Genomic DNA, 72,089 nt, shown 5'->3' with positions numbered 1-72,089 from the left:
CCTTGGCTCTGGAGACAGGCAATGAGAGTGGCTAAGATTTAGAACAGGTGTTTCTAATTTGACTCCTTCTCAACCCAAACCTGAGCGTTTAGATACATTTGTATCATGTGTCCTCGAGGTGTATCCTGATGCCCATGAGCGAGTGCCAAGTAGTGCAGTCACAGCTGTTACCCCTCCTCCATTTTGCCTTCTCTGTCATTTTTCCAATCCATGTGTCCCGCTCAGTTTCCCTACTGGGTGTCTCTCCTCTTGAAGTCAAAGCCCACATCCTCTCAGGGAGAAACAAAGGATATGTTGCGAGTTGCTTTCAAAATCTCTAGTCTGGGAAGGCAAGGAACAAAATAACCCCAGTCTGATAGAAGCTGAGTTCTTGGGGCCTCCTGTCCAGAAGAAAGAGTCAGAAGTAGGCAGGCAAGAAGGAAGCTCATTTGTCTCCTGGGGGCTTCAGGAGACACTGCTTCCCATGCACAGTCGCTGTGTGGTGGCAGAGGAAGAGGAGCAAGGTGCCTAAGACAGACACAGCATGCCACATAGACAAGGTACATTTGTGCCTCCCCAGGCAGATTTTAGTAAGGGTTCTGTTACAAAAAGTCTGTCTTTTCAGAGATATGTCAATTATAGTCAAAATGTAGAAAAAGGATGCAATTTGACCACACATAGAAGTGTAAGTACCCTATGATTAAATAAGGTTTCTTCAACAGTATAGAGAAATACATTAATAAAACCTCACATCAATTTCAATATTCATTGCATGGTGAAGTTTCTAACTGAAATATCTCACAAAGGTTCATGGGTTAAGGCTTGTTCCCCAGTGGATAGCACTATTAAGACGTGGTAGGGAATTTAGGGGAGGGAGCCTATTTGGAGAAATTAAATCATATGGGGCTTGTGTTCAAAGGGTAAATGGGTACTAACCATTTGGTTCCTGCAACATGAGGCAACCAGCTTTCTTTAGCTATGTGTTCCCCCATGGTGCCATGCTTCATAAGCCTAAAAGCAATGAGATCATGAGACTTTGGTCTGCAGCTTCCAAAACCATGAGCCAAAACAACCTTTTTTCCTTAGAAGTGGGTAAACTCTCACGTTTTGCCTCTGGGACAGAGGCTGACAACACATGCATCTTTATTTTTGTCTTGGTTGTTGCTAATTCTTCTGTTTCCAGCCCAGGGATGTGTATTCTATCAGTTTGTCCATCTAAGAAAGACTGATCTGCCACAGACCTACTGGTCTAGGACTTCTGTATTCCTTGTGTCAGAGCTCCAGGGAGCAGGTCTTTGAACTGCTTCCGCACTAGAACCTAGTCTAGATCTTGACGAAGTGAGACAGTAATATTTTTTCTATTCAAATTTAAGTAACTTCTTCTCCACCTCCTCTACCTCCTATTCCTTTGTCTTTTAGACAGGGTCTCACTGTGTGGCCCTGGCCTAACCTTCAACTTCTTAATAAGTCTTTCCTTCTCTCCCTTCGCAGCACCCTCCCTCCTCAAACTTTTTTTAAATTAAAAACCTCAAAGACAGGGCCTTGCAAGATTTTATCATGAATTCAAAAGAACAAAGGCCTTGAAACACAATAGAGTTCTCTATGATTCAAAGTATGGAACCATAAATCCATTTTTAACCTTAAGATCAAAATTTTTTGTTTATTTGTTTTTGTTTTTATTTCTTGAGACAGTGTTTACTCTGTGTAGCCCTGACAGTCCTGGAACTTAAATGAACTATTGGGGGAGATAGTTATCACTCACACCATAGAAAAGGAGTTAACCTCTTTCATATATAAATATCTTTCAAAAATTGGGAAGAAAAAGATGAACAAATCAAGAGAAAAGAAGGCAGCGACCGATAAAACATTCTGCAGGAACAGAAAAAGGAATGACCCAAGTGACCCAGAGATATACTCATGATGAAAAATGCAAATGAAACCACATTGAGAAAACATTTTTCTGACAGGTTGGCAAGTATCTCAGCAGCTGTCAACATGGTCTGCAGGTGACACGTGTGAAAATAAAAACACCGGTGTCTCTGCTAAAACTTCATTGTCCTGCAGATGCAACGGACCTGCAAACAAGCTCAGAAACAGACATTCAAGGTGTTCATTGCCCAATTGTTCATAGCAGCAAAACTGGAGACACCCCAGTATCCCTCACTGGCGGACAGGATAACTGGAACATCCGTACCATGTTATATATGCAGATGTTAAAAAGAACGTCGAAAAGATGCTATATGACTTGCAAGACTGTGGGATAAGAGATTAAGAAGGAGGGAGGAAAAAGAACACAGAGTTTTATTTGCACATACCCACTGATGTAGCTGGGTAGAATAGATGGATGGGTAAGGTAAGTGGAATGGCTGTTCCACAAGAGTCCTAGTCAATAGAATGGGGACTTTTGTTTGTTTGTTTTAGGGCCTGGGAATTGACTTAGGACTTAGAGCATGGACCATGTGCTCGTCCGCTGAGCTATCTCCCGGCCTCAGCACAATTTTGTATGAGTGGAGTAGATCCTCAGAAATATTTTCAGAGGTCTCGTATGAGCACCACAGTTTTAGCTGAAATGGGACTTAGGGAATCTAAGCTACCTGATCCCCTAACCTGGTCCAGCTACTCACCGGCGCCAATGAGAGGAGAGGGGAGAGAGCTGCCAGCTGTCACTGATATGACACCCCACCTCCACGTCAGCACCACTTAGACACTACCCAGCTCAGGTCACAGACATCTCATCATTCCAGGGGGTTCCCAGAACCTTGTCTCATTGATGACAACGCTCTCAAAATCCACTCTGTGCCGTCGGAGACGGGACTCGAGGGGGTCCAAATATTCCAGTTTTGGGTGTAATTGTACCCTTGCAGATACACTGTGTGCAGGGAGAAAACAGCACAAGGCCAAATAGACAACATATATTCATATACGTGTACATGCACAAAGTAGAATTCAATCTGGACTTTTTTAGAGAAATATTAAAATATGTCTGTACTGAAGTTATTATCTGACTTCTGGAGAAGATGCAAGTTATTTCAACACAATACTCCATTTACCTCAAAATATAATCTGGTCACAGTGGTCATGTGATTGTATACAAGAAAGTTTTGCTGAACCCAAGAAGTCTAATTCTATGATCATTCTTAGACTTTTTTTTGAAGAAAGAAAATATTTATTTACTTTTGTTTTGCGTGTTTGCCCTCATGTATGTATATGCACTACATGCAAACCTGGTGCCAACAGAGATCACAAAGAGGCATCAGAGCCCTTGGAACTAGAGTCATAGACAGCTGTGAGCTGCCATGTGGGTGCTGGGAACTGAACCTGAGTCCTCTGTAAACCCAGAAAGTGCTCTTAACCACTGAGTCATCTCTCCCACCCCTGCTCTAGTCCCTTCAGACCTAACACATGTACATGGTTAGCTAACAAAATCGATACAAAGATTTACAGAGAGCAAGAATGTAGCTTACATGCGGTAAAGAAAAGCGTTTTGTGCAAGACCAGAAGTCCTCCCTTCTCCCCAACTCTGGAGAGCTGAGACCAGGAGAGCAGGAGAGATGGAGGGGCCAACCACGGGGAAGGGGATACAGTGAGTGTTTGAAGAGGTCTGAGCTGGCCTACTTGCCATTATGGAGCAGGAAGGCAAGATGAGGCAGAACAGATCTGTTGGCAGGGACTGGACCAAAAGACCAGCAAACCACCTCTGGCTGGAGCCCAACAGTTGCACACTGTGAGCCACCTGTGGTACCAAAGGCATCGCATTCAGTGCAGCTGTCTGATTTCAGAGGTTTATTGGTGTTAACCCTGGTCTGGTGCTTCTGGAGCAGGAAGCTTCCTCTTCCTAGGGACTTTGGTGCTTATTTATCTAACAGTATGTCTGACCCGGATGTAAATAAAACAGTGTGATGTCACCCTGGCTTTATGGGATGCAGTTCTTCTTTGTAGAAACAGCCCAGAGTAGCATTCTGATGCAGCAGTGTGACCCCACAGTTATATTTTCTTAGATATCTTGTGAAATGGCAACAATAATATTGATATAATATGCACATGTCTTTAGGGCTGGGGATGTGGGTCAGTGGTAGAGTGCTTGACAGACATGTCCAAGGACCCAGGTTTGCTCCCAGGACCACAAAAGACCTGCATATAATTAATAGACTACAATTAATGCTGTATTAGAAAATATAATATTATTATGAAAATTAGGTAAGTCGATATACTAGAAGTTCTTGGACTCGGTGTTTGGCAGATAGTGAAAACTTTGTCAGGCTTATTCTTAATATTATACTCACATGCTCCTTACATATAATGCTAAAATATTCATCTCTATAAGTCTTTGAAAAAGACTTTGTATTCCAGAGACAAGGTCTCATTATACAGATTGTGAATTCTGGAATTGAAGAAATCTTTTGTCTTACCTGTGGCCTAGCTAGCTCTACCGGGGTGTCACTACACTAAGTCCGTGGACATACTTCTTTGACCAGAATTCTGATTATGTCTTTCCATAGTTCTTTTTATGATTACTTAGAACAAAGAATGGGGTTGCGGCCACTCTAATCCATATTTGCGAAATTCCTCTAATGATGATCGTGAACAGTGGCCTTCGCTAGTCTACCAAGAAAATTTCTCGAGTGGACATTTTTAAATTCCTGTAATAAATGTTACTCGGTAAATTATGAACCTCACTGAAGCTCATGCATAAATCTGGTGTCTTTAAAACTTCTTGGTGATAATCTATTAGAGAAGAAGAGAAAAGAAAATGAAGCCACGCACGTTTGTCTGTTTCCAGTCAGCTGCAAGTGGAGCACAAGACACTGGGTTGGAGAGACCTTGCCACCCCTGGCCTCTGGAGCTCCTGGAGGACCTTCTAGCCTTCCTGCTCCTTTCCGAACACCTGCTGCAAATCCCTCACTTTGCATTGCTATTGGACTTTCAGATCCCTCCAGATCATTGGCCTTTCCAGCCGAGGATGTGACTTTTGACTAACCTTTGGCCTAGGTCATCAGTTAAGCTGACCATTATCCCTAGCCCTTTTCATCTTTGGCCTTTTTAAGGACAAAGCCAGACATGCATAACTTAATGCTTACGTTGGCCATCGCAAGCCATTCTTAGATGATGAAACTCACAAGGCAGGTGCTGTAAGGGGTGTTCTTGGGTGGTAATTATGGAGAGCTTTAAAGAAAAGCCTTAGACTGAGTGTCTCAGAGAGAAAAGGAAAAAGAAAAACCAGCCTGTGTAACTTTATTTTAATGCCTTCTCTCTCCCACTCCCCGCCCCATATCCGCAGGGGAAGCCAACTGTAATTCTGGGCATGGATAGTCTTAGGATCTTTTTCACATTTTAGAAGTAGGGGCCAGTTATAGGACTTTGGTGAAGATTAAACACCAGAGTCTATCCCTGTACTCAAGTGGATTTTTGTTTTTCAGAAAGAACAGGATATATACAGGTGTCCATAATACACAGCAAAGGAAAAGAGGGTTGTAAGTCAGGTAAGGGAGATAAAATTGTCCTAAAAATAAAAGGACAATTATTTTTTTAAATAATTTATTTGTAATAAGTTAACAGTTAAATAGCAAATTATGATCAATGGTTAAGAAATGACACAACACATCAACAGATAAAATCTTTGGTTGACACAGCTACTCACATTCTATAGGGAGTGGTAATGTCATATCACAAGAGAGGCATATGAAGATGACTAAATGCTTTGAGGAAAGGTTAACATAACAATAAGGCTCTTGCTCATTTTCAGTTCCAAGTACATGGTGACCGATCAGCGCCTTGGATGGGTTAGAGAGAAGGTCAGGAGACAGGCGTCTGTGTCTGTCAACCGTCGAGACAAATCTGTTTTCTTTGCTGTGCAACGGAGTAACATAGTCTATATAAAACAAGGTTCTGCTTAAATGTGGTTTCTAAACATTTCCATTACTGTCCAAAGCAGACCAAATACTCACAGAGAAGTGTAGTTCTGTTCAAATGGCCCATAAACAGATGTAGCATCTGGTAGACAATAATGCATTTGAACTGTGAAGTCTTTTTTAATATTTATTTATTTATTTATTATGTATACAATATTTTGTCTGTGTGTATGCCTCCAGGCCAGAAGAGGGCACCAGACCCCATTACAGATGATTGTGAGCCACCATGTGGTTACTGGGAATTGAACTCAGGACCTTTGGAAGAGCAGGCAATGCTCTTAACCTCTGAGCCATCTCTCCAGCCCTGAACTGTGAAGACTTATTACTAGGTTCATCAAAGAAAACCATAGAGGGAGTTTTGAATTAACTTCCGGTCTCACACATATCATAACTAGGTTTGGGACCACATGTGATTAGAGTTGTTTTTTTTATTTGTTTGTTGTTTGTTTTGGTTTTGTTTTGTTTTGTTTTTTTTTTTTTTTTTTTTTTTTTTGGTTTTTCGAGACAGGGTTTCTCTGCAGCTCTTTTAGAGCCTGTCCTGGACCTAGCTCTTGTAGACCAGGCTAGCCTCGAACTCACAGAGATCCACCTGCCTTTGCCTCCCGAGTGCTGGGATTAAAGGCGTGCGCCACCACCGCCCGGCTTGGTTTTATTTTTTGACAGTTGTCTTAATTTAATTCAACTTGGTACAGAAAATTAAAGCTGAATAAATACATCCATATCATAACATTGTAAAGGTTTATTCGCTTACAAATGGATTTCCTCTAGGGTTTCTTTAAATAAGTGTCCCCCTTGTTTACTGTACTGATGATGCAACCTCCTCACATCATTTTGGGGTCCTTGGAGCATTTCAGTGGGAGGTCCCCTCTGAGCACAGAAAAAAGCTCCAGCAATCAGGAAAGTGAGTGTGGTCTGTGTAGAGCAAAAAAATTGCATCTAGGGACCGAGGGCCTCTGTACTTTCTTCATGTTCAAAGAATCTAAATAAAAACAAAGTCCCTGGGGCTGGAGAGGTGGCTCAGAGATTAAAAGCACTGGCTGCTCTTTTAGAGGTCCTGAGTTCAATTCCCAGCAACCACACAGTGGCTCACAATTATCTGTAATGAGATCTGGTGCCCTCTTCTGGCATGCAGGTAGAGCACTGTATACATAATACATTTTTTTTAAAAATCCTTTAAAAAAATGTCACTGTCAAATGTACTTTATTTAATGCCAGATGAGAGGGCAGTGGAACTTAACTGACAACTACCATTAAAACTTAGAAATGTCCCACTGCCTGATGAACTGGGAACAAGCTTGAACCTCCCACAGCTGGTGCGAATGGTATACACTCTAGGGTGGAAGGAAGGACTCCAGCGTCCTCTGTGGTTCCCTGTCTCTATACTGTTTCTGTGGAGAAATGAACCAAGTGAGGATAAACAAAGGGCTTTGAGGGAAACCCATTGTGCTACAAGTCCATTGGCTAAATCGACCTTAATGATGTGGTTACCTATGAATAAAATACATTCCAGAGGGACATTTAAATTCTACATTGTGTAGACACTGTAAATTCTTAACCACAATCCATAGATGTCCCACCTATGATTGGGCGATCATAAAGCCAAAAGAACTCTGGGGAGATAAAATGTCCCAGAGATAGACATCTGCATTTGACGGCTCAGCTGCTGGATTCATCTTTGAATCCAAGTTCCATGAGGACCAGAATGGTGTGGAGTGAGGACTGGAGCATCCTCACTATTCCACTGGTTTGCTGGATGCTACCCTGCCCCAGCTTAAGATCCAGCCAGTGCTCCCTGGCCTTCAATGCATTAGTTCATTAGCATCTGGTCCCTTATTTCTATTGTCTGCTCACAGCAAAATGCGAAATGCCACTATTTGGGTTTTTCTTAATTATTGACTTGTGCGGGACTTAAGTCAGCAGGAATTTAGGCTGCATTTAAAGTTTTAGTACCCAATGTGTCAAACTAAGGGGTTTGCTTCCTCATTTCAGCTATTTTTTTTTTTTAATAAGAAAACTATGAAGTCTAGCTCCTAAATTACCAGGGTTTTTCCTCGAATGAATGGAATCCACTATTTGGTTTCAGAGGCTCAGCTTCGAAGTCAACATTACAAATCTGTGTTTTGTCCCTCCCCTGACCCCCTCCTCTTTTTTTTTTTTTTTTTTTTTTTGTTGTTGTTGTTTTGAGACAGGGTTTCTCTGCAGCTTTAGAGCCTGTCCTGGAGCTAGCTCTTGTAGACCAGGCTGGTCTCGAACTCACAGAGATCCGCCTGCCTCTGCCTCCTGAGTGCTGGGATTAAAGGCGTGCGCCACCACTGCCCGGCTGACCCCCTCCTCTTTTGAGGCTGGATCTCGTGTATTCCAGGTTGACCTCAAACTTACTATGCAGCCAAGTAGGTTGTGATGACTCTGTAGAGGTCGAAGGACATGGAGCCTTTCCACCCACAGTATCCTCACGGCTCTGCTCCAAAGGGACATCCCTCCAGAGACGACCCATGCCTCCTCTGGTGTTGGTTTTTCACAGTGACTACCTTTTCATTCATCAGTCTTAAGACTTCTTGTCTCTACCCTCAATCAGACACATCTCCTTTTTCAAAGCAAACTTTTAAATATATTCAAAGAGCAACAAGCATCATTCATTCCTCTGAGATCCAGTGTAAGGAAATCCTCATTACTGAAGTCATGAGCGAGGCGGCAGTTTGTTCTGCTGTTTTGCAATCGTCTCGTGCAGACTTACAGATCAAGTCCTTCTGCCTGAAGTCCTGGGGTAAAGAGGCTAGAGCAACATTCCTCAAGTCCCCTTGCGGCTCTCAGCTTCTGTCCCCATCAGTTCCTGCGTCACACCTCTCCACAGCACACATACAACCACAGAACTCTTCAACTAGTACTGCCCCCGGGGGCCTGACAGCCACAGCCACCCTAGGGAGCCTCACAGCTGGGGCCAGGGGAGGAAACTCCATAGTCATTGAGTAGAAGTCTTTCATCCAAGGCTGGCAGGTGGGGCTCTTGGGGAAAGAGCCCCAGAATGTTTCCCTGAGCAGCTAGTCCTGTTTGCTCTAGGCTTTGCTCTCCCAGGACCTTGACCAAGAAGTTGATATACCGCATTGCCAAGCGAAGCGTTTCATTTTTGCTCAGCTTCTTGTCTGGAGGGTGAGTGGGGATGAGTTTCCTCAGCTTGGCGAAGGCGCTGTTGACACTCTGCTGCCTCCACCGCTCCCTGGTGTTTGTGAAGATCTTTCTGGTCATGTCCAGGTTCCTGAGATGAGAGAGAAAAGGGACTTTGGTGGCCAAGACCTACAATCACATGTTCTGCCAAGAGCCTGCAATGCTCGATCTTCTGAAATCTGGCTTTTTTTTTTTTTTTTTTGGTTTTTCGAGACAGGGTTTCCCTGTAGTTTCTAGAGCCTGTCCTGGAACTAGCTCTTGTAGACCAGGCTGGCCTCGAACTCAGAGATCCGCCTGCCTCTGCCTCCCGAGTGCTGGGATTAAAGGCGTGCGCCACCACCGCCCGGCTGAAATCTGGCTTTAAGAAATCCATTTTGAGTGTTTTAGGAATGTTTTGATTAAGAAAAAAAAAAAAAAGATGGCAGAAGAAAGGGCAAAAGAAGAACACCGTAGCCTTTTCTTCCCGACTGTATAGAAGTCACATTACAAAACTGCCTTTAATCCCTCCCCTGCCCCCCTCTTTTGAGGCTGGATCTCATGTATTCCAGGTTGGCTTTAAACTTACTATGCAGCCAATGATGACCTTGAACTTCTGCTCCTCTTACCTTTACCTACTGAATGCTAGGGTTATAGTCATATGTCACCATTGTTTAGTTTCTGCATGCTGGGGATTGAACCCAGGGCCCCATGCTGGCCATGCAGTATTGACTATTGATTATTCACCAACCCCACTACTTCTTTATAACCTATCCCTCCCAGTTGACCCAAATCACCTACAGTATGGAATTGAGCACACACGTGAATAAAGTATATATTTAGCCCGGGAAGTGTAGGGTGTGAATGTGCAGTGTGACAAGAGCTTTTCAGAAGAGAGCAAAGGTGCTGGGCCACAGTGGCGCATGCCTTTAATCCCTGCACTTGGGAGGCAGAGGCAGGTGGATCTCTGTGAGTTCGAGGCCAACCTGGTCTACAGAGTGAGTTCTAGGACAGTCAAGACTACACAGAGAAACCCTGTCTCAAAAAAGCCAAAACAAGAGAGAGAGAGAGAGAGAGAGAGAGAGAGAGAGAGAGAGAGAGAGCCCAGCCTCTTCCGAACCCCGTCTATATGAGTTTCACGTCTATATGAGTAACACTCCCTGCACACCCTGGGATCAGCCGCAGCTGCCTGTCAGCTGCACCATCAGTGGAGTGAGCTGTAGTGTGCAGTACTGTGCTGCTAATGTTTCGTGAACCAAGGTGTTCAATAAATTATATGTGACGTGTCCTACTTTCTTATAAAATCGACTCTGCATTGGTGATTTTGCCCACTGTAGGCTAAGGTGAGTGAGTGTTTTGAGCACTTTTAAGGGATATTCTATAGGTTAGGTGTGTCAAATACATTTTCAATGTGTATTCTCAACCTATGGCAGATGCTTGAGGAGGGCTCAGAACTGCATCATGAGTCAAGGTGTGGCTTTATTGTACTGCTGGACCCTCAGGAGCAAGCTGCTTTTGTTTACCTGAGGGAAGAAAATAGATTCTGTAGAAGCAGAGAAACAGCACACCTACGTGCTAGAGCAGGCTTCCAAGGAGACCACACTTCCCTGTAAATCAGGCATGTGGACTAGGTCTCCTCTGTTTAGAAATGTGCTCTGCCCCATTATCCTGTACCTAGCCTGAGTCATTTCTGAATATTTCGGCCTTTGGTTCTACAATAGAAGCATGTTGCCAGAACGTTACCCCAACTATACCTGAAACAGAAACCCAGATCAAGGGGACTTGAAGACGGAAAGGAAACTCTTAGGTTTTGCTCACACTGGAACTGGCCAGAACTGAGGGACAAAGTTGTCTTATCAAAAGAGGGTTTAGCTCACTGCCAAGTCAACTCTAGTCCCATGGGGAGTGGGGGTCCTTTCCAAACTGAGAGCAAAGAAGATTAGGCAGGGTTAACTGGCTATGGTGTTTTTCCAAGACGGCTGGAGTCTATTGTACTAGACAGACAGAAGGATCAGTTAAAAAAGAAAGAAAGGAAAGAAAAGGAAAGGAAAGGAAAGGAAAGGAAAGGAAAGAAAAAAAGAAACAGGCTCTTCTAAAATGTAGGCTGCCATCAGAGGGATGCTTGGTAATTACTTGTTGATTTAGCCTCAAGTGTTTTACTCTCCTTCTCCATGGGGGAAACAGAAATCAGTAACTTAACAAGCTGGAAAAGCTCAAAATAGAGGCCACTGGAAAATTGCTGCACCATACTTCTTAAATCAAAGGAAACTTGCATTTAGTGTTTCTCCAGTTGCAAGGACTGATTGCCGCTGATCTTGATTTCAGAGCAAACTAAGAGAGGGGAAATTTCACACCAGACGCCATGGGTAGATGGCGAAATAAGAGCAAACTTCAGTGTCACAACAGAGACCTCCCGCTAGGCTGGGGTTCATTAACTTTTTTTTTTTTTTATTTTTACACCATGAATCATTTTGGTGGTCCAGGGAAGCCTGGGTTTGCAGTCCTCTCAGAACAGTGGCTTTAAATATATATTGGTTCCCCTGTCAAAATTTTAAATGTGTAAGTTAAAACACAGCGACACAGAAAATAATGAGTTCTACTTAGTAGTTATTAAAATACTGAAATTAAAAATGCAGTGTGGTAATACATTTGCTTAATTTTTAACACATTAAAAACTACACATACCACCATAATTTCTAAGAAATGACAATTAATTTTTTTTTCAAAAGATCCACAGCATTTGAGATGTGAGATGCAAGTATCTGGGACTTCCACCAGTGACACACGTACCCCTACTTTCTTGTCGTAGAACAAATCTTGTCTTTATTGTATTTGAAATCATAGTATCTGAGCAGCTACTAAATTAAATACATAGATGCAGATCATTCCCTGTGTCTATGTATTTAATGCATTTAAAATCATTATTCTGAGACAGGAATAAAAATGGTTTTATTTATTTAGAACCATTAGAACTTTAGAATATTAATGTCCTTTATCACCTATATTTGTAAATAAAGGAAATACTACATTTAGAATAAATGTTAATCAACAATAAAGATATAATATCTCCCTATTCACGTTCATAGAACTTTCGAATTCTAGCTACATATCCCTGGGTAGGAGGGTTATAGACTCAAGTCACGTATGAGTTATAAGTGCTGGAGGGATGGCTCAGTGGTTACCATCACTGATTGTTCATCTAGAGGACCTGGGTTCAACTCCCACAACACTCATGGCAGTTCATAATTGTTTGTAACTCAAGTTCCAGAGGACCCTACCCCTTCTTCTGTGTACCAGGCACGTGAGTTGTACACACACACACACACACACACACATCCATACAAAAAAATTTAATTAAAAAAAGATTTCAGGGTCTGCCTGAACAAGTTATTTCACTATGGCATGGGTGCTGTAGGAAGCACCTGGATGAGTGTCATGTTAAATACACCATGAAGATAGGATGTACAACCTCTTTCTATTGTCACCAGTGGAGGAAAGACTCACGGAAGAAAACAGCTTTTGCTTCTAGGGAAGGTGTCCACTGTTGCAAATAGACAATGTGCTCTTCTGGGTCCATAGTTCCTGGACACAAACGCCAGACCAACTGGAAGGGCACACAACTCTGCAGCTAGCAACGCTACAGGGTTATCCTCAGGCCTGCAGGCTCACACAGGTCTTTTATTGTCATTATTATTATTCCCCTAAGGTTGTCAGTTTCTCTACTGCAACTCTATCCTGTGTATCTGTCTCTTCCTACAACATTTTCTTGGAAGTGCAGATATGCCATAGGAAGAAAGCTGGACGGCCGTTTGAAGAGCTAGATTGGGAATGGAGCCTAATAGCCAACACTAGGCACAGTTCCTCTCCGTTAAAAGAGAAATATCAAACAAAACTTACACAGGTGGGTGGTTGGAGGCGGTGTAATGAGGGTAGCAGCAGGTGGTAGCAGGGAAGGATATGACTAAAATTACAGGTTATTTGAAAGTGTTACAATGATAGCGAACACCTTTTATGGTAATTTTAAAATTTTTTCTATACCAGCTCAAAAAAAAAAAAAAATTAAAAAGTAACCGTACAAGGAAGATTTCCCATCTATTTAACCCATCCCATTCCCCAGCTTCTGCGAGTCTGAGATGTACACTTCACGCTCATTCACACATAATCATACACTCAGATCTTAGAACTCACTATACAGACTACCGCGTTTGTCTCTCTTAAGCAACCACACGTTATGCTTGGAGTCAGTCGAGCGCACTGGATACCTCTTTGTGGCGAGAGGACTGAGGCGGTCCCCTTCAACAACTTTCTTGAGTCCCGGGGCCATCGCGGCTGAGGCGCAGTAACACCGGTGCCTCGCAGCCTGCTCGCGCTTGACGTCTCTGCTCTTTCTGTCCAATCTGCAGCTTGTCTGTGAACCCTCTATCTATTTCCCAGCTATCCCTTTCCTACTTTGGAAAAAAAAAAAGTTACCTCATCTCACCGTGGCAAACCTGCCCGGGAGTCTGGGAAAGCATCTAGAGGTTGAAATTTCACATCTGCAAAGTATCGGGGGATCGCTAAGAGAGATCTGGCGGCGGTATAAAGACCCCGGAGATGCTCTGGGGTGCAGGGGACTGGCGCTGCGTTCCAGCTAAGCGGCTTGGACAACACACGTGCCTTAGGAGGCTAGACAGGCTCCCTAGTACCGCGCGTCACTGCCTCTGCCCCGCTAAAGTTCCCTGGCCACCTAAAGAGTACCAAGTGGCCACATCTCTCTCTGTTCTCTCTGGTCTGCCCGGTGGGTCCCTTTGCTTCTGCCCACTCCCTCTCTCTTAGGTCCACGCACTTCTTGCCAGGAGCTGGGAGCCCGCGCTGTCACGGTGTCTGTCGCAGCGGATGTCGGCTGTCCGTGTGCGCCCTCGCCTGGACACAGAGCCTCTGCCACAACCTTTATAGGACACCTCCCTTTGTCTGGCGGCAGGAGGGGGCGCTTTTCACCAGTTACTTCCCGTTTTGCCGCATCAATCATTCCTTGCGCAGCGGCCAAGGAGCAATGTTGGAAGAAGGACCCCTCTTTGTCCGAGGCATTAGGGGAGAGAGTACTACTTCGAACCTCCTCTTCCAGCCAAGCACCCGAAAGCTTAGAACTCTTGCTAACTCACCGGGTGCTTCTTCAAATCCCAGCGCAGGCGTAGTCTGATCCCAATGCCCAGCTCCAGACCCGCTAAATGAGTTTGGGGGAGGCGGCCTGTAACCTGCAATTTTACCAAATATAGCCAGGAAACGAAGACACACAACGAAGTTTAAAAGCACCGCACTGGACAGACTGATGGATTTATGGGTCTGGTCTACTTTTTCCTGTTGGCCAACACAGGGCGTGGTTATTTCAGGGGTGGAGGGACTCTGCCTCCTTCCTCTGTCCTGCATCTCCCAGGATGGTCTGAGAAAACACAAGTCAAGACCTCTGTCACTTCTTAGATCTAAATTCTCTTGTGGCTTTCCATTTCATTCAACGTGTGGTAGCAAAATCTGAAACCCCAAGGCAAGAGGATGGGACATTTGAGCCCATCCTGGTCTATGTAGTGAGAGAGACTTTGTCTGAACAACAAAAACAAACCGAAACAAACAAGCAAACAAACCAACCAACCAACCAAACAACAACAACAAACCAACAGAAGGAAAGTGGACTGCGGGCTTTAAATGGTCCCTGAGATCTCTTTATCTCGTTAATCAATCTGTCCCTTCTTTCCCTGGGGTTCATCCTCCTCCAGAGACTCTGGTTTGTCCTTTCAGAAACATGTCAGACTCCTTTCTGCCTCCTAGCCTCTGTACAGTTCCCTCTGCTTCTCACAGGGCTGCCCTTGGGAGTCCTTCCCTCCCCTCCCCTCCCCTTCCCTCCCCTTTCTTTCTCCTCCCCCCCCCTTCTCTCCCCTCCCCTTTCCCTACTTTGCTGTGTGCCAGGTCAGTCCTGGAAACTTAAGCCCTGCTCAGGCTGTGTTCAGGTGTGGAGAGTATAACTCCAAACAAAACCAGACACAAAACCCTGCCCTCAAGGCACTGACATTCTTGAGTCTTTACCTAGATGCCACCTTCCTAGTGACAAGCCTTAAATTGTTAAAAATTGTACTTATGCATGTATTGCCTCCTCGGTGCACCAAGGTGAGTGTGGGGAGGTTAGGGAACAACTCGAGGGGAGCGGTTTTCTCCTTCCACTCTGTGCCTTCCAGGGATCAAATTCAGAGCGTCAGGTTTGGCAGCAAGTGGTTTTCCCCACTGACCCATCTCATCCGTCATCACCTAAGAGCTTGTTAGCTACTAAGATTGTGCCTACACACACACACACACACACACACACACGCACACATCATTGTCATCATCATCATCCTCTGTTGTATTCTCAGTGCTTCATCCCACTTAGTAATATTTACTTCTCTTGTCTTATATCTCTTCTATATCCCTCATTGGATAGATGTCCACCAAATGTTGTTGGTTTAGTGTCTGATTAAAGCATCAGTCTCTAGGTATTTCTCTCTCTGAAGACCCTAGGATTTGAGACAATAAATTCACAAATACATTGCACCTTGGTGAATACGAGCAAGTGACTCTAGGGTTGTAGTCACCCAAGCTGAAATTTCTTGTCTATTCACTTGTACGATGCCAGGCAAATCATTCAGCTTCTCTCTGCTTCAGTTTCCTTATTTGTAAAATGGGTGTGATGCTGGAACCGTGGGAATCAAATAAGAAGAAAAAACTGGCAAGCTGTTTAGGATCACAAGCCGCACATAGTACAGTATCAATAGACTTTTGTTGTAGTTGATTATATTATTGTTACAACTGCACTCTAGTTCCCTTCTCTGTGAGAGGATTATATAAACCCTTCCACTGTCATGTGACCAGCAGCTGTGTACAGGTAAAAAGAACGTACATCTCTGTCTCAGGGCCAGGCTTGGTCATGTGCTTTGCATCAGCCAACGGCATGTGAACAGATTTGACATAGACCATGGAGCAGAAGCTCCAGCAGGATGGCTGCAGGCTGAAGCAGTGAGAAAGTCATGTTTGAGGTTGCTCCTGCAGCCTGGGTACCATGGAGCAAACCCCAAACCCATCATAGCCCTAATGACACAGGAAAGAAGCCAATGCGGTGAGGCCCTGAGGCCTCAGGATGCTCGTCACACCTAGGACTCCTTACCCAACATCTATGGAAACTCCTCATTTTATTACATTTTATTACAGATCAAAAAGATAAAGCTCGGGTATGTGGGTAGAGCCAGGAAAGTGAAAAAGACAGGACAAGCCGACTAAATACTAAACACTGAAAGCGGGCTCCGGGCCTATTGTAAAGCAATTCAGAGTTCCCAAATGCCCAGATTGTTGTGCAGAAGTTGGAGCATGGGTACAGGGTAGGCGACAAAGAAGGCCAGGAGCAGGGTCCGAATGTATGAAAGGCAGGACAGGGCCCTGGGTGCCTGGACTCTTGGTAGCGAGAGTAGAGGACAGGAAGAGAAGAGTGTGCTGCAAAGATGCGAACAGTAACTACAGCTGGGGGCTCCAAGACTCCTTCTGTTGTAACTTGAGGATGTAGTGGAGCAAGGAATAAGAAGAGCTGGCTAATTTGTGCACAGGGACACAACCTAATATTTGCAGAAAACACCCTTGGCTTGCTCCTGTTTCTGGCCCCTGCTCTTTCGGTGCGCTGTGGGAGAGAAGTTGTTCCTATGGTGTCCGTGTTTTTCCCACGCTGTCTGATTATATTCCAGTTCTGACGGGCCACACAGAAGTTTGCTATCCTTCACCTTAGCCCAAAACCGTGAGGTGATATAGTTTCTCCGTGGTCCGTTTTCCATTTGTGAAAAGGAATCGTGGCAATTGGATGGCAAGATCCAACGGAGGATGCTCAGTGTAACAAGCTACCAAATAAAACCTGCCAAAGTGGATAGGAACTCAGAAAGGCTCAGGGAAAGGGACGTAAGTATGTTAGTTAGTACACTGGAAGACGGCTGGCTTTTGTTCCTGAAGCTTCTTAAATGTTAGAAGCCGTTTGGGTACACCGGTTCCCTAGCAGTGACTCTTGAGAGTGGTGGGTCTGCTCCGGTCCCATTCTCCCAGTGTAGAGCATTTAGAGGTCCTGCCTTGGAAGAGGTTGGAGTAGGAATTTACATAATCCGATTATGGGGGGATTAAATTTAGGCAGCTAAACGCCTCTATGTGCTTGAGCTAAAATACTTACTATTCATGGCTCTCACTGCCCCCTGGAGAGACTGCACCTGCGGAGCTGCAGGAGAGGGTCCGGGGGATGGGCAGGTCCCTAGGAGAGCATGGTGCGGCCGGTCTCCCGGGTCCTGCTCCTTTAATTGATCTGTCTGGATAAGCCAGTGTATGCTGGCCTTCCAGTCCCCTATGCAGGGCTGTAAGTTTCAGGAAATAGGAGGGGTCTTTGGAGGTTCTGCCAGACCAGGTGGGTATGGGTATGGCTAAAGTCATTTTAACTAGAGGTTAAGTATCTGCCTTAACCAGTCTTAATCTTTCCTACCCACTCCCCATGCTAAACCCCTCTCTCTATCCTCAGTTCTTGGTTTCTGGGCACCAGTGTGTCACACTTCTCTGCATCCAGTTATTCATCCCTGTTCCCAACCACACGTTGCGCCTGTATCTCCAATTTATTCGTCATATGAACTAGCTGGTTCTTCATACAGAAGAGTTTACAAGCATATCCTGCTAGGCATATATTTTTCTTTTAAGTATTCTACCCCTTAAATAAGTTTTGGCAGCTTGCCATATAAATTTTGACCTAAGACTCATCAATAGGGTTAAGTTTTCATTTAGTATTTAGTATTATTAAGTATTTTATTTTATTTCAGTTTCTGAGACAGGGTCTTGCTATGATGCCCAGGCTGGCCTGGAACGGGTGGTCATCTTGTCTCTGTCATGGATGTGTGCAATGACATCTGGACCTTATTCGCTTCTAAAGTCTGTTGTTTTATTCTCTTTTAGAAAGTATGGCTTTTTTTTTTTAATAAAAGCATCATTGTATTATAATTGATGTTATTGACAATGGCTTGCTATTAGTTTCTAATGTTACCGTAATGTACTCAAAGGTGTGCATGGTATTTTTTTTAATTTTTCATAGTCACTATAAGAAGAGACACGCTCCTTGTTCGAAAGTTAACACATTTTTCTATACATCATCAGGTTAGTACTCCATATTCTTGGAGGTGTAGCTTAGGAGAGCTGTGAAAACTTCGCTGTCTTGTATTTGTTCTCTGTCTTGCATTTGTGGGAGTGTTGCTTTTGTTTTTCCAGAAGAGTCTCAGTAGTTAGCTTTGACTAGGAAGTCGCTATGTAGACCAGGCTGGCCTCTGCTGACTTTTATTCCCAAGTATTGGGATTAAAGGCAAGCAACACCAAGCCCAATTTTTTTTAGGTTTATAAGTCTTTTGATGAACTTCTTTTGGGGTTTAAAGACTCATAGGAGTTTAGAAGATTTAGAGAAATGTACCTGTACTGGTAAAAGATGACCCTCTTTGTCAAGCTTTCTGCCACAAATTCTATTTTGCTTTTTATTAAGGTTATAACTCTTGTTTTTAAGTTTTTATTTCCAAATCAAACCATGAATTTTAATTTAAATTTAAAAATTCATGTGCATGTGTGTGGTGTGTATGTGTGCATACATGTTTGTGCACGTGTGTGGGCGGGTGCTGTTATGCCCTAATCCGCGGGGTCCCCACAAAAGCCAACAAAGGAGACCGAGTCTCATACATAAAAGCAAAGAGCATTTATTTTAATCAAGTTTGCAAACTTGGTCTCTCCGCATGTCCAACGTATTGGGATATTCGGAGAGCCCCAAGCTCAATTAGAATAGGGTTTTATAGTAGTAGAGGTGGGAGTGAGGGGTTTCTAAGGTTCAGGACCCCTGATTGGCTGACATTTGTCCAGGAGTGTCCTGTTGAGGTATGCTGGCAGGTGTATCTATCTATAGCTCTTGGAATGCCAGGCATTTTCTTTGAATGGTCTGCTCTTGGGTGGGGGTCAGGCAATCTCAGCCTATGGTTCCGCTTGCACCCAAGCATTGTCTCAGGGTAAACTATTGAGACTCCAGACTCCTTTTAAATTCATCGATGGCCAGAGTCCCAGGTGATAATGGTTGGAAGTAAAGAGCTTCCTTTGGGTGACCTGCCCAGACTTAGCTGATCATGGCTGGCCCCCACAGGGGCGTGGTACGTGTGTATTTGCCTGTGAAGGTGAGGTTGACATTAGGTGTCGCCCTCAATCACTCACTGCTCTATACAATGAGTCAGGGTTTCTCACAGAGCCCAGAGAATGATCACGTGTCTAGTCTTCTAGCCAGCTTGCTCTGACGACCCATAACTACCCTCAAATTGTTGGGAGTACAGGCAGTCAGGCAGATCTGAAGTCCTGCCCTAACGCTTTACCCACCGAGTCATTTCCCAGGCCCTGTGCTCATTCTTTTACACTTAATTTTTTTTATTTTTATTTTTTATTTATTTATTTTTTGGTCTAGCATGGCTCTTGGCCATGGGAAGCTCTCTTGGTAAGCTTAAATTCCCTGTACTCCTTCTACAGAGGTGCCCGCATGTCCACCCTGAGTTCTTTACAATAAATCTCGTTTTTGGTCACTTGTTACGCAGTGAACTTCAGGAGAGTCCATTACCTAACTCCCCCAATACTTAACCCTAAGCATTAGTGTCACTTCAGGCATTTTGCTCAAGTTCTCTCACTAGTATGCTCTCTCACAAATAAGAAATAAATAAAGAAATATTCATATTAGTGTGTGGTAGGCGCATATATATATATACATACATATATATACATACATATATATATATATATAAACATATGTGTGTGTGTGTGTGTGTGTGTGTGTGTACAAGTTACCAGGCAAGTTATAATTGTAGACAAAACAAAATATTATACCTAACCAAGCTAAAGTCCAAAACATATACTCAAAGAAACAAGCCTTGGGCACAGAGCCAACTCAGTTGAGCTGGCAGCCGCTGCAGGCCCTCATTATATGAAGTGCTCCATTTACGGGGCACGCTGTGCAGTCTGATTGATTAGCTCCCATCTTCGGAGCCTCTTTCTGTTTCCTCACCACAACAGCCCCCTCCCCACCCAAATAAGAAAAGAAGCTAAGGATGCAAACAGGCGAGACAGCAAACCAAGCTGTACAGAAGGGAAAATACATTGATCTGGCCCCCATCTCTGCCTGAGTGTGGGGAGCAGAGGCAGAGAGGTGTCAGGGACCATTTTCCTAAGGATAGATTTGTCAGGGAACATCGTCCTGACAGGGATAGCAGAGGTCATTGTCCTAAGGATGTTTACAGAGAACCCACCCCTCATCCCACTATCTTGAGAGCTATCCGTTAACGGAACCCACCCCTTACTCCAATGCTAATGGATCACATCTGTTAAGGGAACCCACCCCTTACTCCAATGTTAATGAATCACATGCTTAGGCTTACTCCAGGTGCTGGCTGATGACCTTCAGTTACCCCAGCAGAGTTCCTGCCTGCCCCTACCTCCACCCCATTCAAGGGTATATAAGCTGTAACTTTCACCCCAATAAACGGAGACCTTGACAATAGAATCTTGCTTGGTCTCCTTCCTCTTTTACAGCTCATGTCTTGCAGGTTAGCGCCCCTTCAGAGGACCCTGAATAGCTGACCCTGCCAAGCGGGGATTACAGAGAGGGTTGAGAGCTTTGATTTGCTCTCTCAGTGGAAGGGGGTTAGTCGATTGACTGTTACCTTTAGATGTCTCTGAGTTAGAACGGAAAAGATAAGCCAGAATCTTCAAACAATCTCTGACACACAAAGTCTATCCTAAATGGGGCCTGCATAAACACCGGACAGGTAGAAGACCACTCCAAAGATGTCCCCTATAAAATGGGAGCAATAAATAATCATTGCTTTAAGATACCAAGAAATGGCACGCGTGAGGCAACTTCCTGAGGTAGCTAAGGGAAGATTGGAGCACTGGCTTCAGAGGCAGACCAACTGACGCCTGCCTGTACCACGAATGCGCGCACCAACGGGTAGAATGCTCACTCCCCTAGCCCCAGTATTTTTAATTACAAATTATAAATATCAACTCCATGAGCTTTCATGAAGCCTCCGTGAGCTATTATGTGCTAAGCGTGTGAAGTCAATGGTGTGAGGGCTGAGGATTTAGCTCAGCTAGTAGCAGGCTTGCCTAGCCCTGCCTTTCAGCTCCACACTGACAAACTGGATGTGGAGCTAGAGTCCTGTAAGCCCAGTACTAACAGGGTGGAGACAGGAGAATCCAAAGTTCAGAGTTACCCTTGGCTATGCAGGGAGTTTGAAACCATAGGTTAGTTACATAAGACTGTCAAAAAAAAAAAAATCTACACTGAAATACTTGTTCTTTTGGTTTAGGGATAGGGAAATGTAAGTACATGGCCCTAATTTTCTGCAAAGTGCATTCTGAAGGCCCTCCTTTCATCTGTTCAGCCCAGGGTTCTGGCCTGCCCGCCCCTCTGAGTGACCTAGAGCAGTGTTGCTGTGAGGCAGTGTGGACGAACCTGAAGAGGGAGGTGCCCATAATGAAAGCAAAGCTTCTCTCAAGCATTATTTATTCATTGTTTTATAATTCACTAATCATTTTCACTCTCCAGGACCCAGGCTGACGCCTCTTTGGTAAAACCTGCACTACACACACACACACACACACACACACAAAAACACACACACACAAACACACATACACACGACCTCTCTAACACGTCTGATGTGGAAGCCTTCTGGGTAGTTCTGTCTAGAGCAAATGTTGACCACTGAAACACAAAGAGGAGCATGTAACTGCCTCAAGTGAATGGGCATTTCCCCCCATAGTAACCAATTAGAGGAACACACTGCTCTGGGTGTGCCCAGCTGCTTACCAACCTCTCAGGACAATGCTGGCTTGGCCTTAACTCCATAGGCCTGGAGCAATGAATGCTTTTTTTTTTTTTTTTTTTTTTTTTCAATAAACCCAAGAGCAGAGGTGAAAACGGAGGGAGATGAGGTGGGGTGGGCAGGACCAGATTCTAGGGAGAAGAAAGGTGTGGGTGGGATGTTTCCCCCTCGTTATCCATTGGCCTTTGTACAAGACCATGACTCTGTCAACTGTTTCCCTGAGCAGGATTTAGATGCTCTGTGGGCCGCAGATAAGAGTCGGCTTATGTGTAGGAAGTAAATACACTGAATATTCCCCAGAAAGTCAATAGTGCCAGGCTTATCAGCTGTCCTCACTCCCCACTCAGTCCCCAGGAGACCAGACTTGAAATAAAGGCCACAGTTCCAGGGGCAAAGAGTGGAGGTGCAGGGTTGAGCTAAGAGGGGTCTCAGCTCCCTTTGGGCTGTATTTTAGGCAGGTGGGGGAAATCTGCCAGGCTCAAGCTGCTCACAGCCCCCCACCCCAGCTTTCCAGACTGACAAATCCCAAACCAAACACACACACCGGGCCTGACCCCGACAGCAGCACCTCCTTATCCTCCGATCCAGCCAAGGTTTCCAGGAAGCATCTTAAGAAATTCTCTTTAAATCCAATCCGAAGACACCACAAAGAAAACGGATTGACAAAGAAACCCTGATTTCCCACCAGGGTTCTCACCTCTGCCTTTAATAACAGATATTAATGCCTACTTCGGCCCTCTTCAAGACTCTTCTGTCTTTTTAACCACTGAAGATTTGACATCTTTGCAAATGGTCTGAAATAAAGGTTACCAGCTGCTGGTTCAGACCCACTCTGAAGACTCACTCTAACAGAAGTGGTCTGAGCCTGGCTCAGCTTCCACTCACTGTTTCCTTGCTTTTGCAGGGATTCTAGGCTGGCCCAGGGCCATTCGCTTGTAATAAGGTTTTCAGCTCTTTCTGGTGGGCGCAGCAGACTCTCCGGCTGGGATACAGGGTGCGGGATGAGCGTGAATGAAAACGAGATGGACTTATTCCACCTGACTTACTAGGGCCCAATAGAGTAGAAGTGACGTCATGGCCAGTCCCAGCTACTCCCATCCCCAGGACAACTAGAGGAATTTGTTAGCCCTACCAAGTCTGGGTTCCAGGAGCTGAGGATGAGGACTGGGACCCAGAATTTAAAATCTCTACTGACCCAACTATGTATAGTTCATCCCGGCCTGATCTCCAACTGAAAGCAGCAGGTGCAGACGGGCACCTCCTCTTGGCATTGCCTGCACTGTGATGCGCTGTGGTGCGCTGTGATGCTCCGTGATGCGCCGGAGCTGTGATGCGCCGTGATGCGCCGTGGTGCGCTGTGATCCGCCTTGATGTGCCGTGGTGCGCTGTGATGCACAGGTCTACCATGGACTACAGCACTCCCTCATTGCTCTACTATTACGGGTCAAAAAACAGTTCTCCAAACCCAGATTCCTGCTAGCAGCGTTCTCGCCCCAGTTCAACTAACTTTGACAACGATAGTTGTCAAAGGCCTATGCTAATTCCCAGAGAACCTCTGAACAAGACCCCACCTTGTCCTATCATAGTTCCTCTGCGCTTTTCAGCAAGACTACCAGCCAAGCCTCCCTGCTCACTCTAGCCATGAGTAATTTTGACCTTGGACGCTCCCCCCACCCCGGTTTGTGGCTAGGACTGGGGGAATATTTCTAGGAGTGAGTGACTTTTTTATCTGAGTCATCAGCACTCACCTGGTTAGCATTTTTGGGATTCCAGTCTAGGATCCCGGCAACAGATGCTTGTGAGCTGCCCTGTGGATGCTGGGAATTGAACCTGGCTCCTCTGCAAGAGCAAGGAGTGCTCTTCACTGCGGAGCATCTCTCCAGCCCCCTCCCTACAGTTCTCTTTTTCAATGCATACTGTACATGTTGTTTTTCTGAGACACAGTTCACAAACTCATAGTCCGTAACACTCTTCAGGGTAAAATTTAAAGAAACAATCTTGTCTCAGTTTTCAGGTATTTAGGTTATTGTTTTGGTTTCTAGTTGTGTGTGTGCGTGTGTGTGTGCACGCGTGTGTGTGTGTGTGTTGCGGGTGTGTGTGTAACACTTGCTCGAGCAGCATGCACAGAGACCAGAAGCTGACACTGGGCGTCTTCCTCTATTGCTCTCCACCTTAATTTTAAAGGCAAGGTCTCTGCCTGAGCCCAGAGCTGACTGGCTGGCTTGCCTACCGACTTCCTAGGACCTCTCTCTGCTCCCAACTCTCCCCAGTTTGATGCAGGTGCTGATCCAGACTCAAGATATGATAGCCTAAGAGTTGGTCCCAGCAACTAGAAGATACAAAGCAACCAATATGGAAGGTATGGTCTAGGGCTACAAGCCCAGCTCCATCACCAAGCCCAGCTCCATCACCAGCCACATCTCTGCAGTCACTACACAGATCAGAGTGTAGGTGGTGTGTCACCACGGCGCTAATGGAGTCCCCTTTGTGGTGGACACCAACATCCAGACTCACTGTGCTGAGGACTTGGGTTGGAAATCACCCTACAATGCTCTCTGGGTGTGGTGGGCCATAATGCTGGAACCAGGAGGGTAGGGAAGGTGAGAATGATAGCTGTAGATAGTTTTCACATTGGCTGTTACAAGTGTCCAGGATGTAAGCTATTGCTGGCCTCAGAGGGTAAGCATCAAGGCCACTACCCCCTGTGTGGGTACATCTTATGGGACACTTGCAGTGCTTGGTACATCCAAGGCGTCTAAGCCACCAAACTACCAGTTGGTGACTCTACCTACCAGCACCAGCTGGGATCTCAGTCCCCATCCATCACTGTCCTGACATTACCTTTACAATTTGTCACCAAATGCCTCTTGCCTTCTTTATGAAACAACAATCTCTATAGTTTTTTTTTACTTCTTTTTTTCAAGTTGATTCACTTCTTGTTCAAGAAAACATCAAATGGGTGGTGCCCATGCAGCAGTAGGTCCCAGAGGATGAGGAGAGAGGCCCATGATTTGGAGGATTCTGAAGTTTTCATAGAGGCCAAAGTGGTCAAGAATGGGGTCATGTGGGGCTCAGGAGGCAGAGGCAAAGACAAGAAGGCACCAACTTATGTCACCTGGTCAAGGGGACATAAAGACCAAGTCCCTGAAAAGCTACCTGTTCTCTCTGTCCATCCAAGAACATGAGATTATTGATTTTTTCCTTGGAGAGTCCCTTAATGAGGTTTCGAAGATCAGGCCAGGGCTGAAGTGGAGGCGGGAGGACCAGCTTTGTAGCCATTATGGTCTACAATGGTTGTTGGCTTGGGTGTTAAGAGCCCCGAGGAAGTAGCTGCTGGCAGCTATGGGGCCAAGATTCCCATGGTCCTGATGCAGAGATGTTATAGTTACTGGTGGAAAAAGAATGGGAAACTCTACACTGTACCATGTGAGGTGATGGGCTGCTGTGGGTCTGCTGGTGTGCCTCACCCCTGCCCTGAGACGGTCAGGAGCCATGCCCGTTCTTGTGTTCAAGCTGATGCTGCCGGCCAGCACTGAGGGCTGGGGCTGCACTGACACATGGACAACTTCAGTAAGGCCACCCTTGATGCCATCTCTAAGACCCTTGGCTTCTGGAGAGACCGTATTCACCATTTTGTGAAAACCCACAGCAATTTCCTTGCAGAGGACTCAGACACTAGCTACTGCTACCCCACAAAGTTTTTATACCATATTTATATATATATTTGCTTGCTGAAAAAAAGTTGGATTCAAGTTCTAATTTTAAAAATTATTTTTAATTTTTAATTTTCTAGAGCAGTAGTAATAATTGGCAGAAGTTGTAGCCAGTGGATTTCAAATGAGAAGACAGGGTTTAAGATCTGTTATCTCTACAGAGCAATTTCACTGTGAAACTCGGGATCACCATCTCCCTTAGATCACAGACCTATTAAAATGTGAGAAGACTCACATCTTTTTGTCTTATATGATTTTTTTTAAAAAATGTGTGTTTGTTTAGCCTGCACGCATATATGTGCACCATGCGTATGCCTGGTGCCCACAGAAACAGAAAAGGGTGTTAGGTCCCCTGGAGCTCAGTTGTGAGCAGCCATGGGGTGCTGGGATCGGAAGCAGGACCTCTGGAAGGGTACCCAGTATTCTTAACGCTGGAACCATTTCTCCTGCGCTCTCTTTTCTATTCTTTTTGTCAAACCTGTTTTTGTCAAGATGGATTGAGCTCCTCTAGATAAATTCATCATACGAATTTTAGAATAAGACTTAGAAAAACATGACTGAGATCATTGTAGGAGTTGCACACCAAACCAATACATCGATTTTGACAAATTTCACATCTTTTGAGTTTTCTAATGCTCAACACAGTATCTCCATTCACGTAGGTCTTCCTTGGTTTCTTTCTCACCATATATTGTCGCCCCATGCAGGGGCATTTCTTTACAATTTTGACTTTAGCTTGAATACTGTAAGAGAACTTTCTAGAGCTCTTTGAATATGTCATGGTTCTCCACAGTGGGTGTTTACCCTGGCTACCATGAGTGGATAAGCCAAATTCTGCATGATTAGAGATGTCATATAGCAGGCTTTGTCACTGAGAAATTGTGGATCCCAATGTATGTATGTAGACTTCCTAGACTTGAATTTTAGAAATATTGTATTTGTGGCAAGATTATTGTTTTACCAGTTTTGAATGCTAGTGGCTGATGTAGAATTTCCCTCTGTATGCTGTGAATACCATTGTTTAATAAAGAAACTGGCTTGGCCTGATAGGATAGAGTAGAGCTATGTGGGGAAAACTAAACTGAATGCTGGGAGAAAGAGGGCGGGGTCAGGAAAAGCCATGTAGCCCCTCCGGAGACAGACGCCAGAACTCTACCTGGTAAACCACAGCCTCGTGGCAATACAAAGATTAATAGAGATGGGTGAAATTAAGATATAAGAGTTAGCTGGCAATATGCTTAAGCTATTGGCCAAACAGTATTGCAAATAATATGGTTTTTGAGTGCTTATTTCGGGGCTGAGCAGCTGGAAACTAATTAGCAGTCTTCTTACAACAAGTGGCTTTTATTTCTAGCTCAAGTTTCAAAAACACAAAAAAGCACAAGAGATTAAAAAATTTTATTAATCATCCCAAAGTAGATCATATATTACAAATCCTCAGAGTAGTAATATTAAAAGTCTTTTCAGTAGTACCATGAACTATACCTGAAGACAAAAACCAAGTAGGAAACTGGTATGCATACACTGAAATCCCATGTTTAAAACATGAGATGGTCTAGAAAATTCACATACATGTTTCATAGTCATACACATGTTGACAGAGTTACACATGACTTGCATTCAATAAACTCATGAACTAATTTTCATGCTTTGAACAAATTGTCAGAAGGTTGGAAGAGCTTATAGTGTTTAAAGTGCATGGCAGGATACTTTATGTGACAAAGCTTTCTTTGTGAAAGCTCCCTTTTGTGAAAGCCACTCAGAAGAAGTTCAGATAGCTGTGTGGGCCCTCAGAAAAATTCTATCAGGTTGGGTCTAGGAATTATAGGGGTATATTCTAACCTAGGTGTTCTGAGGGGACAGAAACAAAAATTCTCAGAAAATTTATATTTGCTTACTGGTTGTATACAGAAGGATTAAACACTGAATTAGTCTGTTTGCCTACAATTAACTATAATTAGTGTTTTGCTCTAATGTGAAGTGACTTCAAACAGCATGACATACGCTGCTGCTTCTTGCCTAGCTTAGACAAAAAACATAAATCTGTGGGCAGATGATTGACATGAGCATATTCTCATGGCTGGGCTTAGAAGAAAACAGTAGTACATGGATACTATCAGAAGACAGCAGTGTGGTCAGTTCAATGAAAACGCAGCTCTGTTTACAGGTGGAGGTAATACGGCAATGACTCTCAGTTCATAAACGACATCATCTGACCTGCACTGCGCAGACACAATAGGCTGTTTCACTGCATTTACTTGTGTGCTGGAGAAGAGATGCAAGCACACTGGAGCCTACGCGCAGGAGTCATGGGCAACCTGTGGAAATCAGTTCTCTCCTTGCACTGGATGGGTCCTGGGGATCACGCTCAAGTCAGCTTTGGTGACAAGGGCTTTTACCCACTAAGCCATCTCAGTGCCCCACTCCCAATTTTATTTCTAAGCAACTTCTGTCATGCAATCTTCTGAGAAGGCAGTGTATCCTCACCTACAGTCTAAACAATTACCAAGGAAACAGGAAGTAGGAAACGGTACATTTCATGAGTACTTACTTAACCCTAGCCCTGAACCCGAGTACCTTATGTTTCATAACCCTTTAAAACATTTCAAGAGTCAGGAAACACAGGCTGGTGTCTTCAGACATAAACTGATCTATTTTTTGTAGATAAGACTTTTTTTTTTTCCAGATAAAGGTAAGAAGGTAGCTGAAGAATTTTGGACAAGAAAGAAACATCCCTCCTTAGCGTCTTTTGTCACCCGAGGACTTCAGTGGGGACTGGCAGGAGCACCCCAAGGGGCACGTCCCCGAGACACTGGAGTCAGGTGTTGTTGAGGCCGCACTGAGAACTGATCTCAGGTCTGCAGACAGCAGCAGACCAGAAGTCACAGAACGCTTGTTGCATCTTGGCCTCAGCTGTTCTGCTCACTCGCTCCTTCCTGGGATTACTCACTTGCTGAGAAATGAGAGCCAGAAAGAATGTTTCACTAAGTACACAGTGGCCACACTGCAGGCTAGCAAGGGAATCTGAGAAGCCCATTCTCTAACGGCTCAGCTATTCTTAGACGGCCAGCCGTGGTTACTATTATTTTATCTCGGTGGCCAGATGTCAATAAGGCAGCCAAGAGCAGGGCATGTGCTCCATGTTTGGAAAAGTAGCTGGCTGTTGCAAACTGAGAAAGTGTTTGCTTCTCAGGGTCTCTCTGGAGATGTCCTTGGTTACATAACTACCAACAAGGTAACAGAAGAGATATCTTCAAGTAAACCAGGGAATCAGACCAGAAAGTAGTCATATAGAAGGACAGGTGGCATATTCAGGGAGGAATGAGAAGTGACCTGAGGCCGGGTGTTGGTGGCGCACGCCTTTAATCCCAGCACTCGGGAGGCAGAGGCAGGCGGATCTCTGTGAGTTCGAGGCCAGCCTGGTCTACAAGAGCTAGTTCCAGGACGGGCTCTAAAAAAGCTGCAGAGAAACCCTGTCTCGAAAAACCAAAAAGAAAAAAGAAAAAAGAGAAGTGACCTGAGAAGGTACAGGGGGTGAGCACACCTAACCCAAGGTCTCTGGACACTCAGCAGAGTTCAAAGGTTAAGAAGCATGGACTTCAATATGACTGAATCATAGGATCATTTTCCAAAGCAGGCCTCACCTTCAAATTCTGGAAAAGGCTTTCATTTTCTCCAAGATAGAAAGGAACCCCAAGACTAAAGACAATTTGAGGGAAGACATGGTGTTTAGCTGCCCTCTCTGTATAGGAAAGAATATGTGAAACGTCTGACCTTGGCCAAGATAGCTTGTACTCTGGACACTTCCCAACCTTGAACTCCAAAGATGGATACAAACAAAGCAATTTGAACAGGAGGAGGTCGGCTCCCCTGGCAGGAGATGGGGGCTCTCAAGAAACACAATATGATTGCACTTATTTCTGAATACTGAGTACAACCCAGTGGGCCTCTCCAGACAGGGGGTTTCTCAAGAACACTATTATCATATGCTGTATTTCTGGTGTACAAGAAAATGAAATTAGGGTTGGCTACCTAAAGAACTGTTTATGATCTGTAATTTGGGGACATGTTTGCTAAGAATGATAAAGGTCCCTGAAAATCTGATTATGATGGTTATGATGAGACTCAGTTCCCCACATGGAGGATGCATCCTCACAGACTGTTGCTTATTGTCTATCAAAGAGTTTTCACCTTGATTTTGAAATTCGGAAGTGGGTGGCTTCAAGTGACTTCCCAAGGTTTTTTTTTTTTTTTAAATTCTGCCAGCCCATTCCCTTAGACATTCTGGCTCTCATTTTAGTAAATCTGTCAGGCTGCCATGGGACGCATCCCTAAGCAGAGAGTAGAGAACCTCCTCTCCCAGGCAGCATTTACGGCGCCAGACTCCCCCGCATATCTCACTTAGAGCACATGGCTTAAGTACAGGTAAAGAGAAGGGTACAGCTAACCCAGCCTACTCACGAGTGTATTTTGTGAGGAAGAAAGAGGTCAAGGGTCCAGCAGGTGTAGTACTTGGTAGGAAGGAAGTCTGAGCCTTGTACTATTACACTCAGCAGAAGGAAATTCTAGGGATGGACACAGGCTTTAAAAGCAGTGATCTGGAACAAGGAAGAGTTATCAGGTTCATATTAAGCCTCCATTATGGAAACCTGAAGTAGTATTGGAGAGAACAACAGTCGTATCTTTATTTTAAATAAATCAGTGTGTAGGCTATATATTAGAGAAACAGAGCTACTGTTGATAAATAAATAAAGGGTCTATTTAGAAACCTCAGAGGTGTATCTATTAGTATTTAGTGTCAACATTAAAATGAAGGGTAGAAGAGTTCTGAGTTCAGAAAATAAAAAATATCCATGAATTACTCCTATTTTTAAATCTAAGAGTGACTGAGACTGAAATAAGGAAAGTAAGCCTTGGGAAATCACAGCTTTCAGACGGCATGACGGAGAGACGCATCAGCACGTGCTACTGCAGGTCAGAGAAGATGTTCCTGTGATGTCGGAAACATAAGCCTCATGTAGGTATCAACCTCTCACTTCAAACATGAAGCTATGAATCCTGACAAGGCTTGAAATTGGCTCTCATCTCCCTTTATAAATCGCCCTGTTTTAAGCCAACTGTGGTAGAAATGCTTGTTAGACGAGTCTGCCACTATCTTTCTCTATGCAACATAAAGTCTGATCACTCATGAAGTACTAACTCACATTCCACAATCTCAAAAGTGGCATGAACGCAGCAGCTTAAATCCAGAGGACAGGCAGGAATGAACGATTCCTAACTAACGTACTCCTTAGCTTTGAATGATGAGCTCACTTTCCAGCGTAAACATTACTCAACATTTTAAGAATCATTATGGAATACATCGTAACGTACATCAGCTCTTCAGAGGGTGGGGGACATTCCCTTAAAAGAAAACTGGAGTGCTTACCAACATGACAGGAGAGAGGCAGCATTTGCTCGTTCATCTCTGCCTGCCCACCAGAACCTAGTATTTCACCTGGTGTAGAAACTCCTCAGAAATTGCTGAATGGCAGAGCTAATTAGATGGTCCACTTGTCATTTATCTTCTTTGGCTCTCATGTGCAGCAAAAAGACAGGGTGCTTTGAACAGCTGCCCATCTTCTTGTTGGGAAATGTCCCTCCTTAACTTTGTACTCTCAGTACAACTGTATAACCTCGTCCCACTCAGAAATAGGCCAGATCCCATTGGGCTGAACATTTGGGGGTGAGCTCTTCCAGTCCCATGTCTTGACAGGAATCTTCCAGGTCTTACCATAGTTGGCTTCAATGTAGTCAACTGTTTCACAGGGCACATGGACTTTCATGTCTGCAAACTCCGTCCAACACAGTGTGAACTTGGGAAACAGGTACCTGCGGCAAAACAAGGGCAAGCAGGGAGCATTAGGCCAAGTAACCCAACGGCTGTGCATGCCTTCTTGGCAGAGGGACAGCCCTTTCCTATGAAGCAGATTTGGGGAGATAGTTGGCATTTATTTTTTATCTGCTCAACACTCCTTTCTTCTTTCGGGGTTTACACCCTGCTCTTCCTCTTCAGTTCTGCATCCATCTGAAGGGGAGCTAATCCCACCCATAAGCTCCAGAGATGAGAAACAATACAAACCAACCAACCTAAACAGAACCCAGGCCTGGTTAGTAGTTTACGGTGATTGCTTCAGAGATGGGAATGCACCAAAATCAGGCAAATCAAAGTCAGTCCCGGGACTGCTTTAGGAAACCTTGGGAAGGAGGAGTCACAACAACCTTTTCACAAAATGGAGGAAGCGGTCATTTTCTTCTGGTGTTCCAAGGGACAAGGACTGATCAACAGCATCCCCTAGGATTTTCCTCAGCTCTAGACACAATAAAACTATACTTTCTACCTCTCTTTCCTCTTAAATTCTAAAGAACATCTCTAAACCTCTTGGGAGGGGAAGGAACAAAGATCAAGAGTTCAAGTCCAGCTTCAGTCATTTTGTGAGTTCTAGGGCAGCCTGGTCTACATAAGACACTGTCTCAAAAAACAAAACATTTAAATAGATCCTTTGGATTAAGTAAATTATATATGACATATTACAAAGGAAAGTTAAAAGCAGCGGCCTGTTTCCAGTCATAAGGCTCTATATTCTGGGCTGGGTTCTCAATGAGAAACTTTTTTTCTTTATAACTCAGAAAGAACTTTCAGTAATCAAACTTGAAATGGCAATAATGGGGATCAAAAGTTTAATATACCAGAGAATTAAAGAGAGAATCAAGAACTGGAGAAAAGGGATCCGACTGCATTTGGTTATCGTGTTTTACCACCAGGTGAACCCCAAGAATGGACTCTACTTCTGAATACCTTGTTTCACCACGAAGCAAACACAAAGCCATACATGAAAGTGTGTCTGAGTACATTCTAAAGAAAGCAACAAGTCCACTACAAAGGCCAGTAGGTACTGGCAGTTAGCGGGCAGTGCCAGCTGGCATCTATGAAAAGACAGCCATAGAAAATCTCATTGCCGAGAAAGAAATCAGATCCTGCTTAGAGCCACCACCTGCTGGGCCCAGCTTCCCCGTGCACACTCACACCCACGGAATGACTTATTCTGTCAGGAGACGCAGCTATCCATCTTCAGCCTCCACCCCCAACAACCGCTTGCTGGTCAGCAGAATGTCCACCTGCCCCACACTATCAGGTTGACACAATGAACCCGAATTGAGACAGACACGATCTACCTAGTAACAGCCACCCGGAAGCTTTGCCCTTAAATATCAGCCTTTAGTCTCATCTAAGAGCCGAGAGAAAAAAGCAGCAGCTTGAGGACACACGCAGTAGAATGCTACAGGTTACAAAAGCAGAGCTTGGAACAGTGAAGAAGAACCTAGGAGCAAACCCCAAACACTTAAAATACAGAAACAATGTGAAAACCAGCAATTCAACTCTAATGCTAACTTTTGATCCTAACCAAATCCTTAGGCTGTGGTTTTCATTTCTCTACTCATTTCCAATCCATTCAGCAAAAGAGTGCCTTGGCTTCCCAGGAGAATACGAAAGATAAACAAACCATAAAATGTGGTAATTGTAAAGTCAGACCATGGAAGGGGGCAGAAAGTCACACAGAACAGCGCATGTGTGAACTCTGCCTGGGTCACCAAGGTATAGCGACTGACACTAAATCTCTCAGTGTCATCTTAGATTTAAACTATGATGAAATCCGACACAGAGCAGTCTGTACTTCAAAGCCTTAGGGAGAGATTCAAAATTCGAACAGATTTAAATTTAGACTAAGGCACCCTAAATAAGGATACAAATGTAAGAGTTCTTACTATTACAAAAACTTCTCCCATCTGTCTCCTAACTTGAACCACTTCACTTCATTCCACTGTTGCTGAAAACAGCAGTTAGAACAGTTGCTAGATTGAAGAGGGAGCTAGAGTAGGATACTTTTATTTTCTTCCAAAAATTTTAAAACAAATAGAGCCACTTTAGGGTCGTTAGAACAATTTTATCAGTGCAATTACCCAATCTTTGAACATAATTGAAGGGAGGGTCCCGGCACTCTAGAGCAGCGTGTTTCCTGGTGCTAATTAAAGAGGTTGAAGGACACAGAAGCCATCTGCAGCTGACCTGCACTACACTGCAGTCGCAAGAGCACAGCCGAACTCCCTAGCCCCACCCCCAAATTTCTCTCAAAACACAGTTTATAGCATTAGCATCTTATATTGGCTTAAACAATTTATCTGTTATTCCAGGGCCAAAACGCTAACATACTGTTTAATAGAACAGCCAACACACGCTGCTTTTCTGATTGCAGTGGGAAAGCTGCTCAGTCTCACCACTGAACGTGATGCTCGCTCTGGGTTTCCATTATCCCTTCATCAAATTAAGGCAATCCCGTATCCCCCTTAATTCAAATTTCCTTAAAAGATCTTTGGCTAACTATGAGAATTTGCGTCATCAATTCAGCCGACACTTTCCCTCCCCTCCCCCTTGTGGCAGTGCTAGAGATAGAATGTGAGGCCTTGCGCCCTGGGAGGTGTTCGCTTCAATCCCTTAAGGTAAAGGATCACAATAATGCTAATTAGGTACAAATTCTGCAAGAACATTAAACAGATTAGTCCCTTCATCCCACTACCCCTCAAAAAAAAAAAAAAAACCCAAAAAACCAAAAAACCCAAAAAAAACAAAAAACAACCTCTTATATTGTCATCACCTTTTATTACCGGTGATCTGGACTCTAGAGATGAAAAGCAAATATGAAAAACACAGACAACGTTTTGAAAATGAAACAGATGCAGAACATCTATCTTTCAAGGGTGTAATAGCAGAAAACAATGAAAGACTAATGGGAACCAAAGAAGTAAAAGACTGACTGACACTCGGGAAGAGCATGCTCACCCAGAGGGTGATCAGTCAAATCAGCACGCGCTCAAGGTGCTGTGCTCTGTGCCAGCCCAGCCCCTTATGAGTGACAGTAGCAGCAGTGACAACCTCGAAATGGTGACGGAAGCTATTCAACGCTGACGCGTACTTACAGGGTGTCAGGTCCTGCTATAATTCATTTACGCCATTAACTCAAGCATTTAGGCCAGAGTCAAGCAAGCCTGAGGTTAAAGCATGGGCCTGTTATTAACCATCCATGGCCTGAGACAAAGTTACTTCACATCACTGTGCCTTGGCTTCCTGAAGCCTGAGCTCGTAGGAGAACACAGAATCCAAAGTGTAACAGAGGATTATCTAAGACTACATTCAGTGGAATGTACCTAGCAGATACACTGGTCATTACATCTTTGCAGTTGCTGCTAATAGTAAAATTATTATTAAAACTTAGAATCCAAGGTATCAGTCAGGAGGGATCAGTGGGAAAAGAAGCTTTCCATGGAGTTCCCCTCCTCAAAAACAAAACAAAACAAACAACAACAACAAAAAAACTTAAGTATTAGTTTTAGGGGTTTTTCAGCATGGGTTTTAAAAAAACAAAACAAAAAAACCAGTATTATAAAATTTGAAAACTCTCACACTAGTTTTCAGTTTCAGGTCCTCCCCTTTAGAAGTGGCAGTGTGGTAAAGCCTGTGTTTCCTGAAAGTAAATAGTGCTGACAATGACATATGGCTGGGGAGTCTTCCAAAGAAATGGCTCCGCACAGCCTTCCCCTGCTCTTTTCCCTGCCTTTTAAGGTCACAGTAACACGATAGAAAATCTGGGACGCACACCATCTGTCCAGACAGTTCCCTCACTGCTCACTTCTCCATTAGGCAGAGAACTTCACACCTCCCAACACTGTACGATAAAGAGCAGCAGGAGTGAGCGCAAGTGGTCTCTACCCGGAACGCGGCCTCTGAGATGAACACTTCTTCCGAGGACTGCGTTCTCAGATCACACCAATGAGAAGAAACACTCACCCTTGACAGGAGACTTAAGACAAAAGACTGGCACTTTGACATGACTTCCCAAAAAACAGATGTAGCGACTTCATACCGAGCTAAGGACGGCACCTAATCTGAATTTCTCACAAGACTATGAAAAGGATCGTTTTTTTCTCACTATTACTGTCCTGGTACTAACACCAGCTAATAGCGTTCTGGACATCTTGACACCCTTAAAATCCTTTTCGTACAATACTATTTTTAATCCTTAGAACAAGGCTGCATGACAATGTCTAACAGTATTTCCACTCTGAAGTGGAGAAACTGTCTATAGAGAACTTAACTAAAAATTGCTGAAGGCAGCACTTGTAACATGTACAAGTGTGATTTAAAAGCTGGCTCTAGGATCTTTTTTCTTTTCTTTTCTTTTCTGTGTGTGTGTGTGTGTGTGTGTGAGAGAGAGAGAGAGAGAGAGAGAGAGAGAGAGAGAGAGAGAGAGAGAGAGAGAGAGAGAGAGAGAGAAAGAGAGAGAGCATCATTTACCCAAAACAAATTGGGGATTGCTAAGAATTTTAGAACTGAAATGAACTGAATCAGGAAAACATACTTAGGCTCACACACCTTCCTTAGACTTCTTCCTGTTTCCTTTGTCCATTAAGTGTCCATCTACTTTGTTTTCCAAATTCACGTGCTTTTCATAAATAATATTCTAAAGGCATATTGTTTTCATTTTGGCTTATTTTGATCTTTTTTTAAAAATTGTTTTTATTGAGCTATGTATCTTTTTCTCTGCTCCTCTCCCTTCCCTTCCTCTCCCCTTCAACCCTCTCCCATGTCCTCATGCTCCCATTTACTCAGGAGACCTTGTCTTTTTCTACTTCCTGTGTAGATGAGCTCCATCTCTCTTAGGATCCTCATTTTTTTCTAGGTTCTCTGAGATTGTGATTTGTAGGCTGGTTTTCTTTATGTCTAAAAACCACTTATGAGTGAGTACATATGATATTTGTGTTTCTGGATCTGTATGATCTTAATTTCTATGGCATGCTATCTTACAAGGAAAAATCCTCATTATACATTAATTTTGGAATTTCTATCATATTTTAAATAAATAAGCTGTAAACATTTCCAACAGCAACTGTTACTTACTGTGCTGGATAGTCTTATGTCAACTTGACACAAACCTAAGTCATCTGAGAGCAGGGAACCTCGATTAAGAAAGTTCCTCCACAAGATCAGGCTGCAGGTAAACCTACAGGACATTCTCTCTCTCTCTCTCCTCTCCTCTCCTCTCCTCTCCTCTCCTCTCCTCTCCTCTCCTCTCCTCTCCTCTCCTCTCCCCTCCCCTCCCCCCCCACCCCCCTCTCGCTTTTCGAGATAGGGTTTCTCTGTAGCTTTGGACCCTGTCCTGGAATTAGTTCTTGTAGACCAGGCTGGCCTCAAACTGACAGAGATCCACCTGCCTCTGCCTCCACCGCCCAGTTGTAGGGCATTTTCTTAATTAGTGATTATGGGGGAGGGCCAGGTCCATTGTGGGTGGGGCCATCCCTGGGCAGGAGGTTCTGTGTTCTGAAAGAAAGTCGGCTGACTGTAAACTGCCTTTATTGTGCTTAGGTATGTCCCTTGTATCCCTGATTTTTCCAGTACTTTAACATGAAGTGGTGTTGGATTTGTCAGAGGGTTTTTCAGCATCTAATGAGATGATCACATGTTGTTTTTTCTTCCTTTCAGATTGCTTATGTGGTTGATTACATTGACAGATTTTCATATGTTGAACCTTTCTTGCATCTCTGAGACGAAACCTACTTGATTATGGTAGATGTTCTTTTTGATATGTTCTTGGATTCTGTCTGTGAGTTTTCTATTGAGTATTTCTGCATCAGTGCTCATAAGGGACATTGGTCTACAATTCTCTTTGTGAATTTTTGTGTGGATACACTGAACCTGATAGGTGAAGGAGTGGGGAATAGCCTTGAATGGATTGGCACAGGGGACAACTTCCTGAACAGAATGCCAATAGTGTAGGTACCAAGATCAACAATTAATAAATGGGGCCTCATGATATTGAGAAGCTTCTGTAAGGCAAAGGACACCATCAATAGGACAAAATGGAAGCCCACAGAATGGGAAAAGATTTTCACCAACTCCACATCTGACAGAGGAGAAGTATCTAAAATATATAAAGAACTCAAGAAACAAATCAAATAATCTAAATAAAAAATAGGGTAGAGATCTAAACAGAGAATTCTTAACAGAGGAATTTCAAATGATAGAAACAGCTAAAGAAAAGTTCAACAACCTTAGTCATCAGGGACACGCAAATCAAAACTACTCTGAGAGTCCATCTAACACCTGTCAGAACGGCTAAGATCAAAAACATAAGTAAGTAACAGCTTATGCTGGAGAGGATGTGGAGCAAGGAACCCTCCTCCATTGCTGGTGGGAGGACAAACATGTACAGCCACTCTGAAAATCACTATGGCGGTTTCTCAGAAAATTGGGAAGCAATCTATTTCAAGGTCTAGCTATACCACTCCTGGGCATATCCCAAAGGCCACTCCATCCTATCACAAGGATACTTGCTCATAATAACTTTATTCATAATAGCCAGAAACTGAAATAACTTAGACGTCCCTCAATCAAAGAATGGATAAAGAAAGTGAGGTACATTTACACAATGGAGAGCCATTCGGCTGTTAAAAACAATGACATCCAGAAATTTGCAGGCAAATGGATGGAACTAGAAAAAAAATCATCCTGAATGAAGTAACCCAGACTTAGAAAGACAAACATGGTGTGTTTGTAAGATTTATAAGAAGATGTTAGCTGTAAAGTAAAAGACAATCATGCTATGGTCCACAGACCCAGAGAGGCTAAGTAACAAGAAGGGTCAAAGGGGTGGGGGCCAGACAGAGGACAGAAGAATCTCCCTGGGAAGGGGAAATGGAATAGATTTTACAAGAGGACTAGGGATTGGTGGGGTTGGCAACAGGAGGAATTAGGTGTGTGTGTTGGGTGGGAGAGGGGGGATACTTACAAGAAATGACTGCAATTGGGGGCATGTTGGGGGCAAGGCAGAGACAGCAGAATGGAAACTCCACGGAATCTACAAGAGTAACTCTACCAAAGAGAGACCCTAGTAATGGGGAACACAGAGCCTGAGTCAGTCCAGTCATCTTCTGTAACCAGGAGAGGCCTCAAATAGAAGGATTGGGACACCAATCCAGTTACAAAACCTTCAACCTACAGTTTGCCCTGCCTACAGAGTGGTCTGGAACTGAAGCCTAGCAGAACCTTCATCAAAGAGACCAGTGCACAGAGTCAACTGAGTCACAGAGTCAACTCCCGGGGGCTCGCAGAGATCAGGGAGCCTGTAGGGGCTTGACCTAGGCCTTCTGCATATATGTCATGGCTGAGTAGCTTGGTATTCTTGTGGGATTCCTAAAAGTGGGAGTGGGGTTATCTCTGACTTTTTTTGCCTTATTGTGGGACCCTTTTCCTCCTACTGGGTCAGCCTTATTCGGTTTTGATGTGACAGTATGTGCCTGGTCTTACTGTGGTTTGTTATGTCCTGTTTGGCTGACGCCCCTGGGAATGTGGGTGGGCTTGGAGGAAAGGAGAGGTGAGGGAAAGACAGGGGGTGAGGGTGGGGGGAGGGAGGGGAAAACTGCAGTAGGAATGTAATGTATGAGAGAATAAAAGAAAAAGCGGGCTGAGTAAGCAAGACAGTAAGGAGCATCCTCTATAAACCCTCTACAGCCTCCGCATCAGCTCCCGCCTCCTGTCCTTCAATGACGGACTACAATGTGGAAGCGAAGCCAATAAACCCTTTCCTCCCCAGCTTGTGTTTCTGTCATGGTTCTTCACCACAGCAACAGCAACCCAAACTAAGACACACACAGACTCACTGATTTACTTATTTCTAGGCATATTTAAGATTTATACTACTTCTAATTTATGTCTGCATGCACATGTGTAGGTGGGCAGGGTACAGCAGGCTGCACGTGTGGAGCTCTGGGGGCCATTCCCGAGAGTCGGTCTCTCCTTCCACCGTGGAGGTCCCCAATGAGCCAACCAGGTTGTTAGGCTTGGCAGCAAGTGTCTTACCTACTAAGCCACCTCACTGGCCCATTTCTCTCTGTTTGAATTGTTATTTCTATGTATCTTGTACTCAGATTTTACTCAGTAGAGTGTGTTGTCATAAAGCTAAGTCATTTTTATAACTAACAGAAGTTTTAAGAGTACGTTCTAGGATCAGAGTCAACTACGGGTTAGTTTATAACTTCCAAACCTCCAGAACAAACTGACTTTTCCCTCTTCAGATGAAGACTCAGGGACCGTAGGAGGATGGGATGAACCCAAGAGAAACAGCATTGTCAGATTGCTGTGGTAACTCAGGGCCTTGATCATGACGCCTTTGGTTGACAGCCTTGGTGCGACTCCCTTCTCTCAGACCAGCTCAGAGCGAGTGCTCCTGAGAACCTCCCAGGACAGCTGGATTCTGGGAAAGCTGAGAGCACATTCGCTGCTGATGGAGCCTTGGGGGACTTTCTCCTTTCTGAAACTGCTCCCACCGCCCCGTTTAATAAGTACTTATCTGATTCATACTTAAACTTTTTTCCTGTTTTGGCCTGAGTGCCTCCATTCCACATATGGTCAGTCTCTTCATAGAAGAAAAAAATGTCAAGTTTTACGTCATCCTGTCCCTGGAAGGAGAGCTCCAAGCTGTCTTCTACCTGCAGGGAAAATGAAAACCTTCAAACTGAAACAACGAGAACATATTATCATATCACAGCCTGAAACAGCAGAAATTCATTTTCATATTTAATAAGGGAAAATGTTTTATATAGTGAGTATTAATTTTAGGATGCATGCTTTTTAAACTTAAATCCCCATGAAAGTGAGATACTATAAAAGCTTTTCTTAAGTGCATATAAAATCATGTTTCTTTTTCTTTTTCTTTTTTTTTTTTTTTTTGGTTTTTCTAGACAGGGTTTCCCTGTAGTTTCTAGAGCCTGTCCTGGAACTAGCTCTTGTAGACCAGGCTGGTCTCGAACTCAGAGATCCGCCTGCCTCTGCCTCCCGAGTGCTGGGATTAAAGGCGTGCGCCACCACCGCCCGGCTAGAATCATGTTTCTTAAACTAATGACAATGCATGAGTAAATGCCTCATGGTAGCTAAAACTGTCCCTCTGTGGGGGACATTGAAATACCATATTCCAGAGCCCCTTCTAACTAAATGAGGAAAGAAAAGGACACTTTGCATAAAAGTACAGTTCACATAAGACTGGTGCCTGTGTCTTCAATAGCACCCCACAGTCACTTTTGTGACCCTCAAGGATACGAAGGCTAATGTACCCATCTGTGTGTCCCACTGCAACGCACGGTGCCAGCCAGCAGCCGGCAAGGCTCTGCCAAGGCCGGAAGCTACTGCTTCGGCCTCAGAAAACATTCATTTTTTGTTCTTTTAAATAAATTAGAAAGATTACTTCTGATGGGGAAAAATAATTTTCCGGGAATAGAAAAGATTTTGGCTTGCTTTGTAGGTTACTGCTTCCCTGGGGACCAATGAAGAACAGGGTTATGACAAAGGATCATCACTTTCAGAAGAGCAATCGAACTGTTGAGCTCATCTCAGCCATGGCACCTTGGCCCACGTCAGCCTCTGAGGAGTTGCTCACCTCAGAACACAGGAGCCAAACAAGCACTTGTTACACGTGGCTCCGCATCTCTGTCCTTAGCCATCAATGAGATACCTGTGCTCATGATTAGTATGACATCTAATCCAAAGTGAGCATTTAATTAAATGACTCAGAAAAAATGTAACTTCAAATAGAGTAGGTGGGATTCTATCTTTATATTAATTTTATTCTATCTTTATATTAATTTTATACCATACTATGGCCATAACAGAATGGCAATACAGTCACTTATCAAGAACCTACTCAGCCGGGCAGTGGTGAAGTGTGAGGCCTTTAATCCCAGCAGAAGGCAGAGGCAGGAAGAGCTCTGTGAGTTCAGGTCAGCCTGACCCTGCCTCAGGAAGAAAAAAAACCAAACAAAAAAACCAAAACAACCCCCCCCCCATCCTCTTTTCATCATGATTAATAAAAGGCCATGTGTTTGAACTTTTACTTAGTAGTACAGAAATGTTAGGGGATGACAAGCTTCCCCAGCCCATCCTGGAAAGTGCTGCTGGGTAGTAAAATGTTTGCCACACACCTTTAATTACGTATAAGCTAAGGTAAACTTTACAACTGAGACACATTATTAATGAAACTAAGTGGATTGTCACCAACCTTCCCAAACTTGTGTTTGAGTGGAAGTCCCGCATTCTGAAATGCCAAAATAATATCAGGTTTGTAATCTTGTATGAAAATTCCTAGGTCGACATCTTTGCTATAAGGGATAATACTGCACTGCCGATACCATCCTAAAAGGGGGAGGGGATAAAAATGTTTAGATTATATTTGGAAAATTGGCTATCATCATGAGCTAACTTTAAAGTAATGGCTATACTAAAGAACTTGGTTATAGTAGTTACCTTGAAGAGTCAATTCCCTCCCCCACCCCCATCTGAGTGCTCAGCTTCCTCAAAAGTTTTGATGAAGTCAGACATGGTGGCTGACACCTTTAGTACACAGTGAATTTCACAAGAGCCAGAGCTACACAGTGAGATCCTGCATAAACAAAAAACACGTTTTCAGGATACATAATAATTTCCGAATAGATTATTAGCTTTAATTATATGTTAATTGAGGCACCCACTTAAACAATTGCTGTTCAGTGTTTAATCATTAACGTTTAATGATTGAGACTGCTTAAAGATGTGCTAAGAACATTTAATTCTGTTAATATACTTTCCTGAGTCCATAATCTATAGCACTTAAGAGCTCCCACAGCTCCTAACTGACGGGGCACATAAACGATCTGGTTAAGGTGTGATATTCAGGGCACACCCAACGCTGTTTCTCAGTGCTTCCTGTGTATCGACATCCTGCTTAGGTGCCCTGACAGCGTTCTAAGAAAGCTTACTCCTGAACATCACTAACACCCAAGTCTTCCTAACTAGCTTCTAATCTTCCCATTCCAATGGTTTTGAAAATATGTAAGTGTCTATAGTCATCCCAGTAGGCACTGCTATTATAAAAATGAAGGGTTTTCTGGGTGTTGCAGCTCTCAACTCAACACTTAGGAGGTAGAGACAGGCAGATCTCTGTAAGCTCAAGGCCAGCCTGATCTACATAAAGAGTTCTATACCAGCCAGGGCTAAATCGTAAGACCTTGCTTAAAATACAAAAACCGAAAAACTTTAAAAAAAAAAAAAACAAGATAAAAAACCCCATCAAAATCTAAAAATAAAGGGGTCTTTAAATATCAGTTAATATACAGTATCAAATATAACTTTCTTGTTTTGTAAATGAAATAAATTACGAGGTTAAAAACTCAAATCACGACAAATGACTACACATTTTTGGTTACTGACTATTAAAAAAAAAAAAAAAAAAAAAAAAAACATGCTCCTAAAAAACAACTTAAAAGCCAATAAGCATTCACAAGAGATTACCATGTATTTTTTTCATGCTTTTACTGTTTGGTTGTTGAGACAGGGTGTCACGGTTCCTGCTAGGCTGCTATGACCTTGAACTTGTGAGCCTCCCTTCTGCCTCTTCCTCCTGGGCTGCATTGCCTCACCGAGTCTAAGCACCTAATCTTCACACAGCCCAGTACACAGGACAGCCACGAGTCTCAGGCTACACCTGTTGCATGTGCATACTTACTGAAAGCGTTTCCTCTCAGTCTAAAGTATCCTGAACTGGAAAATAAATTCTACAGTACCTTTTTAAAAGTTTTACTAACTGGAATTAACTTCTGTACACATACAGTCACAACCAAAAAAAAAAAAAAAGATACAATTATAATCAACTACAATAATAATTGAGAAGGAACAGAAAAAAATAACAATCTTAAGGGTCTAAGTAATTCTAAAGTCCACGAAGCTGACTGCTTCAAACTACAGAAAGTGTCTTTCCCCTCTCAGACAAACAGTGCTGCCTATGCTGCCTAACTAGAGTGGCTCTCAATGACGTGGAAAACTTATGGACGACCTTAGCAAGCCTGTCAATCTTCCTCTCACCGGAAACGTTTCCTGCAATATTTAATTTAAAGCAGTCATAATCTCTGAGACAGTAATAGCAAAATGCTAATTGAAAGATTACCTGAAAGCCAAATACAATCTACATGTCTGATGTAAATTTGTACACATTATTATAATTTTTAACAAGTGGCCTCACGATTCTATTTTATAGGGCTGGAGAGATGGCTCAGAGGTTAAGAGCACTGACTGCAGCTCACAAGCATCTATAATGGGATCTGATGCCTTCTTCTGACATGCAAAGGAGTACATGCAAATAGAGCACTCAATACACAAAAACCATAAATAGGTCTTAAATTTCATTTTGTATTTCATCAATTACTTTCTTTAAAGGAATCAACACATCTTTGCTTCATACATTAATAATATCTATTCTGCTTATAAATAGTATACTTCCAATATTACTGAAGCTTGATCACCTCAAACATTCACTCCTAAAGCCAAAAGGATGAGATAGAGATACATGTAAAAGCATTTTTACCTAGACAGGTTCCACTGCTCAGCCAAAAGGGCACTCCCAATTCCTTCAATGTTCTGGCTGCTAGTTGCAGTAATTCCTTCGCCCTCTTCCGAAAGACCATAGCATCCACAGTGTTATCCTCAAGGTACTGCTGCAAGTGAACAAACAGTTATCTATTACAACACTTCCTAAACTGCTAGAAACATTTCCCTGATATCTGAATTAAACTTGGCTATTAACACTCTATCTTTTTTCTATTGCAAAAAATCCAAATTTTGGGGGGTTGGGTGGGTCAGTGGGTCAAGTGTTTGCTGTGTGAGCATGAGGTCTGGATGTGGATTCCCAACACCCATGTAAAAGCTGGAGGTGTTGGTGCTGCTACATGGGTGGGAGAGGATGGAGACAGACCTGGAGCTTCCTCGCCAGCCAGTCTGGCCGATCCACCCGTTCCAGGTTCAGGGAGAGACCCTGCCAGTCTCAAACACTAAGGTGAAGAAGTTGTGGGCTGCGGCTAACTTGCCCAAACTCTGGTGGATGGCCCCACCCATGTGCACTTAGGAAGCACTAATGAGAATCTGTGGGTTATAAGACGGAAGAAGACATGAAAATGGAGAGGGGTATATTGGGCAGGAGTACAGGGGGCCTAGGAGTGGGAAGACACCCAGTTCCACCCTGTGGCTTCACGGACACAGTGCACAAATGTGCCCACAAATCTACACACAGGCACACATGCATATACCCCACAAGCCCTGAAATCAAAGTTTATAGTTAGTTACTTCTTAGTCACACATTAAGACAATTCAAACAGATTCTAGGAGAAGCCATTTTAAAGGAAGAAGTATAAAGAGCTAGGCTTCCCCAATGCTGAGACTTCTGACACTGCTATCAGTTTCCTCTGTCCACCAGAACTGAGAGGACTGGGCAGTTGGGAGAAAGGAAGAGCTAATTACAGAGCTAGAAACATTCTCTAAGCAAAACAGATGAAATGATGTTTTAGATGCACAGTCATGCACTTGTCTTTACAGACTGGGTATTCAAGCAGGAAGATGCATTCTGAATCAGAGCATCTGTTTTGGGCTCAAGGTCCATTTCCTTTTAGATGGGCAGGCCATTTCACAAGCAGGTAAGCTCTATGAGGAGAGGGGGTTTGTTTGGGGTATTGTATAAAATACCTCAGTGTCTAGAGCAGCGTCTCTACACCTGACAATCGAACAAGAGGATGGAAGAAACGACGTTCACCGTAGTCAATGTCCGCATTTGTAACTTAAAGGTAACAGCTAGGCTTCATAGAACTACTTCACAGATTGGAACCAGAGCCCTTTTGTAGAGTGTAAGGATTTATACTAATATTATCTTTTACTTAGTCATTTTACTTTCCTGATTTACTACCTTTTATTCTGTAACTGAAGAAACACCATGAATTCCTCAGTGATATTTCGCTATGGAACAAAATAGAAACTACTTGGCCTAGCAGACCAGGGTCTCTGGCTACCGGTCTGACCTCATCACTAGCCTCGTTCTACATGCCCAGTTATAGTAATAAAATTAAACTTCTCTAACATGCTACAACCTTCCTACATTATGTGACCTTATATGTTCCTTTTTTTTTTCAGTATGCCTCTGATTAACAAAGTCATGTTTCAGCTCCACCCTCTGAGAAATATCCTGGTTTCCCTAAAAAGGCAGATGAGTTTGTTTTCCCAGTGTTTCCATTCAACATTTGCTAATTATTTACAGTTATAATACAAAAAGCCAAGCAAAGCAGCTCCTCCAGGAACTTACAATGATTACCACCTACATAGATTTTAAAAGTCTTTACATTTTTTTAATATTTTATGTATATGGGTATTTTGCCTGCACGCATGTCTGTGCACTATGCTCCGTGCACATGCCTGGTGGCCGTGAAGGGAAGAAGAAGACATCAGATATCATGAGAATAGAGTTATAGACGGTTGTGAACTGCCATGTGGGTGCAGGGAATCAAACCTAGGTCCTCTGGAAGAGCAGCCAGTGCTCTGAACCACTGGGCTATCTATCTCTCTAGCACTTTTTAATTCTTGTATTTAGTTGTAACTGCTAGTTGTGCTTCAGTTTCCTGAGTGAGGCTGTAAACTTGTGAGAGCAGGTACTGCATTCTCCTCCTTGAATCTATAGCTTTGGAATGCCGCGCCCCACCCCTGTACATAGTAGGCAAGGAACACATACTGTTGAGCGGCTAAATGAAGAAATAACTGGTTCCAAAAGTATCCCAAAGGATCGTGTGACTGCCTTTTTCTCCCCAATACAGCAAGAGAGAATATATGTCCCTGGGACTATAAGGAACAGAATCGCCATATGGATCTTGAGGGAACAGGATCCTGTGGCAGAAAGTTCCCTGCAGGAAAGCGGCTTTTATGGATAAATAAACTGTACAGGACATCCTGAAATAAAACATCCCTTTCCTTAGTCATTACTTTTAGAGCATATGATGGAAAGAGAGGTCCATACTCTTATGCCTGCTGTAAGAGAGAATGCCTAGCGCTAAACGTGTAGAGACCTAGACTTAGGTCTTAGACCAAATGCTAAGCCAGTAATGATTCAGTGTTCAAAAGCATCTTAAAGCTACAGTTTGCCCTCTGTTAAAGAATACTTGCCTTATGGAAACCTCCCTTCAAGCTGTTGGTCAGGAGTCAAGAAGCTCCCAAAACAATATAAGATATTGTCTTTGGTTGTGTTCCAGAACATGAAGGTAAGTAAGACCTTATTGCTGAAGACTCTACATGCTTCAGACATGGGGTTTAGCAGAATCAAGCTAGAAATGAAAACCTGATCATGGGTTGCCTATCTCTAGTTAATACATCTACAACACAATCTTTCTATTGAAGTCTCAGGAAACATGATGGAAAGGCAGAAAGACACTAAAGGTGAAAGGATCAGGATGTCTGCTATGATAGAATCCTCTATAGATAGCAGGGATATGCATCTACAAATCTTAATGATATGGTCATCTAAACAAGCCCAGCCGACATTACTATGTGGATGGGGGAAATTCTACAAGGCCTCAGCTCCTAGATGAAGAGCTACAGGCAGCTAATAGCTGCTAAGAGAGAGACCATCCATTTTCTCCAGTAATGGGTCCCCTGATAGGGTATCCAGTGTTGTTTAGTTAGATCTTACAACTTAATCGGGCTGGGGAGAATGATTAAAATTTATAGATTTCAGCAAACAGGTCCCTGTTAAGAGAGGGCCTGTGTACAGCAAAACCCAAACAGTAACGGGCATGCTACCTACTGTCCAGACCTTGGTTTCTACAAGGACCCATGACTCAGAGAAATGCCTGAACAAATGGCCGAGACAAGAAAATCACAAGATGAACATAGAGTATCTATATTTTGCTAAAAATGAAGAAAGCTGGAGATAAGCAGAAGACACAGAAGCTGTGGTGAAGTGTTTTCCTCAGCCAAACATGCAACAATCTGAAGATTAAAATAAGGATAAAAGTAAGGGGCTATAACTCATTAAAACAGGAAGCCATAAGTTTCTTATTTAAATAATAAGTTTGATGAGAAATGTTAGTATTTACATAGCTGCAAAGTAACCTGCAAATAAATACTTCTAGTTACAAAGGGGAAAATGCAAAGTCGCAAAAGCATCTGCGACTTGATTAAAAAGATGAGGTGAGGGCCAACAGTGCTCTGGACTTAGGCAGTGCCACCAGAGGGAGAATGGAGGCCACGGGACTCAGGAAGTAAATGAAACCTAAAAGATGCAGGAAATCCCCAAAGCTGGAAGATTCGCAGACTTTGCCCCAAGGCTGTCAGGGTGGGGACACTGCTGGTCCCTGGGGCTATGTAAGAGCTCCTGCTATTCAGCTTTTCTGAGTGTCACTCACACAGGGATGAGCTCCTTGATGATGCTTAAAACCACTCTTGCTAGATGCCTTAGCAAGTCTTGAACTTTCGGTAATCCTCCTGCCCTGATTTCCCAAATGTAGAAATTATAGGCATGTGCTACCACATATAGTTAGATTGAGATGAAAAGCAATGTATGTTAATTTTTAATTTTTATAATCAGATATAGAGAATATTCTGGCTTTTAGAAAATACTAAGCTATTTGAGGTTTCAGGATGCTGTTTTATAGCTCACTCTCAATTGTGCCACGAAACAAAACAAAATCCGTGTATTGTAACTGTTATGTAAGTCTGATAGTGCTTTTAAAAAAATATTATTAAAGTAAATGAGAAAGCTAGGGGCTACTTTACCAGTTTTATTTTAAAATTGGATTAAATTCATTGCTATAACCATACCGTGCATTTCATTTCATTTCAGACTGTTTGGCGCCATCAAGTGTTCAAATGAGTGTAAGTTAACTTTAATTTGAAAATTTACTTATGGTTCTAACATAAGAAACAAAGAATGAAACTAGTAACAGGATAAAGATAAAAGCATTACCAAGCCTTTAGGTGATCCCCATCAGTAATAATATCAGCACCATGGCAGGAGGGAGAAACAAGCTGGGCATCACAATGGCATGGGAGCAACTGACTGCCATGCATAAAACAAGGGGCCTGATATTAAGCTCACAGAATTTAAGAGTGTCTCACAGGGTGAGAGACACTAACGGTTCACTGTGGTAACTGCTATGGCAGAGGTGGGCAATGCTCCTGGGGCAGGAAGCAGCAAACTCCATCACTTCTACTTCTTATGCTGTGGTGGAGGCAGAGTTTGCCTACAGAACAGGCCTATCCACAGATAACGCTTTCTACCTTCTCACCCAGGAAGCCTGGGAGACTTGACAGTCCTATAGTAACCACTTGGGCTGCCAGGCTTAGGTCCTGGGCTTCAGTGTATAGCATCTGAGAGCCCTTGTATTTCAGCCTTGGATACTGGGCAGCAATAAAGACGCTAATACTCAGCTTCTCATTCGATTTGTCCTAATTTGTTTTCTATCGCTGTGATAAGCACTACGATCAAAAAGCAACTTGGGGAGGGGTTTAATTCACCTCACAACTCCCAGTCACAGCCCCCCCCCCGAGGGCAGTCAGGACAGGAACTCAAGGTAAGAACTGAAACACAGAGGTGGTGGTGCACGTCTTTAATGCCAGCACTTGGGAGGGAGAGGCAGGCAGATCACTGAGTTCGAGGCCAGCCTGGTCTACAGAGCAAGTTCCAGGCAGGTTAGGCAAAAAAACCCTTTCTTAAAAAACCAATCCAAATCAAACCAAACCAACCAACCACACAAACAAAAAACCCCAAACTCAAAACAAAACCAAAACCAAAAAGGACTGAAGCCGAAACCATGAAGGAATGCTACTGACTGACTTGCTTAGCTCGAACTCTTATACAACCCAGTCATCTGCGCAGGTGCGGCACTGCCCCCAGAGGGCTGGACCCTCCCACATTAATCATTAGTGAAGAAAATGCCCGATAGACTTTCCTGTAGACCAGTCTTTGGCCAGGGAACTCCAGAAATTAAAGGGCAAGTAGAAGAATTGGGGAACCAAATTCCCACAGTCAAACACCGTTTTTACGGGATCTCTGGTTTCATGTAATTGCCACAGCTGAACATTTATACCCATCAAAATTGTTTGTGTATCATCACAGTCAGAAGCCAGAAAGCTAGAACAGCAGAGGAAAAGCTGAGAATTCAGCTGGTCTTTGTAGAGCACTTGTTTAACATTTTGCCAAACACACTCACACACTCATATTTAGTGCCAAATGTCTGACCAAAAAAATTCCCTATTTTCATTAAGTCTTTCTAAAGCCACACAGTTTCTCTTCTGTGGTTATATCCTAAGTCATTTCTTAAAGAAAAAAAAAAAGCTCTTTAAAACTAAAGCCTATGAGCTATCATAACTGTGGGATGAAGCCAGTGTTAATTCTATCAGGATCTAATAAAACAAAGCAATAAACACAAGGCCACTCCCCATTCAGAGAAGGAAAAGTGTGTGTGTGTGTGAAGCCCAGGGATTGCTTTCTAATTGAGAGCTTTGGCTTTAGCTGGCCGGAGGCTGGGTTTCATACTTGCCATAGTAGCCGGCAGAACTTACGTTTTCCTTTTTGAGATAGGGTCTTGTTGGTCCAGGCTGCCTCTGAACTCACTCTGTAGTGGAATATCACCTTCAACCCTCTGCCTCTTTCTCCCAAGTGCTGGGATTAAAGGCACCTGCTACCATGCCTGATCTATGTAGTGGTGGAAATCAAAACTCAAGCCTTGTGCATATCAAGCACAAGGGGAAAAAAACTGAAGGCTTTAACTTTAAATGAAAAGAAAAAAGGCAGGATGAAGAAAGATCAACTTACAAGACATTTAAACTTGTTCTGCATGAGCCATCTTCATTTCCTCTTACACACTAAACGAGGCGTAATATTCTCATTACTTTAATTTAGAAGTAATTATTTGGTTGTCTCTAACCTGAAGAAACGCCCGAGCTTCTTTATACCTGCACTCGATAAATCTGGAGCGTGGCACTTCTTCTAGAAAGTGTCCTGGGTCTTTCGGAATAAGCACGTCTAGCCCATCAATAGTAACTTGCTGCAACTCTGGCCTAAAAACAAAAGCTAAGATTTACCATCAAGATTTAATCCAGAACACAGGCAGCCTTTTAATATAGTGAACATCAGCAAAGGAGCTAACTTATATCAAGTGAATTTTCTTCAATATTTCAGGTGCCAATCAGCAGCTTTATTAGGGCCTTGAAAATTCAACATCCGATAGCAACACAGAACCTTAGTTTTAAGTATTTTTCACTCATGAAGTTAAACTGGGGGTGAGGAGGGAATAGCACTATGGACTGGATCTAGGGCCTTCTGCATGCTACCACCGAGCTGTACTCCATTCCTCTTTTTTTTTTTTGGAGACAAGGTCTCCCTAAGTTGCCAAGGATAGCACTGAATTTGCAATCCTCCTGCTTCAGTCTTCCATGTAGCTGGATTACAGGCTTGTGCCACCAGTCCTGGCTTAATGCATCTAAAATAGTTGGCATTTTAAGTAGATGTGAAAGTTGAACAACATCATTATTTTCAGTTACCAGTTTAATTTTAGAGAAGAAAATAGTTCTTACAGCTAAGAAATACCGAGCAAACTGCAGAAACTTGGGAGTCTCATTGACGGCAAAGATATCTGGAACCCACCTTCTATGAATATTTCTCGAGAATGTTCTAGTCCTCTGTGTAAAACTGAAAATTACAGAAGGCTTTATCTACTAGCACACATTATGCTTACAAGCTGGTTGGTCATTTTGAATTTAACTAAATTAACTGAACTTTGATATAAACTTTTAATACCTTAAAGAACAAAATAACTTCCTTAAAAATCCCTTTGAAACACAAAATTAGAAAAAAAGTACATAAACATGAATAATGGCTAAGATTTTTGACAAAAATAACGGACGCAGCACTGACAACAGACTGTTTCTCAGAGCCCACTAATCACTTCTGGCCACTCCGGCTGTGAACATCCTTTCAGCTGTTTCTCACACATGTGATACTAAACACTGTAAGGAAACAAAAATAAGCATGCCCTTACAGGTCTAAAGCATAACAACAAGCAGTATTTCCCTGAAAGTGCTCTCAAAAGGCTTTGACATGAAAACTCTTATAAGCATGATAAACTTTAAGGCAAAGGACAAACATTCAGTCCATATTTACGTCAGGTTCCAGTGTTACAGCCAGATTACAGGATCATCATTAATGACTTCCAAGGAGAAAGAAAAGTACAACTCGGGGTCAGAAAGCTGATGTTCATAGTCTGGGGTTACACGCATCTCCTAAAGTGCCTGTTCTCGCCAGCAGTGTTTATTACTGTGATAGTTGAGGACAGAGGTCTACACAGAGTATTAATTTTAGTCCTGCGATTTGTCTTAGTTTTCTGAGGCAGGGTTTAACGATGGCAGCCAGGCTGCCCTGCAACTCATTAGCTAGCTCAGCCTCACCTGCAGCTTGCAGCTCTCCTGCTTCAGCTCTCCAAGTGCTAGGATTTACATGTCTGAGTCACCACCTCAGGACCCAGGGAAAATAAACACACACACGCACAAAAACACACACGCACGCACGCACGCCCACACCTAAGACATAAAGGCACAAAGTAATGAGTTACAAGCATTTGTGTTTGCATCTTCATCACAGACACCGCATCTTATCATCTCCCCTGGAGGTCTCTGTGTACCCCACTCAATAATTCCTTCTCTACTCTTTAAGGACACATTCTATCTTGTTAGTACCTTTATTCAATTTTAAATATGTCCATGAGCACAGCATGACTATATACTATTATTCTTTTCTGTATTGTTTGAGACACTCAGTATTGCAGGACCCATTCATGCTGTTGCAGACTTGCAGCAGGTTTTCCTGATGTACAATACTTCACTGTATGAGTATATATGTGTATATATAAATAGAAACACATGATATTATTGATTCATTATTGTTCATTGTTTTAGACTTACCTGTCAAAAGCTCCAGGATAACGACCAAACTGTAACTTTCGAAAAGGAACAAACTTTCTGTCCATGTGTCCTCTGAGTCGTAGGTGACCATGCCAGAGGTAGTTGCCACTCCGCTCATGAAAGACCACCAAGTGGATGGCGTGAGTGGCCAGCTTACAGACATAGTGCAGGGGGATCTCAGTTCCAGAAAGTGAGTCTATTCCATCTAGCCGAGGATCTTTGCTTTCAATTTTTAGGCACTGAAATCCCATATTCTCAGCTATCCGAAACCAGCCATCCTAGAGTAAGACAAAAATCAAGCCTGAATATTTAAAACCAAATGCTAGTAACAAAACTAAAGCAATTATTATACCATTAATTAATGACATTTTTGTCTTAATTTTCTTTTTTGCCAGAATATTTTTAAAAATGAGAGTAGTAAACAGAAGGCAGTGCTGAAAGAATAAAGTAGCAAACAAAGGTGTGAGGAATATGTCTAAGGACTCTGAAGACCAACACAAACCTCTCCCCTAGGATGAGGAAGCTCACTTAGTGCCCTCCCATAGTTTCTATGAAGTAGATGTTAGTAGTAGGAACAGAAAAGCAAACTGACAATGTTTATCTCCTAACACTTTCAAAATGCTCTAACAGAATTCCCACCCCAGAGCAAAGACCAGGAAGCAGACTGCAACATACTGTACACAATGGGCAAGTTCAAGATTAGAATGTAAACCTTATTCACCAAGATTATCCGATATAGAGAATTTGATGTTTAAATATTATTATGAGTATCTGCTGGCCCAACATATATGTCCACATTACAACTCAAGCATCTATGCTTCAGAAAACACTGCAGAAGAGGGGCCCAAAAGACAGTAAAAGCCGGCATACCAGGAAACCCGCTGGGAAAGAAATGGCTGATGCAATTTTGTTCTGATTAAAAACATTAAGAAAAAAAAAAAGCCTATCTGCTGGATACAGCGGCCTGTGCAGAAAGTCTGTAAATATGAGGCCGACTCAGCCACAGTGAACTTCTGATTCTTAAAGGCCTTGTATCTCACAGGAACTTATAATCTCAGAAAAGCTTTTACATTTGCATTTGGACATGATACTCACCCTATAAAAGAAGTAGCATAAGTATTATAGATAAGTCAGCTTTTGAAACAGGGAGTAATACAGAGAGCCACTTAGTGGGTACAAAGGGCAAGCACACTGACTCCTTTGCTACCCACAGAAACCATGTGAGGCTAGCAAGGAAGGTACTCATGCCCAGCCTACAGTCACGGAACGTAATGCCTTAAGACAGTGTTTCACTGGCCACAGAACTCAGAAACAAATATTGAGGATCAAAGAGAGACTGTGAGGCTTGGCGATAAGCAAGCTCACCTGCTGAGCCATCTCACTGCTCCCTAGCTCCTCCCATGGACTCTGGAGATATTAGTCTTGCCAACAGTGCACATTCCTTTCTTCTAAAGTAGCAAGAGTAGTGCACTCAAGGGACACTTTGGAAATGTGGAGGACTATTTCTTACCATGACAACAAACTGGTATTTAGAGGTCGAGGCCAGAACACTGGTGTTGTGAGTGACCATCAGAGCTAAGAGATCACCATCTTGGGAAGTCCAGCTGTGCCCTCTTGCAAAAGGTCATCCCAGTTGGGACTGCTGACTGCTTACACCCCTTGTAGAGGACTAGGGAGGGCCTCAAGACCTGAGTATCCAGCAGCTCCCCAACCTACTGTATGTAACTCTGCCTTAACTGCACCAGGTGACACCTCCAGGGAGTGCTGGAGAACAGAGGCCGGGGAAAACTAGAAGGAGGCTCCATGTATGTAACCATGGGCAAGATCACTACCAGGGAAAGGCTTTCCAGGTAAGGCCTGCTGCGGGGGATCACCCACACCCGGAAAGTAACCCCTCATCTGTAAGAAACTCACTGGTTTCCCAGGGGGAACTTTGGTGAGATCATGCCTCAGTTTGTTACTGACGAGAGGGATAGCCATGGGTGTAGCCATTATTTATGTCTCCCTCTGGGAAGTAATCTTAGCAACATCTGGGTGTTTTATACCCTAAACTATGAAAATCTGTACTGTTTCTTACATAATGCAAAGTACCCTATCAGATGAGAACAGTGAAAACCCTGTTTACAATGATCTCAGTCCTTACCCCCACGACCAATCAACTATATTAATGAAGACAAACTTTTACATTATATTGTTATTGGAAAAGGGTCTTGTTATGTAGCCAAGCTGACATGTAATCTTCCTACTACAGCCTCCTGAGTGCTGAATTTTCTTTCTCCTGCTGGCTACTTTGAGAACTCACATACTTGATGTGGGATTTCCCTCTGTGTGCTGTGATTACCATCATGAATAAAGAAAACTGCCTTGGCCTGTTGATAGGGCAGAACTTAGGTAGGCGGGGAAAACTAAACTGAATGCTGGGAGAAAGGGTGGAGTCAGGAGAAGCCATGTAGCCCCACCTGAGCCAGACGGAACTTTACCCAGTAAACCACAACCACGTGGCGATACACAGATTACTAGAAATAGGTTAAATTAAGAGTTAGCCAATAAGAAGTTAGAGCTAGGGGCTAGAGAGATGGCTTAGAGGTTAAGAGCATTGCCTGCTCTTCCAAAGGTCCTGAGTTCAATTCCCAGCAACCACATGGTGGCTCACAACCATCTGTAATGGGGTCTGGTGCCCTCTTCTGGCCTGCAGGCATACACAAAGACAGACTATTGTATACACAATAAATAAATAAATAAATAAATAGATAATAAAAAAAGAAGTTAGAGCTAATGGGCGAAGCAGTGGTTTAATTAATACAGTTTCTGTGTGATTATTTCGGAGCTGAGCAGCTGGCGACCTCTCCCAACACATACTAACAACAGCGTTATATACAGCAAGGGTCTATGTTTACAAGGTTCATCCTCTGCAAACACACAGACAAAGACACATGAATCACTTGTTAAGCTTCCAGTGTGGTCATCTCTCAACTTTCACACTGTAAGGTCATTACTTCATTTGATCTGTAGGTTGTAAATATGACATTATGTTGACAAAGGGAGAGTACATATGTGTGAAGGTTATAATTTCCACACACTACATTTGAGGAAATAATACAAAATACTCTTTGTAAAAATGGTTTATAAGCACTGTATGCTTTTCCTATAAGGAAATTAAGCCTTCCAACATGAATGAGTGGGCAACACCAACATGTACAAATCTCCCTAGTGGATATTTGTACACTGATCCACCAGCAGTCATCCGGTCTCTTAAGACAGGGTTTCACTATGTAGCCCTGGCTGGTCTGAAACTAACTGAATAGATTAGGCTGGCCTATAACTCATAGAGATCTGCCATCTGCGTCTCCTGTGTGCTGGGATTAACTAAAGGCATGCACCACCACCTCACAGCTCAGTTTCTTGTTCTTAAACATGAATAAAGATCAGAAAATATAGCTGAAAACCTGCATCAGAAAAATACACAAAAGCCAAAGAAAATGAATATGTCATTAAAAACTTTAGCAAAACACAAAGTATCAGGGAGTAAACTTTTAAGAAAAAAAATCAAAACTTAATGACCTTTAGAGACAAAGGCAAAGCCATTGCCATGAACAAAAGAGTGCAAGGACTTTGAGAAAACACACAAAACAACTAGACAAAACTATTAAATCAATAGCATTGGTAAAGCTTTTTGTTTTTGTTTTTTTAAAATAGAACAGTTGAAAAAAATCACAGAACAAAAATAAAAAATAAAATGATCTCTTTGTATTAGAACAGAAGACCAGGAAAAAGACAAAACACAAAATTGAAGACCCACAAATCCAACAAAGGAACAAAGAGCAGGAAAACTGTGTGTATTAATTAGATCCTCCTTGAAAACATGGATGTCCCAATTCCTTCCTTCCATTCTCCCACCCTGAGCACGGATGTGACGGTCCTGGGGCACTAGGAGAGCTACGCTGGAATGAGGATGGAAATGGACCAAGAACTCCAGCCCTGGTATCAGTGGGAAGGCAAGCAAACACCAATGGCCACCATTATTTCAGCTTCTTACTAGAAAAGATTAAGTGCCTTATTTGTTCTAAGCTTTGTATTCAGTTATGTATAGCTAAAAATATTCCCAATACAACTTGCACGAAGAACTTTAGATGTTCTGCATTTTAAGTGGTGCAATTGTTCCCATTAGCTGCGGCAGCTGACTCACCTCGTTCTTCCACAGGTGATACTGCAGCGCAAACGCAGTGAAGTCTCGTGGAACACAGAAGAACCTGCAGTCTGAAGCGGGGCCCTGAGAAGTATTTTTCACTTCTTCAAAGTTTTTATTAATCAATTCCAGAATCCAAGGGTCGATAAGGAACACCGGCACATTTTGGCTGGATGTCAGCATAACAAATTTCTTAACTGCACGCTGTTCAGAGGAAAAGAATCTCTTTGATATCACTAAGTCAACATCATTTTCCCCCAGTACTGGGGAACTGAACCCAGGACCTCACCCATGTTAGGACAGTGCTCTGTCACTGAGCTCTAACCCCAGTCCTCCTGTAGTTTTCATTTTGAGAGAGGATCTCATTAAGTCACCCAGACTGGCCTTAGACTCACTATGAAGCCCAGGCAGGCTTTGACCTTGGATTCCTCCTGCCTAAGATTCCCTACAGTTGTGATTAAAAGGCTTGGGCCAATAGGCCTACCTCATTACAACTTATTTTTGTTAAATTTTTGATCAATTAATTTTCTAAGAATTTACAGAGTGTCTACGCAGTAGACACCATGCTGGTCACTGCATTAGGAATAAGCAAATGAACAACACACACGGTTCTGTCCTCAAGAGGAGCACAGTCTGCTAAGGAATTAAACAAGTTGCTATAGTTCAAGATGAAATAGCTCCACAAAATGCAAACGACTCAGTGCAAAAGCAGGAAGACAGGAATGACCAGATATGTGGATGAATGCTTGGGACTTCAGCATTCCAGAGGTAGAGATCTGAGACCACACAAGGTTTGAGGCAAGCCAGGGTATGCACAGAAAGTTCCAGGCCAACCAGGGTTACACCAGTAAGATCCTGTTCTCAACAGCATAAACAAAGCAAAAAAAAAAAAAAAAAAAAAAAAAAAAAAAAAAAAAAAAAAAAACAAACAACAACCAAAAACAAAAACTAAGGAGCAAAAAAACTAAGCATTCATAAGGACTATCTGCTCATTTTCTACAACACAGGCTATCCTATAACACAACTGCACCTTTTTTATTAGTAAACCAGCACTATCTTCAAATTTTTAAAACTGCTGTTGACACAGGGTCTCAAGAAGGCAGGCTGGCCTTGAGTTGAGGATGACCCCGAGCTTCTGGTCCCCCTGACACCTACCATATCCGGTTTACACAGTGCTGGAGATTGAACCCAGGGCCTCCTGTATGCTAGGCAAACACTCTACCAACTGAGCTACAGCTCAGCTCTGTCCTCTCAGCTCTGTTTTTATTTTTAGGTAGGTAGAAAAAAAGAAAATGTATTTTTAAAATATAGAGGTTCTGAAACTTTACAAAACAAAAAAATCTAATGAATATACTATATTATCCGTTTCTCTCATCTTACACAGAAAGCACTGAGATTTTTATTGCTATTAACTTCCCTTTATATTCATCGCTCAATTCTGATTCATATATTCCTGCATTTGGGGAAGCATTATAGTTCAGCAGTCAAGAATTCTAGAGATGGAAAGCTAAAATCTGGATTCAGATATTTACTAACCAACTACCTTAATCTCCCTGACGAGCTAAACTGAGAACATACATACTGACACTTTTAAGGTTTCCACAAGGACAAAATGAGATGTGCCATGTAAAGCACTGGGCATAAGGTCTACTCATGTCCAAGGTTGTTATTGTCCTTGCCATCAATCAACAAATACTTGAGGAGTATATCAATGAATGAACTAAAGACAGCACAGACATTGTAACTGAGCTGTAAGTACATACCCACTGTGTGCTATCGAATCCAATTCGGTGTCCCTTGGATTTTGATGAGCCAGTTCCATTCTAGAAGAGAGCAAAAGAATATTTTGGTAAACTCACAGCCCAGCACTCACTATCCAAATGCTTATTTCATACTCAGAAGCAAAAAAAAAAAAAATCATACATTTTATAATACAATAATCCAAGATATAAAACATTGACAGAATATAGTGAGTTACTGATATTATTCAATGGTATGCCCAGCATTTCTATATTATTATTATTATTATTATTATTATTATTATGCATACAATGTACTGCCTGCACAACAGAAGAGGGCACCATATCTCATTACAGATGGTTGTGAGTGCTGGGAATTGAACTCAGGACTTCTGGAAGAGCAATCAGGCTCTTAGCTTCTGAGCCATCTCTTCAGCCCCTGGTTAGCATTTCTGAGCCAATTAATGTCCATCAAGAAATAGCATCTGCACTTACACTCCTATGCCTGTCTGTCATTCCCCTCCCACTGCCACTGTGGGACAATGGTCTTGTACCCTGTAAAGATTTATCACTTGTACTGTTTTAATAAAACGCTGATTGGCCAGTGGCCAGGCAGGAAGTATAATCAGGGCAACAAGAACAGGAGAATTCTGGGGAGAGGAAAGCCTGAGTCTGCAGTCGTCACCCAGGCCAAGAGGAAGCAAAATGAGAATGCCTCACTGATAAAAGGTACCAAGACACAGGGCTAACACAGAAAGAATTATAGGTTAATGTAAGTTATAAGAGTTAATAAGAAGCCTGAGAAAATAGGCCAACCAGTTTGTAATTAATATAAGCCTCTGTGTGTTTCTTTGGGGCTGAACGGCTGTGGAACCAGGTAGGATAGAAACCTCTGGCAACCTACCTCCCCGCTCCTCCTCCTCCTCCTCCTCCTCCTCCATTCCTCTCTTTGTTCAGCTCCAGTCTCCAAAGTCCTGATACTATAGCGTGAACCAGCTGGCTCTCTGCTCTATCTCTGAAATTAGGATTTGTCCATTTAACTCCATATTCCTAACTTTATCTTCATATACTGAATTGGTGAAAGGGAAAGTGAATTTTAAAAAAGTATATTAAGCCCGGTCATGGTGGCACTCACCTTTAATCCCAGCACTGGGGAGACAGAAGTAGGCAGATCTCTGTGAGTTTGAAGCCAGCCTGGTCTACAAGAAATAGTTCCAGGACAGGCTCTAAAGCTACAGAGAAACCCTGTCTCAAGAAAACAAACAAAAAAAGTATAATAATGAGAATAATGAGCAGATAACAAGTGTCAGATTCTGCTTGATAGTTCCAAATGAAATACCCCCCCCCCCATACTCTTACAAAACAACACTGTAAAGCAAAGAAATTATTTCTGGTTGAGAGATGGCCCCAACACTCACACTTTTCATAATGTGCACTATTATTTCAAATGTTTTAGATTACTTGTAAGTTCACAGTGCTTTTTAAATGTTCAGGTTTGAAATGTCAAAAGGGAGAAAGCAATATTGTCATACTGTTCATATGATAAGCCCCTGATTTGTCAGAAACTAAATAGGAGAAGGAATGCTGGACGGTCTAGAGACAAGAAGAAGCTTTCAAGCTCAAAGAAGTCTAGCAACTCCATGTGCTTCCAATGTTTTCTACCTGTGAGATATAAATAACGGAGGATGCTGACGGACAATTAGAATCGCCTCATCCTACAAACACAATGCGCTCAACATTCCTACAAAGGAGGCTCGTCCTCTTATTAAACTGCACTCAAGGGCAGGTGCCAAGGCCAAGCTGCCTTTGTGTTTCCCATGTCTGACCTAGTGCTTGGTTAAATAGATGTTAGTAAGAATTTGTTAATTGGAGGAGAACAGAAGGGAGGAAGAGTAATGAAGGGAGAGCCAGACTCAGTCTCTTGACAGATCTCTAACTCAGACAATAGCAGTTTAATACAAATGGACATCTGAGAGAAACAGACAACAAAAAATAAAAACAGAGGTAACTTTGTGATCCTCAGTCCTGACAAGTGATGGAAACTAGACAGTCATTTGTTTTCCCACTCCAGCCCCATACTAGGAGAGGAACCTGCATTATTATTATTATTATTACTATTATTATTATTTGGTTTTTCGAGACAGGGTTTCTCTGTAGCTTTGGAGCCTGTCCTGGAACTAGCTCTTGTAGACCAGGCTGGCCTCAAACTCACAGAGATCCACCTGCCTCTACCTCTGCCTCCCGAGTGCTGGGATTAAAGGTGTGTGCCACCACTGCTGGAACCTGCGTTTTAAGCTGCTGAATTGGTTGAGTTTGGAATAAGTAAATTTCTAGTGAGCTAGTAGATTGTTTTTATAGTAGTTTTATTGGAATTAAGATCATATATTATAAATTCTACCCTTTTACAATGTGTTGTAACAGTCTGAAATTGGAGTCATTTGAGGGGACTTCTCAGTGTTTGTGAGAAAACCCCAAGAAAAGAAGAGTCTTATGACCTTGTTTTTTCAAAACACAGAATTATTCTTGGCATGAGTTCTCGTGCGCCTCCCAGGGGCAGCAGAGAGGAGTGCATTTGCTCCAGCTGTCATCACTCAGGTGCCTCTACGGGAAAACATGCTTTCGCCATGCATGGCTTGTCCCTGTAATCGTACCTGTAACTCAGGTGACTGCACAATTTACACACTCAGAGTATAAATTGTCTGATGCTCTGAATAAAGGTGGCTACTGAATGAGACTTTAGTCCGCCTCATTTTTAGCCCTGCTCTCCCATTTAGCCTCTACCTAGGGCAGTAAACATATAGTTACAGTAGTGTTATCACCTCCACCTAGAACACTCCACCATGTCAAGACTACATCCCCAATCTCCTCCCTCTGTGCCACCATTTTGAGCAACTGTCACAAACACGTTTTGTCACGCATGCCCTCCTACATGCTCACAACTTGCCTCTATTTTACTTGTTTTGCCAAAACCAAAATCAAACAAACAAATCCCACAAAACAAAACAAAACCCACCAAACAGTTCACGTTCACAGCTGGGCACAGAGGAACATACTTATAAGCCTAGCATTTGGGAGGCTGAGGCCAGAAGATCATTAGTGGGTTCTAGGCCAACCTTGACCACACAGTGAGACTCTTCATCTGAAAACAAAGCACAACAAGCAGGAGGAACCCAGCTCCTCACTTGTCTGTGAAAGCAGGTACACAGCTAACTGTGACTGCTCACAGGTGTCCCAGCTGGTTCTCTAGGAATGCTGGTAGGGCCTTCATTCTGCTGAGCAATGCTATATTCATTCCCTTGACCATTAATCCTCTCACTCTCTTAGGTGACCTTTTCTGCTCCTTTCTCTTTTTAACACATTTTCTGTATCCCATCTGTCAACATACGGTATTGCTTTCTCTTTCCTGAGAAAATAAAAGGAATCAGAGAACTTTCAAGCCTTTCCAATTACCTTACTACCTAGTGAAATTACATTCATACAGTCTGATGTCCTTCTTCACCATAGAACTGTTCGGTCTTACCTACTCCTCTTATCTCTCACTCCTCTCCAGACACATCAATATCCAAATTAATCCAGAAACTTTCTGCATAAAGGTTTTTTTGTACTATATTTCCTTTGGTTTCTACACAGGACTCTCCTCCTACAGACAAGGACATAATTCACTTTGCTGGAATAAACTTTTATTTACAATGACCTTCTACACTATTCATGTTCATCTGGAAAACTCCTATTCAGCCCGTAAGACCAACTTAAAATATTATGCCTTCATAAAATATTCAGTAATCCAGGATCCCCAAGTATGTTATTCTTCATGTCTTTTATCCCTGAAAACTTAGCTTGAAGAGTCAAGGATAAGAACACTGGGGGTCTAGCTTTTTAAGTCTTAAAGATCACACCATTTTAATGGTGTCTCATAAGAAAACGGATGCAAAGGCACAGTTTGCAAATGTCACAAATACATGCAGTCTTGTAAATATCCCCATGGACCTATAAAGCAAAGGATCCTAGAGTTTAAATTTCATTATCTGAATAGTTACTCTTCCTATGGGAACAGCTGCTGGCACCCAGTGGCTACTGTTGAAAGTGATTAAGAACATAGCCACTGCCAGCCAATAACCGGAGAAACAGAATCAAGAAATAAATAACCTGACCTCTTTTTCTTCCTAGTCTCCAATCTCCAGCTGATGCCTCCCATTGGTTGAACCCAACTGGAACCCAAAAGGCAAGGGAGCTCAGCTAATGCAGTCCAGAGGTCAGCCTCCCAGGCATAGAGTATGGCGAAGAGAGATCTGGAGAGGCAAACAGAGAAGATCCTGCATACTGTGCTATGTTGTTTAGGTTTGATCCTATAGGTATGCTATGCAAATAATTTGATCAGAATTCTAATTACAAAAAATTATGTGTACAGTACATAAGGATTACAGAGTCTAAACAGAAGGGGAAATTCTTAAGTAGTGAAACATTCAGAATGAAGCCTGAAGAAATAAATATTAAATTATTTATCTATTTCCTTACATGTTTCTTAATCTTTAATTCCAAAGCTCCTCACATTGTGAGATTCTAAAAAGTCAGGACTGAACTTCATTGATCCTTCTGTTCTATGCCCTATTACTATGCTTGGCTTAAATAATTTTCAACAAAACAAGTCAAGGGGTTAAAAAAAACTAAAGATATTTCAAACTACTTCCTATTGGATAGCTGTACTGAAAACTTAAGGGGCATAAATATATGGACAGGCAGAATCAGATTTTAAAAAGGACTGGTAGAAAAATAATTGGTGGCTATTGAACTCCACTGAAACAATTATATTATGTCATTAAAGAACAGGCATTCCAAAAATAGGATGTCAAGATTTAAAGAAAAGCCTTATTATTTCTCCAGCATAGTATTCAATAATCAAGTTCTTATAGGAACTCAAAATCCAAATTCTTAATTTGTATAACTACTTAACATGGCAATAGAGTCAAATGGTTAATTCTTTGTTTAAAAAAAATAAGGTCTTCAATATCAGTTTTTTCTCCAGTTGTTTATAAACCTGCGCACCTGAGGCTGAGAGACCTCACTGTGGTGCATCCCCAACCGAGTGCTGCACTCTCCTGCAGCTCAGGCCGTCACTCCTCAGTTCTCCATGGACTGGACTCCTCGGGGTTAAAAGTCAGCAAGGGGAAGAAAGCTATGTGTATTTAATAACTCATCTGGTTTGAAACCTATAGTCTACAGCCTGGAAATATAGGAAAGAATGAAAAAGCATCCTTTAACTGTAATAAAAGAAATTCACTTCTTTTCTGAATAATGGAAAAATGGAGGGGTGGGAGAATAAGGGGGTGACATTTATTAAAATTTGCCATATTACACCAGGCCGTCAAAAATACTTTCCCTCAAATAACTACATGCTTTCCTTCAGAGCAAAACAAAGCAAGCCAAAAGTCAAAGACCAAGTGAAAATCTTTACACAATTTTATCAAGCAGCCAACTTAACACTATTCCAAAAGCCTTTGCTGCGTATGTTCTACATGGCTAAGGCTAATTCTCATCTCTAATGACAGCAGGGAAATCATTCACTGTGAATAACTGCCACCATTCTTCTTTTCTATCTCTCCCTTTAACAGAAAACAAATTACTGAACAGACAAGAAGCTAGCGCAGAATAAGAGCCTGTGTGTGCCCTTCTCGGTAATGAGAACAGTCGTTTGCTGAAGGCACCGGTGTGGCTCGTCTGGGTAGGAAGCACCATAGAAAGCTTGCTCCAGTTCCTATTCTGTCTTTTACTTAGCTGTCAACCCCACTGTCTTCAATGTCTTCAGCATTCTGAAAGCCATTTCATCTCATGCCTGCCAATCTGAACACAGTTTATTCAGACAGAGTTACTTCTGCATCAGAGTAGCCCAAGTAAAGAAACAAGTTTTAGGTCCTCACTCTAGATCCCAGTTAAACAGTGAGAGATAGACACACAAGGACTCTATAGTAACTTACTTCAACTTTATTTTTATTTATTTGTTTATTTGTTTGTCTATTAAGAGGTGGGAGGTGGGCCATGTCACATGTGTGGAGGTCAGAGGACAACTTTCAGGAGTCGGTTCTCTTTCTACGATGTGGGTTCTGGGAACTGAACTCAGATTGTCCAGCTTGCAGGCAACTGACCTCACCACTGAGCCATCTCTCGAGCCTCTCAACTTTATTTTTAAAGTGGTAATGTAAGCCTTCAGTAGGAAACATAAGCTACTAGAAGCTATCATCTTTGAGCACAGACATGTAGAAAACACTGAGATGTAGTTGATGCATCACATCAACTAGACTACTGAGCTCAGCTGGCAGTGCTGCTAAGAGTTCCAGTCAAAGAAATCAAAGCTCAAAGAAGTGACGTGCTAAAAGCCAAATGACCTTAATCCCAGCACTCAGCAGGCACAGGGAGGTGGAGCTCTGTGAGTTCAAGGCCAGCTTGAAGTACACAGCTAGTTCCAGGACAGCCAGGGCTACACAGAGAAGCCCCCTCACACACACACACAATCACTACTACTGCTACAACTATCAAATTGAGAGTAAGACCTTTGCCCTTCTAATATACCATGTCTTAACAAGTAATCATAAATACAACTCAGACAAGCACATTTAATTAAAACCACATTAACCTGTTATTAATGAGAAGAAAATAATCCCTAGAGAAATGACATATCCTTTGTGGTGTGAACTGTAAGCAAATTATGAATGGATCCCAACTTACAATAGGTGGACTCACAACGTTCTGAGTTTACAATGATGAAAGTATTATACCCCGAATAGGAATGATACATTAAGTTTTGAATTATCTTTTCCTGAGCAAGTAACAGGCTATTCAACACTCATGGTGCTGTGGAGCTACCAGCCACATGATGAGGAAGGTACCCATACTTCATAGCACACTATTCCAAGCTATGGTGTTTGGTAGGCAAGGCATATTATATTTCACTTACAATATTTTTATCCTATACTGAGTTTATCAGGATGTAACCTTACTGTAAGTTGAAGAATATCTGTACTTGAAAACTAGAGTTCATGGATGCTCACAAAGCTACCATTCTACTAGAGTTTGTATGAGGGGATCACACTGTGGTATCTGCTACCCTACTGATTGTCAGGACTAATATGGCTGGCCAGGCAGGTGTCCCCTTCTTCCCTCACTGCTCCAAGTTTTTCCCTCTTGAAGCTGAACACTCAATCAGTCAAAGAGGACTGTTCTTCAACCAAGGGTATATATATGAGGAGCTGAGCTCCCTGACAGAACATCCAAACAAATCAAGTTTGTATTTCGAAAGCCTGAATGACAGTCCTAAATCTGAAAAGTCAAGCCTAGCCCTCTATGAAATATAGTATATTTGTTCCTTATCTTTAGTTATTAGATAATTGGATTGATTTGATTTGTAGATCACAGAAAACATAAACTCATCTAATTAAGTGTCTAGGGCCAGAGGACATCTACAGTAAAGTCAGTAAAGCTCACACATAAGCAGAAGTAGGCCTTCTTTACTCTAAGACAATGGCCGACTTAGTCATCTCTGCTGAGAGCCTGGAAAGCTGGGCAGTCATCCCAGCATGGTGCTACAGGCATTTACTACTCCTGGACTCCTTCAGTATCTCTACACCTTCGGTCCCATAAACAGCAACACAGGTAAGCTATACTACAACTCTTCTGTAGATTTGGAATCAAAGTTACCTATCAGTGACTTAATTTAACTGATATTATTTTGTGAAATAATAATTTTTATTTATCAGAAAATGTGAATAGATTAAATATTATTTAAACATTACTTTTGATTTAATTGCATAATTACAAAAACATTTAATTGTAATTTTGAACTGTCTGCTACATCCTACAAAGTTGAGAACCCCTGTGAGAAATGTTTCCATAGAAGTTAAACATTATTAATTGGGTGTACTGTAATTTACATGTTAAGAAAGCGCGCAGCCACAATGACGTCTAATAAGAAAAACACGGAATTACCTTGGCTGACAGATAGTGCTTGTAGTAGTAGAGCTGAAACAGTAGAAACGCAGAACTTGTCAGTGTTAGGAGGGCCAAGATCACGTTCTTATTGATTCTACTCATTGGTCTGTGGTCTTCCCGCAGATGTTTTTAACAGTAACCCAGTTGTTATCATCTTCTTCATGAAACAGGAAGATAATCTTGTTTTTGTGAACAAAGAGATATTTCTGAAAAGGAAAAAAAAGGGTCAATTTGACAAAAAAAGAAGAAAAATCTAAAATTAGCTTCAATAATCATTGATAGCACACACACACATGGCAGTACATGGCTATCATTTGGTATGCTGAGGCAGGGGAATAACAAGTACAAGGCCAGCCTGGGCTACATAGTGAGTCCTAGACCAGCTCGAGCGACCTAGAAAGACCTTTTCTCAAACAGACAAACAAACAACAAAAGCAAAACTGGAAAAGAAAAGGCTATCTGCAGTTCTACAGAACACTTTAGCCAAGAGGAATGCAGGGGAGGGGCTTCTACAATGTTTCTGAGTCAACAGACCTGGCCTGGGACCTTTGGATCTCAGAATGTATGTCAGACAAGACTTCTGACCGTAATGAGAATTACTTCTGGGAGATAAGTGAGAAAGAAGTTTTTAGTCAAGAAGCACAGTATCTCACTGTTTGTTTTGTGAGGGTGTGTGTGTTTGTGTGTGTGCTCACGCGCATGCATATGCATGTGCAATATAGGAATAAATGATCTTGGTATTGGCAAGGTAGCGAACACCTTAGTAAACATTTTAGTCTTTCATCCTGGGTATCACCTCCAATTATTTCTTCAGAATAAGAAATTTAGTATGTACTTCCTAACTCCCCAATAAATGATCTTGGTTAAATATTTTTAAATGTCCTCTAGTGGTTAGCTTTATGTCTTCAAGAATACTAATACCTCTTTTACTTAATAACCTAAGTTTTCTGGCTTAGGTTTTCTGGTTGTAACGAGAAACTGGCAAACTATGCCACCTTCTGTCTTGTTCCTTTCCCTACTTATTTCTACTTGGTTATGTTATTCTGTCCGATAACTATGTTCTTTTACTCTTATTAGCACAGGGTTCCACAATGACCCTATATACCCACTGCCCACTCTATAACAACGAATGTAACAGCGCTGCTTACTTTCACTGTTTGCACTGTTTAAACACAGGTGTCGGGAGAGTTTGGCTGTGAGGTCACACTTTACTTCCCCTGATAAGTTACTGGGTTTATAGCACTACCCTGCAATGCTAAACTTAATAACAGTTGATGCCGATGATAATGACGCTCGGTTTGCCTTGCCAGATAATTGCGTGAAGCTTTTCCGTCTTCATTATCATCGGCATCAACTGTTATTAAGCCCAGTGTGCACTCTTTCAAACGACCTAAGGACGAACACCGAGGAGTCTCAGAAGGCAGGAAAGCGAATGGCGATTCAACCACCTTCTCTTGGAAGCGGCAGCTGCTGGCCCCTGCACACAGAATTTCTCAAACTCCTTCCGAGCTGGCCCCTCCCTGGCCAGTCGCCCTGCCGTGGTCGCTTTCCCCGTGATTCACGCCTCCAGCCACTCCTTCAGGTGCACAGAGCAGCAGGCTGCAGCAGTTCCTCCCCTGCCGAGGCACCGTGCCATGCCCGGGTCCTCACATCCGATCGTTGTCCTCGCATCCTCCGTTCTCACCACAGAGCTCAAACGACACCGCCCCGACCCGGCTTCCACGAGCGTCTCCATCAACCTCCAAACTCGAAGCCGGGTCAGGACGATCAGCGGACGCGGCATGCGGGGAAGATCTGCAACTGGGACGGCCGCAGCATGCCTGCGGACGACCTCCCCACCGCCGTGGCTGGTACCTGGCGACTAGCGACAGGTGCCTGAGGACGCCCACCCTGGACCAGAGACCCAGCCCGGACGTCTTCATCTTACCTCACTCTACAGCAGCCGCGGCGACCTTGCTTTACGGCAGTCACGGCAGCCGTCGCAAAGGGGCCGTCAGGCGCGCAGTCGCACACGCTGGCCCGGGACCGTCCGCGTCTTCTGCCACACCTCTGTTTCGAGTTTTTGGAATTCTGTTTGCCTGGCCTTTAGAAAGCCGCAGGCAGCCATCCCTTCAGCAGTGAAGTGAGGCTGCTTGAGAATTTAGGAGAAACTCCGGCGAACAAAGCAGAACTGTCTCCCCTGGTGTGCTGGGTCATCAGTACAGAAAGCTGGTTACGTGCAAACTTCGGGAGGATAGGATTTCTTCCCTTCGTTCTCCCTCCCCCCCCCCCCCCCCCCCCCCGCCCTCTGTAAGCAAACACACTAAGCAAGCAGATTCAGAATAACTCCTTGGGTTCTGCTTTGGATGCCATTGCTTGCGATTGGGGCTGGAGTGGGAAAGATCGCTGTGTATTGATGAACAGGCTCACGAGGTTGAGCTGCCTAATTGACATCCAGGTCTAGAAGATGCTGACTTCCAGTCTAGGGCTCAGAACAAGCATACAGTTCTGGGACTGGCATCTTTTGCTTTTAATGGTGTAGCTTAAAGAGTTATTGGTAAGGATCAGATGTGGATTTTGATAAGAAGTGAGAATTAAAGGCACCAAACAAATTATTGTAGTTTTAAATTCTCTGTACGAAAATTACTAAGGGTCCATAGAAAAAGATGAAATAGTTTACCCTCCACATCCCGTTCTGTATTGTGTAATTGAAGCTGGTCTTAAACTCTCCATGTAGCCCAGGTTGGCCTTCAACGGATCCTAGTACTTCCACATCAGGTGCTGGGATTACAAATTTGCACTGTCATGCTTGGCTTAAAACTGAATTTTCCTAAAAATTGTGATGGACTGTGACCGTTTCAAAAAGTCACTATTAAGCCTGGATGCCTATGATTCAAGCATTCGGGACGTCAAGGTAGGAGGGTCAGGAGTCAGGCCTTGTCTTTTAACAACAACAAAAGTTAAAACATGCATACGGGAGTGACAAGAGGTGGTATTTAAAAAGAAATGAGCAGTGTTCATTATGCTAAACGATGTGCGGGAATTATAAGTAAGAAGAACTGTCAGGTTTCTATAAGTGAATGCTTTTCAAGTGCATAGCTGTAAGTGTTGTGGCTCTGAAGGGAAAGGCTTCCCCAGTGCAGGTGTTAGACCTCTGCTCCAGCAGTGGGGGGAGGGGTTTCCGGAGCAAAGGTGTTAGAGCCCTGCTCCTGCTCCGGGAGGTATCCTGGAGTCCAAATACCAGAGTCCCAGTACAACAAACCTCACACAGAGGTTTGGAAGGGGGAAAAAAGATGCAGGAAGGTAGCTGCAGAAAGTAGCTCAGTTGAACAGAATGCAGGGTTTATATAGGGTTTCTTGGGTGGGTAGGCGGGGAGTTTGCCAGTGTGGCCTGGGATTAGTGGGCTTCTGTGTACTGATCTTTGGCAACCCCAAGGATTGGTAGGATTCTGTGGCCTGACAGTCAGGCAAACTGAGGAATTGGTGTGATTCTTTTTCTTGCCCCTGGTGTTGGGTTTGGGGTCAAGTCGGGATCAGAATGTTTTTCCTTGACCTTTTTACCCTACAATAGCACATCTTGTCCTGCATAAACCTTGAAGAGAGGCAGTTACAGGACTAGCCAGTTTTCTAATTTAGATTTAAGTATAGGTCTCATTGTTTTTCCTACATAAACACAGTCATAATGTGTCATCTATATTTTCAAGTTTCTGTTACTGTAAAATGGACCAGAATTTAAAGATATATTTATATGCCAAAGAAAGATTCTGGAACCCCTAAAAGAAAATTGGCATTCTTTTTTTATTTGGTTACCTTAGACATAACTTGTCAGGAACATTTTTTTTGGCAGTTTACATTTAAAGTTTCCCCCACTTACAAGTAACTTTATTCTTTTCAACATAATTTTGAAAAGTAAAAGCCCCATATACCACTGGAAGTTGGAAAATAAAAAGATAAACACAATTTAACCAGTCACAATGGCACTTGTTAATAGCCTGAATGTGAACCGCTCTCCCAAAGGCTTCTGTTGGTCTCTCCAGCTACTGGCAGCTTTAGAACCATGGAGAGACAGGGTTCTAAAACCCTGAAAGAAGTGGGCCATTAGAGGGGACAGGCACTAAGGTTTGTAGCCCAGTCCTGCTTTTAGTCTGCTCTCTATGTCCGGGTCCAGTCCATCTAGATGTGAGTAGACTCAGCCACCTGTCGCAGCTGCCATAAACTCTGCCATGCCCTACCTCCCATGATGGACTAACCTCTTCAACTATGAGCCAAAGGGAATGTTTATTCCCCTAAGTTACTGCCATCAGATATTGTCAGAGAATTAAAAATAGCACTTCTCAAGAATGTCAGCAAGACACTTGTGAGATTTTAGTTCACCATAGAAGTGATTTAATCTGGTTAACTAAATTTAAAACTGTTGGAAATGATACAAAGATGAATAAAAATAGCCTCTGTTAGAAGTAAACATTCATCTTTCGAGAGTCATCCAGGAGTATGTGTATACACATCCTGGCCTGTAACATTTGTGGTATTCTAAGGCAGCAGCATAAAGTAGCAGCCCTAACAAACTTAAGTAGCCAAGAGCTTAGCTATCAAAATGCCTTATCCTCGGGCTCAACAGATGACTTTGCAGTGAGGAGCACTCAGTGTTCTCTCTTGGAGAACCCAAATTCTATCATGGAACCTCAGTCTCAGGGTATCCAGTGCCCTTTTCTGGCCTTTGAAGGAACCTGCACTTATGTATTTATCTACACGTATATAAACCTAAATAAAAATAAATTTTAAAAACTGGACAGATAATGTTTCTTAAGAGCCATAAATCCAGATTCAAATATGGAAGTCTCAGATTCCTCAGACAATACTGAACCATGACAGCATGAGTACCGTATGACCTGGTATGCATGCATACAGTTGCAGGGTATGGAGACACTCCAGTTGGCACATCCAAGCACCATCCCATTTCCACAAGGTGCCACCCATGGTGATATACATACCTATGGTCCAATCGTTTCTGGATGGACCTTGGGAACAGGTCTTTAGAGGCTCTCAAGGCAAACATAGGGATGACTAGGAAGGGAGTTCTGGGGTACTGGCCACCTGTTGAATAGTAATCTAAATTTGGGTGTGTCAGTGGAAGCCGGAGGAATCTCACCTCGTTTCCTTTCATGTTGCTGTAATCAAACACTCTGAAAACAGCAGTTTAGAAGGGAGAGTTTATTTGGGCTCAGTCCCAGATTACAGCCTATCACGTTAAGAAGTCTAAGAGGCAAAAGCTTAAAGGAGCAGACCACATCACATCCCAAACCATAAGAGCAGAATTAATGTGTGAGAGTTAGCTCTCTCCTCTTTCGTCAAGGACCCAGCTGCGGAAATGGTGCTGTCCACATTCAGAGTAGGTCTGCTCACCTCCATTAATTCAAAAAAGGTAGCCCCTCCTTAGGCATGGCCACAGATTAACTGAGACAATCCCTCATGAAACTCCCTTATCGTGTGATTCTATACTATTCTATTCTATACTATGTGGGTCACATAGACAATTAAAACCAATTGCCAGACACCCTTCCACTGGGTGAAGCTGGGAGCTTATCTCCACCATGAAGTTTCAGGATGTCATATGAAGCAGAGTTAACTAAGCGTTTTATAGATTATGTGTGTGTGTGTGTGTATGTATGTA

General features: G+C 42.9%; 2 protein-coding genes across 4 annotated transcripts; both read right to left on the bottom strand.

The window, feature by feature from the left end:
- Window positions 1-8,804: 8,804 nt before the first annotated feature.
- Window positions 8,805-9,131, bottom strand: Tal2 (TAL bHLH transcription factor 2). Its single transcript, XM_038346915.1, has one exon. It carries the CDS (start codon window positions 9,129-9,131, stop codon window positions 8,805-8,807), a length of 327 nt encoding a protein of 108 aa, XP_038202843.1.
- A 20,758-nt stretch (window positions 9,132-29,889) lies between these two features.
- Fktn (fukutin) lies at window positions 29,890-68,456 on the bottom strand. 3 transcript variants are annotated; one of them, XM_038347642.1, is made up of 10 exons: window positions 68,367-68,456; window positions 66,437-66,645; window positions 58,484-58,543; window positions 56,721-56,924; window positions 52,535-52,812; window positions 50,503-50,635; window positions 44,130-44,259; window positions 41,793-41,926; window positions 40,103-40,230; window positions 29,890-31,521 (listed from the first exon to the last, which is right to left on the bottom strand). In XM_038347642.1, exons 2-10 carry the CDS (start codon window positions 66,539-66,541, stop codon window positions 31,308-31,310), a joined length of 1,386 nt encoding a protein of 461 aa, XP_038203570.1. In that variant the 5' UTR covers window positions 66,542-66,645; window positions 68,367-68,456; the 3' UTR covers window positions 29,890-31,307. The 3 variants fall into 3 exon arrangements, with proteins under 3 accessions (XP_038203570.1, XP_038203571.1, XP_038203572.1); XM_038347643.1 differs by lacking the exon at window positions 68,367-68,456 and adding an exon at window positions 62,611-62,748 and having other exon boundaries at window positions 66,437-66,573; XM_038347644.1 differs by lacking the exons at window positions 66,437-66,645; window positions 68,367-68,456 and adding an exon at window positions 59,595-59,647.
- Window positions 68,457-72,089: the final 3,633 nt, after the last annotated feature.

The sequence above is a fragment of the Arvicola amphibius genome, chromosome 11 (genome assembly GCF_903992535.2).
Source record: "Arvicola amphibius chromosome 11, mArvAmp1.2, whole genome shotgun sequence".
Classification (NCBI taxonomy): Eukaryota; Metazoa; Chordata; class Mammalia; order Rodentia; family Cricetidae; genus Arvicola; species Arvicola amphibius.
This window is presented reverse-complemented; position numbering and strand designations above follow the sequence as displayed.

Bases quoted from the DNA above. Each gene is read 5' to 3' on its own strand.
- Tal2 (XM_038346915.1), bottom strand. From the start codon at position 9,131: ATGACCAGAAAGATCTTCACAAACACCAGGGAGCGGTGGAGGCAGCAG.
- Fktn (XM_038347642.1), bottom strand. From the start codon at position 66,541: ATGAGTAGAATCAATAAGAACGTGATCTTGGCCCTCCTAACACTGACA. The intron at 50,636-52,534 runs GTAAGTCTAAAA...TTTTGTTTTTAG, and splicing joins TATCCTGGAGCTTTTGACAG to GCCAGAGTTGCAGCAAGTTA. The intron at 40,231-41,792 runs GTTGGTGACAAT...TTTTCCCTGCAG, and splicing joins TCAAACACAAGTTTGGGAAG to GTAGAAGACAGCTTGGAGCT.